The 72089-nt window shown below is 41.9% G+C and overlaps 3 protein-coding genes across 3 annotated transcripts in view; 2 read left to right on the top strand and 1 right to left on the bottom strand.

The window, feature by feature from the left end:
• The window catches only part of spock3 (SPARC (osteonectin), cwcv and kazal like domains proteoglycan 3), a 22633-nt gene extending 14624 nt beyond the window's left edge, over positions 1 to 8009 (bottom strand). Inside the window, exons 1-2 of the mRNA XM_080419359.1 lie at positions 7875 to 8009; positions 7470 to 7595 (exon numbers count right to left, since the gene is read on the bottom strand). Of these exons, the coding sequence (XP_080275485.1) occupies positions 7470 to 7595 (126 nt within the window). The 5' untranslated portion in view covers positions 7875 to 8009. The remainder of the gene's footprint in view (positions 1 to 7469; positions 7596 to 7874) is intronic.
• A 16595-nt stretch (positions 8010 to 24604) lies between these two features.
• Positions 24605 to 28482, top strand: LOC308093625 (uncharacterized protein). The gene is made up of 6 exons (XM_080439957.1): positions 24605 to 24771; positions 25654 to 25764; positions 25953 to 26039; positions 27258 to 27428; positions 27505 to 27631; positions 28330 to 28482. The coding sequence occupies exons 4-6, from the start codon at positions 27357 to 27359 to the stop codon at positions 28431 to 28433; spliced, it is 303 nt and encodes a 100-aa protein (XP_080296083.1). The 5' UTR covers positions 24605 to 24771; positions 25654 to 25764; positions 25953 to 26039; positions 27258 to 27356; the 3' UTR covers positions 28434 to 28482.
• A 13667-nt stretch (positions 28483 to 42149) lies between these two features.
• Positions 42150 to 69122, top strand: ugt8 (UDP glycosyltransferase 8). Its single transcript, XM_080444457.1, has 6 exons — positions 42150 to 42291; positions 47526 to 48358; positions 52847 to 52989; positions 61880 to 61956; positions 63685 to 63904; positions 64881 to 69122. Exons 2-6 carry the CDS (start codon positions 47528 to 47530, stop codon positions 65260 to 65262), a joined length of 1653 nt encoding a protein of 550 aa, XP_080300583.1. The 5' UTR covers positions 42150 to 42291; positions 47526 to 47527; the 3' UTR covers positions 65263 to 69122.
• The last annotated feature ends 2967 nt before the right edge of the window (positions 69123 to 72089 follow it).

The raw sequence follows: 72089 nt of genomic DNA, 5'->3' as shown, positions 1-72089 counted from the left end.
CATATACCTGCTTTATGTATATACGTGACATACTGTCTATACCTACCTGCTGCACTTTTGACCGTAACTTGTTCTCTCTGTCTTTTACATCCACTATTTTCACCCACTGGTACACTGACCTGTCACACACTTTATGTACGTGACTGTAGATGGATCCTTGGGAATGTTATGTATATTTGACATTTTGTGATATTTGATATGCTGCACAAGAGACTGCAGAACACTGTCTGTCACACTTAATGTATATCTGAATGTATATATACCCACATTCAGTGGAAGAAGCCCATATGCTGAAGGCTAGAAAAAGGTATACTGTAGCTAAGCAGGACACTTTTGTTCCTGTTTTGGACAACTGCCTTCCAGCGCTGCAAGCTGAGTTGACTGAATAATGAGAGAACTGCATTATGGGAGACAAGCCCTCTCCATCGTCAAACCTATGTAAGTCCCTGCGGTCTGATTCCTTAATGGAATGAACACGTGTGTGTGGTTGCTTGGTTGCTTGGTTGCTTGGTTGCTTGTTTTTGCAGAAAATGCACTAAAGACTTCTGGTGATTAGTAGTTTTCGTTCCCTACCTATGTTGAATACACTTATTGTAAGTCGCTTTGGATAAAAGCGTCTGCTAAATGACTGTAATGTAATGTGTGTGCATACCCACGCACACACGCTCGCACGCACGCTCGCACGCACGCACGCACGCACGCACGCACGCACGCACGCACGCACGCACACACACACACACACACACAAACAATCTTTTCGTTATGGCCTTATAATCATATGATGCACATCTAGTGTTACTCTGTTTAGGCCAGGGCGTAGCTTAGCGATATGGCCACAGAGTGGCTCCGACCTTAGTGGACATTCTATTATTATTATATTTATCCAATGTATGTGGAAGTACACGTGTGTCCATGTATGTATTAGGGATGCACGTCGCACGATATTGATATTTTGGCCGATATCCGTTAACATGGTTCAGATCGACGATACCGATACGGCAAGTAGTGTTTACCTCACGCCTGTTATACAGTAACTGTGATTTGGGGTGCAGATGCACACTTAAAACCCCCCCCCCCAAAATAACTGTGCATTCTTATTAACATTCTTAGGCTTACTGATGCAGATACTGTATTAGTTTAAACTATTTAAATCCTAAATCTTTCCAACTTGTTGATGCTTTTGAAAGCAGTTTCACATTCAAACATAAATATTATAAAATAAAATATTTACTAAAACTGATATATTATCTGCACATGTCTGCTCAATATGTGCATCCTTAGTATGTATGTGTGAGTGTGTGTGGCTGTGCACACAAAAGCATGTCTTAAAGGAGGAGTTCACCCAAAAAATGACTTATTTTCTATCAATTGCACACCCCATGAAGCCTTGAATTCATGGATTTGTTTTTGTTTTTGTCGCATTCCTAAGCCAATAATTTGATGACTGGGTGTATTTCCGGTAGGAGACACAAATAATCTACTTTGTGTCTCCTACCGGATACATTAGCCGGTATGAGACAGGAATCAAATTATTAGCTTAGGAATGCGACAAAAACTTTTTAAAAATCATGAATTCAAGGCTTCATGGGGTGTGCAATTGATAGAAAATAAGTAATTTTTTGGGTGAACTACTCCTTTAACTTGTTTTCTTTCACCTTCCTTCTCAATTAAACCCTATATATTAAAAAATACATTTTCCCTATATTCAAACGACAAACAGCAGAAATAGCTTATCTACAAGCATGTACATTATGTTATTTTTGTTATTCTAGAAAACGTTACATTTTTGGAAATCCTTTGAAATTTTGTTTTTCATTTTTTTATTTTTTGAAAAGAAATACAGACAGCAGGTTGAAAGTGGTTAACTTCAGGCCCCTTTTGCTTTGTTGTCCAGATTCCTTGGTACCTTTGTTTGCCAACCAAAGAAGGCTACTTTAGCCGTTTTCATTATTTGACGCTGCCGGTCATGCTTAAACTTGTATAGGTTACACACTGTACGTGCATGCACACTCACACGAACACATTCACAAAGACGTCATCTGGAGCTAAAATGGCCTAAAGCTCTGTACCTTCTCTACATCATTCACCCTTCAGAAGCAGTACGGGACAGATGGATAGACCACAAGCCCACCAACAGAGGAGAGGAGAGGAGAGGAGAGGAGAGGAGAGGAGAGGAGAGGAGAGGAGAGGAGAGGAGAGGAGAGGAGAGGAGAGGAGAGGAGAGGAGGTTAATCACAGTGGGTGGAATCATTCCAAATTGGACTGGTCTGGAGAAGTCATTAATTTAGCTTAATACCTTACAATTAATGCCTCTCACTCTGTGTCAACAGTTCACCGCGGTTTATCTTTGTGCAATACACGTAAATCTCTCTCTTTTTTACTCTGCTGTGCAGTGGGCCAGCCAAGGTCTAGTGAGCAGGAACAGCAAGTCTGAAGTGCTATACGATGGCATCAATGCAACAGACTAGCAGAGCATACCCTAGGCCTGCCCTTCTTAGCCACCTAACACAGTGGGTCTCAACCAGTGGTCCGGGCGAACCACCAGTGGTTCTTGAGGGGGTTCCAGGTGGTCCCCAGCTAAATGATGGAGAGTTGGAAACCAAATGGACCCTCATAGATCTTTAACTCTTGAGAGTGTAAAATGTTACGCTCTCAAGAGTTAAATTATTGTTAAACATCTGCATTACTCAATTATAAGAATTGTTATTTTGATCAACGTTTGCCCGTCATCTCTCCTATGGTGGTACCGTCAATACAGCATGGAATTGTGAACAAACTCTTATCCAACGATAACAAAATATTCTACGTTTTGAGGTCTGAGAGGCTGCATCTCATCAAATGTTGGTCCGTCGGCTCAAATGCCGAATAAATAATGGACCTTGATGTGAAAAGGGTTGAAAACCACTGACCTAACATCACTAGCCAGAAGCCCTTTGTAGTGCACTTTTGGGAGAACCATGTATGGCTGTGTTTGAAAGAATGTGAGTGCCACTGCCAGCCACATGTAATGTCAAATCCAAATCACGATATAGGCCAGTGTCATGTACGAGAAAGTGCAAAGTATGCTCTTGTAGGTAACAGTAGATTAGATATGAGAGCACATTTGGCGTGTGCCAGTTGCTCTGTGACAGACCATATCAAATGTAAATCCAAGGAGACAGTAATTAGATTGATTACAGATTGGATGAGCTTTTAGCTACTGTGCAAACACAGCAATTGTTGAAATCTAACAGAGAATCTGAGGTTTACAGTCAATGCACTCAAAATGCACTCCCATACATCTCCATCGCTGTCTCCTGTGTTATTGGCCATATTCACATGCTGGCCATTTTACTCTTATCTTTTGCTTGGGGCTATCGTACACAATGGCTTATCCACTTATTTCCTGCTCTCAGAAAATGTATGACTATCTGATATCTCTATGAATATCTGTTTTTAAAAGATAAAGTACTCTACCCGCTGGGCATGCAAAACACGTTTTATCTATTGTAATCTATAAACAAAAGGGGATATCAAATAGGCATAGTCGCCACATGAAATGCATTCTGGATAGCAGATAGCAGCCAGGATATTAAGTATTTTTTATGGTTATTCATTTCATTACTAAAAAAATATCCATGCCTCGACATTTTGTTTTAATAAATGTAACTTAATTTCTCATGAATTAAATAATAATAATTATAATAATAATACAACTGAAATGTATTTCCAGCTGAGCATATTACATCTACAGTACACTATAATTGATAATGGTCATAAATAGGCACCGTATCGCCAAGGACAGACCTGAAACAGGAACTTCTTCATGTCTGGCCAGCTTCTATATCACGTCTTTCCAATGGAAACAGGAACTAAACAATTACATTCACACGTGCCGTGCACTGCACACATGTACACACAGCCCACACAGAATGTGGCTTGTGCTGCAACTCAGTGTGCAATGTCTGGCCTCAAGGTTAAAACACAAAGATGTGAACACATTCAGCTCAACACCCACCATTCCACTAGTTCCATGTGCTGCTCTCTTTGCCTCTGTCTGCCTGTCTCTCTCTCTCTCTCTCTCTCTCTCTCTCTACCTCTGTCTCTCTCTCTCTACCTCTCTCTCTGTCGCTTTGTGCTAGACAGGTAAAGTGTCTTCTCATTGCCATGTGTGATATTTATAGAGCCCTCTATTGTATTAACTCAGTCCCTCAGCTCTCTCATGTCTCCAGCTCTCCTCTTTCCTTTTGATCTTTCTCTCTCACTCTTTCTCTTTTTGTGTGACACTCTCTCTCTCTCTCTCACACACACACACACACACACACACACACACACACACACACACACACACACACACACACACACACACACACACACACACACGCTCTCTCTCTCTGGATCCCTCACGGTTATCTCAAAGACACAGAGTTCATTCCACCTTAATCAGCAGAGTGCACAATCACATTTCCTGTCTAATGTTTGGGTCCTGACTACATTATTTGCATAATCCAGATCCTGTTCAACAATTTGGCCTAAGGTGTGTCACATGGTCCCACATCATGGGCTAGTTGATATGTTGACATGTTTGCTTGGTACTAGGCGTGAGACAGGAACAACTGAGAGACGTACAGAGACTGTTGTGAGAGTTAGGAATAATCAAATAATTACATTAATATTCATATTAATAAATATTAATAAAGACGCTTCATTTTACGAAACAAAAATAATTACATCTCACAGTTCTCTCTCTCTCTCTCTCTCTCTTTCACCTTTGTAACTCTGACATCACACATCAAAGACAGGAAATGGGGGGGAAATCTGCCCTTACACGTTTCATGAAGGTAACACTCATTAAAACTGATATCAAAGGAAATGGTATTGTTATCGCTACCGTGTTAGCTGTTGTTTTCATGGAAGTCGAACTCGGTACATTGTGCAGAAGGCAGAACAGAGTCGAACACTGTTTCCTGTTTTGAGCGTGTGTGTGTGCGCGCGTGCGCGTGCGTGTGTGTGTGTGTGTGCGTGTGTGTGTGCTTGTGTATGCGTGCGTGCGTGCGTGCGTGCGTGCGTGCGTGCGTGCGTGCGTGCGTGCGTGCGTGCGTGCGTGCGTGCGTGCGTGCGTGCGTGCGTGTATGTGTGTATGTGTGTGTGTGTGTTCTGCTTGTGGATGTGTCTTTACTGCTAGTTGTGTGTAGACCCATTAAATCTGTGGTTACAGGGCAGGCAGGATATCCTGTGTGTCTCAGTGAAACGCCCAGCTGAGAGACCTGAAACCTGAGTGTTAAAGCTGCAATCCATAACTTTTGTAGTGAATCAAGGGTTATTTTAACCACCCTGTATGGTAGAGCAGTGGTTCTCAACCTTTTTCTGGGTCAGGGCCCACTTAAAAATCTCAAAAGCCCACCCATCTGAGCATTCGGCTGTCATGTTAAGTGGTCAGATTGGTGGGCCGTGTGCAGTTTCAGAGCATGTTTATTTTAATATTCAATCAATCGATTGTGTTCCGGTTTGGATCGATGGAACCAACATAGTATTAAGTTCCTATTGACATGAATACCACAATGAACATACATTTTCAAGGTTTTAAAGAAAGATATACCATGTAATTTTTCCTCCATTAATTTAGTAGATATTAATGTTATATTATGATTAAGGTCTTAGTGTTTTGCCAATTATTTGGGGGCCCACTTGCGATACCCTCGCAGCCCACCAGTGGGCCCTGGCCCAGTTTGAGAATCACTGTAGTAGTGTGTGTTAATACTATATAACTACCACAACTGTGGTGGTTGAAAGTGGTCTCCCTGCTCTTCTATTGAGACATTTAGACCCTGTGTTTGGGTGGGACCACTGCTGGTTGACAAGAGGTACTGCATGAATCTCCCCCACCCAAAACATCCTTTCCGTCTTAGCTCAGCAGTAGACATTTCGGGAGCGACATGAATCTTCCGGATTGCAGCTTTAATTTAACTCAGGAGTTAAATTCACACTCAGGGTTTTACTGCGTATTATACATGTACAGACACATAGTGGCCTGATTTTACATATAGATATTCTGTAATTATACCTTTGCATGATGAAATACCATTATGCAATCACTTTACATAGACATGAATTATAGTGGCAGTGAATTGCTGGTGTACATAACACCTCCAAACACCTCCAAGTTCACTTCCATTGTCCATTGTTCTCAACTGTGATTTATGTAGAGAAAATATTTTGTTATATAATTTATATGTGGAGAAGATATATAATATATATATATATATATATATATATATATATATATATATAGTATAGATATTTTGTTATATAATTTATATGCGGAGAAGATATACATTATATACATATATATACAGTATAGATATTTTGTTACACGTATACTCAATTGAATCATTAAACATAAAAGTCAGCCAATTAAAAAGTTGTCTTTTTGGAGGTAATGTATGTGGACACTCAGTAATGAATATTTCATGATTGTGGCGACCATAACAGGTGGCTTGAAAAGATCAGAGGCTGCACAGTATATGCACTGACAGGTCTGGTGGCAGAGCTTACATGCTGAGTGGTCTTATATAAACACGTCAGGCTAATTGTGTCTGACCGTAGTATAGTACCTGAAGCCAAGCCAGCGCCAATGCCTGCAACACCAAGACACACCAGTGGGAGACATACAGTATTCAGGCACACACATCAGGCAAAAACATACACCTTCATCACACACACACACACACACACACACACACACACACACACACACACACACACACACACACACACACACACACACACACACACACACACACACACACACACACACACACACACACACACACGACACACACACACACACACACACACACACACACACACACACACACACACACACACACACACACACACACACACACACACACACACACACACACGCATGTTGTACACCCACACTGCATACAGGCATAGGTAGGCCAATGTACCACAACCTGCCATTCTGACAAACATTTTTTCCATGACACGATTTCTTAACCTGGTTTTGCCACTCTATTGTTTTACATTACCATTCTATTCACTGGGGTTGCTTGGTAGCTATAGTTGCAGGTACTCAGTATAATACACGGCTGTAGTGCTTCAGTGGCTCATGACAGATCCCTCAGATCGAGCATTGTGCAGTTCGAAAACTGTTTATTTTTTTATTTTTGGATGCTATTCGGGGCCTTGGCTTTATCTCCTCTATGCAGACTCTGCAATCATAACCGCACGCACATTGACAAGGATCATCTCTGTCTCTTAACCTGTGACAAGCTGCAACATAACGGCGCAAAGACCCGTGATGCGCCTGCTTGAACACAACAAGAAAACGAGACGCGCGTGATGATCATCCGTAGAGCCCAACACCTCACCAATCATGGTCAAGTAGGAATGAGACAAGACGATGATAATAAGGAAAGGCTCGCTGAGGTGGTGATATGAATGAATGAATGAATGTGACTTACATCTCGGAATTTATCCCATCTGCCCGCCGCCAGCCACTTATCATCCAAGAAATTGCCGTTCTCGGTGCGAGCGGAGACCTGATGTCCAAAGGCGACGGCACACACACATAGCAGGATCATCAGCATCTGCAAGCAACACAACAGAATGAAACAGCACCGGGGACAGCGAATCACACGGGGGTCGAAGGACTGACTGCAGACGGCAAAGCAATACACACACACACACACACACACACACACACACACACACACACACACACACACACACACACACACACACACACACACACACACACACACACACACACACACACACACACACACACACACACACTAGCCTACATCAATTCCCAAAGCGATCGTCTTGAATGGATAATAAGATCCATGATGATGTTCCTTTCCTACCTTGTCTCTGCTCGCTGTCGCATGAAGCTCTTCCGACTGTCTGTCTGTCTGTGTGCTCGCTACCGTTTTCTGTCACTGATAATAGCTCTCTCTATCCCTATCTCTCTCTCTCTCTCCTCCTCCCCTCCGCACCGGCTTCTCTGAGCGCAGCAAGGCGTGGACGCGCATGGTGCCGCGCACGGCCTCTACGCCAGTGTTGCCATGTCCGCTTATTATAAGCGACTTTGGGCTTGTTTTTCTGTGAAGTTGCTTGTAAATATTTAGACCCTCCAGAAACATGCGATTATGCGATCGCATAATTTATCGCATAGTCAGCCAAATGGCACAGATTATGCAGGGGTACATTTTTGCACAAAGAGCGCATAATTTTAAATTGCCTATATTTCTGCACAAGCTTCCTGCATATTTTGCAACTTTTCGTATATTTCCGCATATTTCGCAACTTCCCGCATATTTCACCACATAAAATCACACAATTCCCCGCATCTTTTCGCATGTTTTGCGTATTTCACAACTTTCTGCATATTTCGCAACTTTCTGCATATTTCACCGCATCAAATCACATAAAACCCTGCATATTTCGCAACTTTCTGCATATTTCACAACTTCTCGCAATTTCACTGCATAAAATCACATAAAAGCCCTGCTTATTTCATAGCAAAATCAAGGATTTTAGCCCGCATAATCAAGGATTTTTGCCCTCGTTTTTCTGGAGGGTATCGGTTGCGGTTTTTGGGGCTTTAAAGTGTACTTGCTTATTTAGGCTTGTTTCCACATTTTTTTTATTATTATTTAAACCAGTGGTTCTCGAATATTTTCACGAAAGTGTTTTGTGCCAGGGAGCATTTGTGTTGTAGAATGTAAAAAAAAAATTCCATTCAAGAGTTTTAGAAAATAGCAGATCCACAAGCTCACAACGCGCGTGGCAACACGTTGTGAGCATGTAGATCTGCTATTTTCAAATAAAGTGCTCATGTGGCCCATAGTCGCTTAATGGCTTGTTTTCCTAGACCTTGCTTATTCTCTCGCAAAATCTGGCAACACTAGCCTCTACGCTTCTCATTTCTATTTTTTCCATCCCCTCTCCTTCACTACAGTGCGGACAAAACGATCATGATTGCACGCTGTGTGTGAGATGCATTGCATTAGCAGCAGTGCAGCGTTATCGCACCACCGCAAAAAGTGTTTCCTTGCGATAAGGCTCTATGAGGAGAAGCCTGTGATGACATATTGCGAGTGTGCGCGCGCGTAGACATGAGGGGTGTTTTGTTCTGTGCGCGCGTGTGTGTTGTCCTACTGTGCCTTTCCTGTTTTCCTCCATTTTTGATTTGATTACAGCAATCACATGGCAGCGGTTCAGGCCTGTCTTCACAATACCTAGTAGAGTCGTGAGAGAGTCTAACTTCACATTCCAGGCAAAGGTTAGCTCAGGACTGTAAATTGATGCCTGGAGATAACATGGTTTCCATAAGAAATGCACTTAATAGGCCCCATTCTGGATGATTTGTGGAGGTGGGGGTGGAACCACTCTCTTTAGAATTAGCTCTGGAGGCCAGGGGCCACAGAAAGCAACCAAAACATTTTCCTCAGCCTATATGACTTCTCAACCTGAGGATACTGCAAGTGAGCCCCCAAATAATTGGCAAAACACAAATGATAATATAACATTAATGTAAAAAACAAAAGTATCTGTTCATATACCGAACAGATACTTATCCACTTGAACCCCATATGGGTAACCAAAGTCCCTCAGGGCTCAATACTAGTGAATTTAAGTTATTGTGGAGAAAGCTTTCGTTGAAAATAGCCAATTGACAAGCTCACAGTCACTGCGACGCGTTGTGAGCTTGTCGATCTGCTATTTTCAGCGAAAGCTGTCTCCACAATACAGATGCTGGGGTTTAAGTGGTTAAAGTATACTATGTTAGTGAATTGATCCAAGGCCAGCCGGAACAAAATCAATTGATCGAAAATAACATACACTGACAATGCACGCGGCCCACGCTTCTAACCACTTTACACGGCAGCTGATAGGCTGCCGTGTAAAGTGGTCAAATGGGTGGGCCCGCAAGCGCTTTTATTTTTCACCCCTTTTTCTCCCCAATTTAGTCGTTATGCCAATTGGTTCCTCCCCACACACATTTCTGTGTTGTCACTGCTGTCGTATCCAACTGACTCGTCTGCCAGTGAGGAGCCCCCACCAGGAGGACGTAGAGCCTTCGTCCTACCCCTCCCGCCCAACTGCGCTTTTCATTTTCAAGTCGGCCATGATCCAGAAAAGGCTGAGAACCACTGGCCTATGAGACCTATAACGCTCAATGTATGACACAAGCAAGGATTCTTCTTCGCTGAATTGATCTTCGGGGTGCATTTCTGGGTGTTTCAAATTAAAGTCTGTAGGAGTGTGTATTAGGTGCCTATTCCACTGCATCGTGAGATTTCACATTATAAATCGTGAACCTCTCACAAATGCAGAGGGAGGTAGAGAAAGGGAGGTACACGACCAGGTAGAGAGAACGGAGGCAGAGGAGTGGAAAGGAACAGCATGAATCAGGAGAAGAGAGACTAGAGATAAAGCAAAAGAGGAGAGTAGCTACTAAAGACACAGAAGGGCAGACACAGAGGGGACGTCGTAGTGAAATATACGTGTGTGTGAGAGCGCACGTGGGAGAAAGAATGGGACAGAAAGAGAGTTTTTAGAGCTCATTAACAGGCTCTTCGGAGAGCCCAGGTAGGTCAGGGCATTAGTATGCACAGTTGCTGTAGAAACCAACCTTGCCCTCAGCTTCACATCTTCATCTTCATGAAAGACTGCAGTCTTTCTTATGTAGTGTGTGTGTGTGTGTGTGTGTGTGTGTGTGTGTGTGTGTGTGTGTGTGTGTGTGTGTGTGTGTGTGTGTGTGTGTGTGTGTGTGTGTGTGTGTGTGTGTGTGTGTGTGTGTGTGTGTGTGTAGGTGACAATGTATGCGTGAAGGAGGCATGATGTAAGCGCAGACATTTGAAAGTCAAATTGTAGCACACACATGACTACATTATCAGCGTGTGATGTGTTGAAAGGGCCATGTGACTAACGCTGCTAAATGTCCATCCACACGCAGTGCGTGCACACAGGCCAGAACACATTGATGTTTGCTACCAGCTGTTCGCACACAACTCCAGCAGGAAGTTGTGACGGCATTCAGGCAGGACATTGTGTTTGGAACAGCAGGAGGTTCTGAGGCGAGCGTTCTGAGCCTTTGCTTTGGAGGCCGACCGAAGAATATCGGTCTGGCCATAATTAGACTTTTTTGACGACATCAGCAGTTATGCAGCCGATGTGTCCCGATATGTGACCATTTCTAACCTTTCTCTCGCTATATTTTGGGCATGTCATTCTTGATAAAAAGGTTCAAAAGTTTTCAAAACAAAAAAGAAATAGCAGATCGACAAGCTCAACGTTTTGTAATGGAACTTGTTGAACAGCAATTTTTTTTATCTTTGAAAGGGGATTACATTTTTAAATAGAGACTTCAATCAAATGCCTTTTTCAAATGTATTTGAAAATGTTGCACTTTTTGACAAAATATCGGTCAAAATTGGTAATCGGTGATCTATGCAAAATTGAGATCGGCAAAGGGCTCAAAGGACTTTCTGGCACCGGTCGGGCTCTACTTTCCACCCTACAGTATGTGCTTTTGGCTCAGTGTTATAACTGTAGACAATAACACAAGGCTGAATGACGGTGGAGGTAGTGCTGCGTGTACACAGTAAAATCCTCAACGTTCATTGTAGAAATGGACAAACTTACATTTGGGTACATTTTTATCGTATTCATCTCTTATTAGCCTTTTCTGTCATAATCTTATTGTTGCTTAGTGCATCACAATGTTTGTGCAAATGGGAGCAAGTGGGGGTGTAGGAGAGGCGTGTGTGTGTGTGTGTGTGTGTGTGTGTGTGTGTGTGTGTGTGTGTGTGTGTGTGTGTGTGTGTGTGTGTGTGTGTGTGTGTGTGTGTGTGTGTGTGTGTGTGTGTGTCCGTGGTTGGGTGTGTGCGTCTTGTCCAGCCCAGGGGGTTCATACATTATTCATTCAGGGATATTAAAGATGTAGATGTGGTCCGAGACATAGGCAGGAGGGACTGACTCTCTTTCTCTCTCTCTCTCCCCCTCTCTCTCTCTCACTCACACACACACACACACACACACACACACACACACACACACACACACACACACACACACACACACACGCACACACACACACACACACACACACACACACACACTAAAGCACGATCACGCCGCTTACGTTTTTTATAGTTTTGTCATTCAAGTTGGCGTGGTTCCTCTGCTGCTTTACTTTCATGTTACTAAAACATACACACAAGGGTAAGATTGAGAGACATAGGAGCTGGAGAAAAACAGAATGGAGGGTGTGTGTGTGCGTGCGTGCGTGCGTGCGTGCGTGCGTGCGTGCGTGCGTGCGTGCGTGCGTGCGTGCGTGCGTGCGTGTAGGAGAGACATAGCGTGTCTCAAGGAGTTGAGATTTCACAGTTGGATGACTCTGTCACTGTGCACCTGCTCACTGGGAGACTGAAGGGCGGAGGAATGAGAGAGAAATGAGGGAGTTAGTAGGCATGGGGTAAAGGGAGGAGAAAATACAGAAAAAAGTCAGTGCCATTTCTTGTACCTCCGAATCAAGCTGAAATCCCCATACTATGCCATACTAGTACGGTATACCATGCCTTACAATGTCATATGGCACAATACTGATACCATGCCAAATTATATTATATTATACAATGCGATACAATGCCTGCCTATTTATTCGTTTTGGTCTACAGCTTATTCCTTTATTATATGAACATGAAGACATTTCAAATGAAAATTAAAAGAGATGAATTCATGAATTAATTTGGCTTGGCCGGATTAACCAAAACCCTGTCTCTCTCTGTTTGTGTGTGTGTGTGTGTGTGTGTGTGTGTGTGTGTGTGTGTGTGTGTGTGTGTGTGTGTGTGTGCATGCGTGCGTGCGTGCGTGCGTGCGTGCGTGCGTGCGTGCGTGTGTGCGTGTGTGTGTGTGTACATGTCAATTTGTGCTTGTGTGTATGAGAATGTGGTATCTCACAAAGCAGTATATTTGAGCAGAACAGAGACTATAGGTCAGTTTGAGCTCTGTGTTTTAGGCCCAGGGCAAAAAGCTAATAGCAGGGTAATGACAGAGAGGGAAACTGCAAACAGGAGATAAGGCAGACAGCCACAAAATGGCCACCATTGAGAGGGCTGATTAAAGAGTCAGGGCGCATGAGAGGAGGAACTGAGCAAAGAGAGCAGGGTGGAAAGAGAGAGAATGAGACAGTATTTTACTGTGACCTTGCTCCTGACTAACCATAAGTTACAGTCCTCTTGATGCGTCTTTGAAGGTGTTGCGAAATTCCTTTGACCCTCAGCATTTAACCACTTTTAACCTGGTGTCCCAATTTCGGTCATGTCATTATAGGAAAAATACTGTATATTAGTTTTTTCACCGCCTGACACCATCGTATAATGAAGTCATAGGGCTTAAGTGGTTAACAAACATTATTTTTTTGCCTCTATCAGTTAAAATTATCGGACAATAGGCCTAATGTCAAGTTCCTCAAAGTGAAAGCGAGAAAAAAGTAAATCCAGTGCTAGTGTAAGCTGGTCAATGACAGCCATTCAAAAGCCCTTTCTGCAGTTTCTCTTCGTTCAGAGAAAAAGGTCATTGCACTCTCTGTCTTTTTTGGCTGGATAAAACCAAGAGCAAAGAGTGTAATTAAATAGAAAACAACTGAAAAAGAAAAGTGAAAGACTAGTATAGTCCAGACTGTACTGTATCTACGTACTGAAGGCTGTGTAGTGTACCAAAATGTATGTTTATGTCTCACCTGAGCCAAATTTCAATTGTCTTTGTCTGTATGCAAACCTTTTGATATTTATTTGCAATGTTCTATTTCAATATACAGTAACTTTCCAATATACTTACTTACTATGCCTATTTACTGTTTTGATTGATAAATTGATTGCTTTTTTTCACAGACAGAGGCTGGTAAAGAGAGGGAGAGAGAAGGGAGAAAATAAAACATCAAGAATCTTGTATGTTTCAAGAATTGAAAAGGTTGCTGTCTTGTAAAAAGTCCTTTTCTGTTTTTCAACCTTTTCAATTTAAAATATTGCCACCTCCACAAACTGACTGTAATAATGATACACCACAAGCTGCCATCACAAACCAGAGGTAGGCCTGCTCTCATTGGTTGTTGGTGTTTGTTCTCCCCCTTGTGGTGTTTAGTTGAACTTACACTTAAAACATTGGCTCAATGGGTATGACAAAGAGAGAACATGTTTTACCAAGAGTACCAAATTAAAAATGGACAAAACTAAGACAAAAATACATATAAAACATAACAATGGTATCTGTGTTGGTATGGTTTGAAATGAACATAAACCAATGATAACAAAAACTGCTGGGGCCGTCTTTGGGAAGAAAACACAAGCAATGAAAACAGAGCAAACAGTCCACAACTCAGCCAGCCCACTCTTCATCTACCCATCTCAAGACGCAATAATCACTAATTGATTTGGTTTTGGTTTACTATGGGTTTTCTTTTTCTTCTGAGACTTATTTTATGTTTATCATTCAGTCACAATTTCCCACTAAACATAACCTAAACCTACATTTCTACTTAAATGTACTGTTTGCTTGTGTTGGCAGGCTTGAAGTATGGATGTATTTTCATTTTCACATAACACATGTGTTTTGGTGTGGACCCCCTGCAGTAAGAATTGCTGACTGCCACAGCGTCAGATATTAGGAATCCTTTTCAAATAAACAAATAAACTAACCTGTCTAAATGTAAACAAATTGAAAGCTACTGCATGAATCATGTTTTCTTCCAGTATAGCAGCTCCTCTCAAAAGGACCTCCTCCTGAGATTGACACTTTAAGCACTTTCAACCTCTCTTCTAAATTGTTAGAAAAATAGTAAAATTGGAAGATTTACAAGCTCATAGATTGCCCATTTTCGCCACACAACACCGTTAATATAACGGTAACCTATTTTTTCCTGTATGGTAGATTATGTCAATACAATATTACTTATATAATTGGGGTGGACATTTTAGATCATGTCAAAGGTCATGTCTCACCCAGACCCAGAATGTTGACCTGAAGGTCAAGATTCAATTCATCCCCTGAGCAAGCAGGCAGGCGCAATGGTAAAACACGTCAGCACTTGTGCAGGAAACCGGGTTCAAATCCGAGGTAGAAGAGGAAAGTTACAATTTTAAGGTGCTTAATGACTCTTGGATCAAGCATCGCAGATTACTGTGTGTGTGTGTGTGTGTGTGTGTGTGTGTGTGTGTGTGTGTGTGTGTGTGTGTGTGTGTGTGTGTGTGTGTGTGTGTGTGTGTGTGTCCAACTTAACTCAAATTGGATTTATAAAGCATATCTAAAATGACCGAAGCCAACCAAAGTGCTACACAACACAGCAAGAGAACAACAATGACACAGCAAAATATACAAGAAATACGTTAAAATACGCACAGCAGAAAACAGTGAGGTGGAATCTATGGTCTTGGGGTGCCAGATTTAGCTCAAAAGCCAGAGAAAAGAAATATCAGTAATGATTTGAAATTGTCTATGGACTGGGAAGCTCTAATGTTAAGTGGCAGGCTAATTCCAGAGCCTCAGGGCAGCCGCAGCAAAGGCTCAATTTCCTCTGGTCTCTAGTCTGGTCGTGGGCACAACCAGTAGCAGCTGGTCGGCCGACCTTAGGGGTTTGGGTGGAGTGTAGTCCTTAATAAGATCTGTGAGAAAAGGGGGGGCAAGCCCAAACATTAAAAGCTTAAAATCAATTCTAAAGCGGACCGGAAGCCAATGAAGGGAGGCCAGAACAGGAGTAATGTGATCCCGCTTCTTTGTACTAGTGAGGAGGCGGGCAGCGGCATTCTGGATGAGCTGCAAACGCCTGAGCAGCGACTGGTCTATATGCCGACATAGAGTGAATGACAATAATCAAGCCTATACTTGAGATAAAGGCGTGGATCACCCTCTCTCCTCAGTGGATCACTGGGAGAGAGATAGGACTTGACCTTAGCCAATTCGGTTCTTAAGTCTGACGTCATTTTGTAGTCCGACGTCACGTCCGGGTCCAAAAGGCACCAGCGCCGTCCACTCTTCATTGTAAACAAACATGTTGGAACACGTAAATCTTTTTACAATAACCTCCTTTTTCAGAAATGAACCATTGAGGGTTAATAAGGGTCTTAATGCTAATATCATAGACAGTAAAAAGTAGGCTAATATATGTATTTATATTTGTATTTATTTATTATTATTATTAACATTATAATATATATATTTTTTAATATTTATTCATATATATTTATATATAGATGTATATTAAAAAAACGATTTCCTCTTCTTTTTGTCGTTGCCAGGAAAGCGGTAGAATGACACTTTAGTCGTTATTTTAGTCTCAGATCTGTTAAAACAGCGAGGGACACAGCACTGCGCATATTGGGAAAATACACACGGACCCAGAAGTTATTCTAGCAGGGCGCAACGTCACGTCTTAACAACCGAATAGGCACGGCTGGAAGATGCTATACCACAGAGCTGACCTGCTTATCAAATTTGAAGTTGGCATCGAGGGTGACGCAAAGGTTTTTGACATAAGGGTGGATGTTGGAGCTTAGAGTATGGGATTAGGACAGACTCAAAATTATCTGTATCCGTAAAAACAGATTTGTACTTGTAGAGGCAATTTGTAACAAACAGTCTGTATGTGTAAATCAGATTTGTACTTGTAAAGTGCACTGGACGGCCCGCCACTTTTCAAAATACACCTCTCCCGCTTAGCGGAGAGTGTGGCGGTGTAGAGGGGGTCTCCCCGAACCCGTGCGTACCTCAGAAGTGCCGGCACTAAGCACCGTCTCCAGTCCAGTGTCCAATTTGTATACACTATTGTCTGAAAACGGCCCTTTTCTGACCCCTGACCTCACTGGACGGCCCGCCACTTTTCAAAATACACCTCTCCCGCTTAGCGGAGAGTGTGGCGGTGTAGAGGGGGTCTCCCCGAGCGCGTGCGTACCTCAGAAGTGCTGGCACTAAGCACCGTCTCCTGTCCAGTGTCCAATTTGTATAGGCTATGCACTGAAAATGGCCCTTTTCTGACCCCTGACCTCACTGGACGGCCCGCCACTTTTCAAAATACACCTCTCCCGCTTAGCGGAGTGTGTGGCACAGAATTCTAAACTTCCTCACAGAAAGCAATGTCCTGAGCAAATCACAAATTGGCTTTCTACCAAAATATCGCACAACAGACCACATTTACACTCTAAACACCCTAATTGACAACCAATTAAACAAAAACAAAAGCAAATTATTCTCCTGCTTTGTCGACTTCAAAAAAGCATTCGATTCAATTTGGCATGAGGGTCTGATGTACAAACTGTTGGAGAGTGGCATTGGGGGGAAAACCTATGACATCATAAAATCAATGTACACTAACAACAAATGTGCAGTTAAAATAGGCGAAAAGCACACAGACTTTTTCCCCCAAAGCCGAGGAGTTAGACAGGGATGCCAACACTCTTCAACATATATATCAACGAATTAGCAAAAACGTTAGAACAGTCCACAGCTCCAGGCATCCTCTTGGCAAACACAGAAATCAAATGCTTACTTTTTGCAGATGACCTGCTGCTGCTGTCTCCAACCAAGGAAGGACTACAGCAGCAACTTGATCTCCTACACAAATTCTCCCAGACATGGGCCCTGACAGTGAACCTAACTAAGACTAAAATCATGATATTTCAAAAAAGATCCAGCCGCCAAAACCATCAATTTTTCCTAAATACAATCCCACTAGAACAAACAAAAAACTATACCTACCTTGGCCTAAACATCAGCAGCACAGGGAACTACAACCAAGCTGTAAAGGACCTGAGAGACAAGGCAAGAAGGGCATTCTATGCTATCAAAAGAAACATCAAAATAGACATCCCAATTAAAACCTGGCTTAAAATACTGGACTCTGTGATATAACCAATTTCCCTCTATGGTTGTGAGATCTGGGGACCATTAGCAAACCATGACCTTGAAAAATGGGATAAACACCAAACCGAGACCCTACACACAGAATTCTGCAAATCCATTCTCCGTACCCAGCGAAAAACACCAAATAATGCATGCAGGGCAGAATTAGGACGATACCCACTAATTATCAAAATAAAAAAGAGAGCACTTAAGTTCTACAACCACCTAAAAGAAAGCGACCTAGATGCACTCCATAACAAGGCACTCACACACAGCGAAACCCTAGAGAGATGCCCCCTCAGCCAGCTGGCCCTGGAATTCCGGGCACAAACACAAACAGAGCCACGAGATAGAAAACCCATTGGACTAAACCAAATTATAAAACAGCAAAAGGAAAACTACCTGACACACTGGAAAGAAGCAACACAAAAGCAGAGTAAACTAGAATGCTATCTGGCCCTAAACAGAGAATACGCAGTGGCAGAATACCTGAGCACCGTGACTGACCCAAAACAAAGAAAAATCTTAACTAGGTACAGACTCAGTGAGCACAGTCTTGCGATCGAGAAAGGTCGTCACAGGCAGACCTGTATCCCGAGAGAAGACAGACTATGCACCCACTGCACACAAAATGAAGTGGAAACCGAGCTACACTTCCTAACCGTCTGTCCATTGTACCAAGACATCAGAGACACATACTTCCCACAGATTACAACCACACACAGAGATTTTGAAAACATGACCAATGACAAAAAACTCCCATATCTGCTGGGCGAAGTACAACAATGTGCAAACACAGCAGCAAGATTCGTGAGTTGCTGTGATAGGAAAAGGATATCAAACGGAACACAACCACCCTAAAGACTAATCATTGTGTATATTCCGGCACTATACCTGCACCCAGTGATCTTGGTACATAGAAATTGATCTATTGAAGATTCTGACTTTCAAATGTACATATTTTTTGTTTTGATTGTATTGCTGTATTGTTGTATTGTGCTTTCTGCTTTGGCAATGTAAACGTATGTTTTCTCATGCCAATAAAGCCCTTTGAATTGAATTGAATTGTGTGGCGGTGTAGAGGGGGTCTCCCCGAACGCGTGCGTACCTCAGAAGTGCTGGCACTAGGCACCGTCTCCTGTCCAGTGTCCAATTTGTATAGGCTATGCACTGAAAACAGCCCTTTTCTGACCCCTGACCTCACTGGACGGCCCGCCACTTTTCCAAATACAGCTCTCCCGCTTAGCGGAGAGTGTGGCGGTGTAGAGGGGCTCTCCCCGAACGCGTGCGTACCTCCGAAGTTCCGGCGCCAAGCACCGTCTCCTGTCCAGTGTCCAATTTGTATACACTATTGTCTGAAAACGGACCTTTTCTGACCCCTGACCTCACTGGACGGCCCGCCACTTTTCCAAATACACCTCTCCCGCTTAGCGGAGAGTGTGGCAGTGTAGAGGGGCTCTCCCCGAACGCATGCGTACCTCCGAAGTTCCGGCGCCAAGCACCGTCTCCTGTCCAGTGTCCAATTTGTATACACTATTGTCTGAAAACTGACCTTTTCTGACCCCTGACCTCACTGGACGGCCCGCCACTTTTCCAAATACACCTCTCCCGCTTAGCGGAGAGTGTGGCAGTGTAGAGGGGCTCTCCCCGAACGCGTGCGTACCTCCGAAGTTCCGGCGCCAAGCACCGTCTCCTGTCCAGTGTCCAATTTGTATACACTATTGTCTGAAAACGGACCTTTTCTGACCCCTGACCTCACTGGACGGCCCGCCACTTTTCCAAATACAGCTCTCCCGCTTAGCGGAGAGTGTGGCGGTGTAGAGGGGCTCTCCCCGAACGCGTGCGTACCTCCGAAGTTCCGGCGCCAAGCACCGTCTCCTGTCCAGTGTCCAATTTGTATACACTATTGTCTGAAAACGGACCTTTTCTGACCCCTGACCTCACTGGACGGCCCGCCACTTTTCCAAATACACCTCTCCCGCTTAGCGGAGAGTGTGGCAGTGTAGAGGGGCTCTCCCCGAACGCGTGCGTACCTCCGAAGTTCCGGCGCCAAGCACCGTCTCCTGTCCAGTGTCCAATTTGTATACACTATTGTCTGAAAACGGACCTTTTCTGACCCCTGACCTCACTGGACGGCCCGCCACTTTTCCAAATACACCTCTCCCGCTTAGCGGAGAGTGTGGCGGTGTAGAGGGGCTCTCCCCGAACGCGTGCGTACCTCCGAAGTTCCGGCGCCAAGCACCGTTTCCTGTCCAGTGTCCAATTTGTATACACTATTGTCTGAAAACGGACCTTTTCTGACCCCTGACCTCACTGGACGGCCCGCCACTTTTCCAAATACACCTCTCCCGCTTAGCGGAGAGTGTGGCAGTGTAGAGGGGCTCTCCCCGAACGCGTGCGTACCTCCGAAGTTCCGGCGCCAAGCACCGTCTCCTGTCCAGTGTCCAATTTGTATACACTATTGTCTGAAAACGGACCTTTTCTGACCCCTGACCTCACTGGACGGCCCGCCACTTTTCCAAATACACCTCTCCCGCTTAGCGGAGAGTGTGGCGGTGTAGAGGGGCTCTCCCCGAACGCGTGCGTACCTCCGAAGTTCCGGCGCCAAGCACCGTCTCCTGTCCAGTGTCCAATTTGTATACACTATTGTCTGAAAACGGACCTTTTCTGACCCCTGACCTCACTGGACGGCCCGCCACTTTTCCAAATACACCTCTCCCGCTTAGCGGAGAGTGTGGCGGTGTAGAGGGGCTCTCCCCGAACGCGTGCGTACCTCCGAAGTTCCGGCGCCAAGCACCGTCTCCTGTCCAGTGTCCAATTTGTAGACACTATTGTCTGAAAACGGCCCTTTTCTGACCATTTATCCATTTAGATAAATTATTAATGTTTAAAAAACCGTTTTTGTTACACAGAAACATAATATGTGTTGTGTAGAAACATAATATGTCGTTTAAATGCTTAATTTATAGTTTTAATGTGCAAATTAACCGTTTTTCAATGGCTCCTTTTTGCTCTAGAGTGTACTCTTATTCTGAAGAGATCGTCCACCGGAAGTCTTATATTTGCTCCGTTATATTTGCTGATGGAACACTGCTGTTATAGCTCGTCGCAGTTCCCGCCCACTTCCTGTTTTTTTTGGTGCCGGAAGAAAAAACTCAATGCATTTTTCCATTGACATTTCCAAAAATATTTATATCTATTAATTTAAGCCTCGAATCAAGCCATCACGAGATGACATGAATCATGACCATAAAACGTTTTTTTCTGTGATTTTTTTTTAATTTTATATTTAATTACATGATATACTATATTTAATAAATACCCTTTGTTTTGCCGTTTTCAACAAAAAAAAAAATCACAGAATCAAACGTTTATGGTCATGATTCATGTCATGTCATGATGGCTTGATTCGAGGCTTAAATTAATAGATATAAATATTTTTGGAAATGTCAATGGAAAAATGCATTGAGTTTTTTCTTCCGGCACCAAAAAAAACAGGAAGTGGGCGGGAACTGCGACGCTCTATTTCTGCTCACGGAACACAGCTCGCTCATTCACAGTTCAGAGTGTCGGTGACGCTCACCGTGAGAGCACAATGTTTGTTTGCAGCGTGGTCGCTGAACCAAGGTTTGTTTTATTTTACATGTCAACGAGTTGTATGTCATGTTTTATTATGCGTTTAATTGATTGTTTTATTTCATTTTGTTTTCAGTGTTTGGGTTTCCTGAAGGCTCATTCCCTTTGATTTCATGCAGTCAATGAGGTAATTTAATTTCTTAAGTGCATTTTTCTTTCCTTATGTTTTATGTGCGTTACATGTGTCATCCTTATCGTTGGTTATTTTTTGTGTGTTTTGAAACAGTTTGACGTTGGTGTATTAAGCTGACAAGTTGCTTAATAAAACCCATCAGTAGCAAACCAGTGCGGCACTGTAGCAAACCACATCTGCCTCGTTCATGAAGGGAGTGACACAAAGTAGGCTATATTTCCAGCATTTCGGTTGTTGCAGTGTCGCTCGCTACTGAGCACGCTAAAGTTAAGCACTCACTTGTAGGCCTTCCCTACAAGTAAAGGGGGGATTACAAAATATTTTTTAGACTAACGTTACTTAATATGTTCCACGGTTTCAACAGAGTCGTGTGAAATGGTTGTGAAGATACGCCTAACATGATGTGGTGGCGGTTGACGTTCCTAAACTCTTTCAACCATACTTTCCTGATGTTCAATGTATGTGCCACGACAGGGCAATTCTAGACATTAGAACCTCTCACTGGCTTAATATTCATGTTTGATAAATAATTCAGTTAATCAGAAGGTCCCATCCCCTTGGCAGTGGCGTTCCCAGAAATTGCATTTAGGGCAGGCGCGATTCCCCCCTCCCAACACGGGGGAAAATCTCGGGGGAAACAAGTTAACACAACAACTCTACCTGACTACAAAACTGAAAAACGTTAATAAAAACAATAATAAGTAGCCTATAATCAATGTAGGCTATGTATTTTTATTCTAAAAAAAGCAGCATTACAGTAAAGGCGAACATGTCCTGCACAAATTATTGACTCGTTTCAACATTGTTATTACAACAGTAACAATAACAGCCAAATCAAATAGTTTTCAAGCATGTGGTGATGTCTCAAAAGACGTACAGATTCAAACGCAGAGCAGAATCTGTTCTTGAGAGATTAGGCATCTATTGATGTCCCCATTATGTTCAAACTATGAAAAACATTTTAGGCTAAGTATTTAAGTCGACTTTGGCTGGAATTCCCAAGTTGTCTGATACTAGTTCTGTTGGCTATGAAATTAAAAGGTTTCTTTTAAAAGATTTATAACGTTAGCATCATGTCGTTGCTGTCGGGAATAAAGCGGGTTCCATATTTCAACTTGTAATGTTTTTTTTCAATTAAAACAGAACTTCTTGACACCAGAGGTGGAGGCTGCAGCAAGAAACCTGCTGGAAATGATCATCAGAAGTTCCCAGGAATGGGTCACCCAGTACCACTATAAGGGCTCGAGCAACCACTGGTCCCTATACCAACGTCCTGCAAGCAGGGAAGGTAGTCGAGAGGAAGAACAGATGCAAAGGTGAGTCCTCAGGGAGCATTAACCTCTTAAAACCCCATTGTCACAAATATTTTGATATATATCACACGCACGCACGCACGCACGAGCGTCATTGTACTTCTGCGTGTACTTTTTATGCCAGGTGAGTACAGGTGATGGCCCAGACCCCCACTCCTGGTACTCCTAGTACCCCATGAAGACAAGGGCATACATGATTTGCATCACTATAGGCGAGGGTCGCTCTGCTGAATGGATACGGTAGTGATTGGCTGCCTGCCCGCGTCTTTTACTTTATTTTCTAGGGGTGGCAAGATTTTAGTTGGGCAGGCGGCCGCCCGCCTTGCCTCCATGGTGGGTACGCCACTGCCCCTTGGCCTATGTGAGGAGCTTTGTCAGAGAATGCTATATTTTTTAGCTGAATGCTCTGCACCGTGAAGCAAGTTTTGTGCTGCTCATTTCTCACCAATGTTTTCAGATATACATATTACACGGATACATATTTTAATGTACTGTTTGAGTTTAAAACGACTAATGCACCGTCTGGATGTCATCTTAAGTAAGATAATGAACGTAGATAATGAACGTAGCGGCCCAATTCTGTCTCCCTAATTAAAATCAGTTGCGAATTGATGAACATGAGGTATGGGAATTTAACAGGTGAATGAAATCAAGGTTAACATTAAATTAATTAATTATATCCATACAGGTCTATCTGTCATAACACAGTACGTCTGACTACAGGAATTAATTAAAAATCGAATTATAGGAAGAAGGTCAGCAGTGACCGAAATGTTGCTCTCAATAAATGTGCTCCTGTACCGTGTAGTTTGGCAGTTTGCGGCATATTCTTTTAGTATTGAGGGACTTTGGATGTAAAAATACAAAAATGGATTTTGGCATCTATCAATCTGGGAACCCATCACCAAATAAAAAGGAAAAACGGCGCCCGCTGCTGTTTACTCATTCACTTGGCTCTGCCCGTGCGCAAGGAAACTGGGGTTTTGGTCTGCCTTCAGAGCTCCACTTCCGGTGGTGCGACTATGTTTTCATTCCCACTAACAATATTTCTCCACTGAACACTAACACCAATTCTCCCAAAGAACATGGATTGTTTTGGTTATAAGCCCACTTGTTTCTATGATGGAGCAATTTAAAATGTTACTAACTTTCCGTGGTCTTGTCGGTTTCGAGGACGCTATTGTTAAATGAGTTTCGGCTTGTTTCTAGTGGGGAAGGAACGGCACACACGTAAATCCCGCCCACGACATTTGATTGGGTAAAGCGTGGCCTGCTTCCTGATCTGATAGCACGCCCACTTGAAACCAATGCGCACGGGTTGTCAACACGGCTACCGACAGATTCAAACGCAGAGCAGAATCTGTTCTTGAGAGATTAGGCATCTATTGATGTCCCCATTATGTTCAAACTATGAAAAACATTTTAGGCTAAGTATTTAAGTCGACTTTGGCTGGAATTCCCAAGTTGTCTGATACTAGTTCTGTTGGCTATGAAATTAAAAGGTTTCTTTTAAAAGATATTTATAACGTTAGCATCATGTCGTTGCTGTCGGGAATAAAGCGGGTTCCATATTTCAACTTGTAATGTTTTTTTTCAATTAAAACAGAACTTCTTGACACCAGAGGTGGAGGCTGCAGCAAGAAACCTGCTGGAAATGATCATCAGAAGTTCCCAGGAATGGGTCACCCAGTACCACTATAAGGGCTCGAGCAACCACTGGTCCCTATACCAACGTCCTGCAAGCAGGGAAGGTAGTCGAGAGGAAGAACAGATGCAAAGGTGAGTCCTCAGGGAGCATTAACCTCTTAAAACCCCATTGTCACAAATATTTTGATATATATCACACGCACGCACGCGCGTGTGTGTGTAGTCCATAAACACAGAAGGGCTCGCACACTGAAGGATAAAAACTGAGGATATGTATGTCTATTTTTTTTAGAGGTTATTTTGAATTACTCTCCTAGTATAATGAAATCCCCAAAAAAGGGATGCCAGGTTTAAAGTGGTTGAACATGCGTATGGGTGGGGGTGTACTGAAATGACGTATGTATTGGCTACAAAAGTGTGGGTCATAAAATGTCGAAATGACCACTGTCATTCATTGCACTGCCCTGTCCACTGAGTCAACCTGTTTGAATTGGTAGAAATGTGATATATTGGGCAACCATATGAGTGATATATTGGGCAACCACACAGTTAATGATCATGCTAGCCATGTTTTAGAAAAAAGTGTTGTGTTTGTATATAAGAAATCTGATATAGAACAATACTAGGATATTAGTGTTGATGGGACATCAACAACAATGCTGGGGTAGGGCTGCATTGCTTACTTTTCAGATCCTTTTTTTCTTTCTAGGCAAAATATGAGAAATTGTGGAATAATGGCTATTTTACCAGTTAATGATTGTCTTGATTTCTTGTAGCCAAATTTGTTACTCAAGACATTTCCGTTCACCTTACATAGTTGACCGCTTCATTGTAGCACATGTCATTTGATAAAGCATCCACCCACTTTACTGTCTATGGACCATTCAGTATATAATGCACCTAAAATAAATGAGGGGTTTGACAGGATTAAGCAAGTTGACAGTTCATAGTTAAAACATTTTTGGGTTTAGACTAATTGCCTTATTTGATGACTTGTTGATTTCTGATTTTTAGTCTGGGAAGCTGAACTTGACCCACAAAAAGCCTATCAGAGATTCAAACGACAGCTGCTCATCAGAAATGAAAATGCACTGACTCTGCGCATTGATGTGAGGGAGGACCCAGGTAAGCAATATTCAGGCTTCTAAGTGCTTTAAATATTTGCTCGTTACAATGCTAAATATCAAGCATGACCGCTGGGCACAGTTCTGAAGTAATGTTATTGTACTGCACACGATTGAATGAAGTCAATAGTGGTTCTATCTGTAGTGCAGTTTATTACTTACACTTACACCCCCCCCCACAATTTGTAGGTGAAATTGCTGTTGGACTAGAGGTGACCAGATACACCTTCTCACTGATGATGAAGAAACTGAGAAATTAATTCCAGCTAAGCCAAGGTTAGTAATAACATGTGTGGCTCTGGACTGTTTTTCAGTCAACAGTAGAGTTTTCAAAATTAGACTTGTGTGTGTGTGTTGACACATTTACTTAAAGGTAGGGTAAGTGATATTTTTGGGTTAAAACAAAAAGTATTTTGTTAAAAGGTTAAAGCACTATATTCTGATAGTAATCATTGCTATAGAGTGTTATTGTTCTGTAACAGGAGTCTCCCCGTCTCTCCAGCTCTTTAATAAACAGAAAATACATTTTCCGGTAGGTGTCAAAATCTCAGCCAATCAGGAGAAAGTACCCATTTTTAAGCTTCATTTTTATAGTGTTCCAGTTCCAATTTTGCTTGCTCATTTCTTAGTGTCATCACTTCCAATTTCACTTGTTTAATCTATATCCTGATTGAGTTCTCTATCCTGATTGGATAAAATTGGAAATGAAACTGAAACGAAAATGCATTTTCTGTTTTATAAAGAGCTGGAGAGACAAGGAGACTCCTTTTACTGAACAAACACTCTATAGCAATGAGTACTATCAGAATATAGAGCTATTTAACACTTATTTTAACCAAAGAAAATCACTTACCCTACCTTAACCCATTTAGACCTGAGCTCGATTCTAAAAACGCCTTCTAAATCCTGACCTTAGTTTTCTGAAACTTTTTAATTCAAAATGGGATTGAACGGTATAACAACGAATAGGGGTTCCCGGCCTAAATGGGTTTACATTAAGAGTTGTCATAATTAAAGGAGAGTGCCGGTCATTTTAGGTTGTATGTTTGATGTGTCGCTAATCACTCGCCAACATACAAAGGAACGTTGAATATTTCCAGATCTGCCCCTGTTGTCCATTCTGCAGACCCCTTGAACCTGGCGTGTGCCAGATTTTGTGAGAGAAACAAGCAACCAGCCTCATGTCGTTCTGCATTAGCGGTAGCTCATGCGGGACATTCAGCGCATGTTTGAGTATCATGAGACTCCACGATGAGTAGTAGGAGAGAAAAAAAAGACGTAGCATCTGTTAAAATAGATGATTTTCACTCTTACACACGTCTCCCATTATGCCGCTGCAAGGGGTCTGCAGAATGGACAACAGGGGCAGATCTGAAATATTCAACTTTCCTTTGTATGTTGGTGAGTGATTAGCGACACATCAAACATACAACCTAAAATGACCGGCACTCTCCTTTAACCCCCCCCCCAACATTTCTTTTTTTTTTCTCCAAGGACCTACAATTCCTTGTCCCTTCAGCCTCCGCAATGCTTGTAGAGTAGACGGTGAGCTTTTGACCATGGCGGGACGAATGATCGGCCATTCCTTCCTGCATGGACCTTGCAGGTCTTAGCCAATCCTTTATTCACTTCCTGACCGGTGACCACCGGGAGACAATTGAGCTGGTGAGTAATGACTGTTTTCAACACAAAGTGTTACATTTTGGACAGATGGAGTATGTAACCACCTTCTATCTTACAGCTGTCCAGTGACAGAGAACTGTCAGAAGACGAGAGAACACGAGTCCTGAATCTGTGCCTGGCCTGGGACTTCCAAGGACCAACACCAAGCAACCGACTGGCTCTTTCAAAACCTCCTCATGCATGCAGTAAGTAATGTCACCCATATGATAGACACTGTTCTGGTATTCAAAAATATATTTGTTCATTTCTGCTAGCTGTACAACGTTTCAAGTGGATAAAGTTGATTATCACTGTTGGGCTACGGAATCATTGGAACCGGTGGTATAAAGGTTTCTCAAACCTTTATATTTCAAGGTCCACCAGAACTCTGACGGTGTTGTACACTCAGAGTTACAGACCTGTAAGTGTCCATTTGGGACTCCCTCAAGTAACCTCATTTTGAGAACCACTACAGTGTATGCAATACTGTACATTATGCATGCTTGAGTTTGTGTTTTATCTAAAATGATAGTGAATGCATTTTTTTTTAAATGTATAGATAAAAAAAAAACACCTAACTGCAAACTATCTTGATAAAGGGTACACTTTATTTAGCGCCTTTTTAAAGGAATGTCCAAAGCGCTTTACAATGTGCAGTACATTCACTCAACGATGGCGGAAGAAACCATGCAAGGCATCAACCTGTTCATCATGTTAGTAATTAATTGTGAGGACCTGGACTGTTTGGTCAAAAGTATTAGACTTTGTTGCTTTGACATTTTCTTTAACCCATTTAGACCTGAGGCCGATTCTAAAAATGCCTTTTTAAACGCCCTTCTAAATCCTTTCTTTAATATACATTTAGAATTCTTGTCGTAATTATCACATTTCTTTTTCCCCCAAGGACCTACAACCTCGACCAGGCTCTTTGATGGTGAGATCACCTTGTCCTTTCGGCCTTCGCAATCCTTCCAGACGGTGAGCTTTGGACCATGGCGGGACGAATGATCGGCCATTCCTTCCTGCATGGATGTCCTACTCTTATGGGTCTTAGCCAAGCCTTTGTTCACTTCCTGACCGGTGGCACTGAGACGACAACAGCGGCAATGTTGACCCTGCAGGACTGCCTGCAGCTTCAGTGGATATTTGTGGATAGTAAGTTCTTTTTTTTTGTTTGTAAAACAACTTGGCCAAACCCCCCATTTTTTTCTGTATTATGTGTTATATGTATTATGTGTTCCTTACAATGTTTTAAAAGTTATTTTTGAAATCTCAGTAAATGGCACCTTAGGTCACAGAACTTTGTATTCTGCCAAACTTCGAAACGGAAATTCTGCTGTAAACAAGCAAACCTGAGAGAGGGAGAGAAACGGGAGCTCATTTCCTACACACTAGGGAAATCACATCACCTATTAAAGAGTGATTGCAGCTTTTAATGAGACCAAATCCGCTGTCCACTGATTTAAGGCACATCGTCATGTCTTCCTTGAACCTCTCAAAGCTTGTGTAGTGCCCCGGAAGCCACAATGGAAGTCAATGATCGAACTACCGGTGCATCTAAATGGCGATGTGTAACCATTCACACGTCCAGGGTGAGACATCACTATAGCTAAAATAATTCCAAGTTCAACTTCAAGTCTAGAGGTTTAAAACGGTGTTTAATTATTTACCATAAAATTAAAAACATAAAACACAAAATTAAAAACATAAAACACAAAATTAAAAACATAACACCATAAAATTAAAGACAATGGTTATTCCTGTCTGGTAATAGGTAATATATATTAGGCCCATATAATAAATAGGGCAGAGGGCTGGACGGGGGGTGGGTGATGGCGGGATCCGAGGGCGGTGGGGGCGGGGCCTGTTGGTGATGGTGATGCTGATGGAGGGTTGGAGAAGGAGGGCCCACTGGTACACGGGGTGGAGCAATTCCTCCGGCCCCACCCGCTAGTACCGGGTACCGGGCTAGTACGGCCAGGGGGCACCATTTTGCCACTCGGTGGGTTTTTATTGTTGGGATTCGGGTGTTCCCCTGGCCATCGCAGCCAGGGGTTGGACATTTGTTTGTACGCCTGTGGGTGATGGCGGGATCCGAGGGCGGTGGGGGCGGGGCCTGTTGGTGATGGTGATGCTGATGGAGGGTTGGAGAAGGAGGGCCCACTGGTACACGGGGTGGAGCAATTCCTCCGGCCCCACCCGCTAGTACCGGGTACCGGGCTAGTACGGCCAGGGGGCACCATTGTGCCACTCGGTGGGTTTTTATTGTTGGGATTCGGGTGTTCCCCTGGCCATCGCAGCCAGGGGTTGGACACTTGTTTGTACGCCTTTGAAATTGATGAGTGCCATGGTCAGCTGGAGGGGAAAAAGACAAGAGTTTGTTTAGATACAGAACTCTGCTCTGTTATTTTTAGGTTATTGACTGTTTTATATATTTACACATTTGCAGAGTATTCAGAAAGTTACTGTGAAATCACACCATCTTCTGTGATATAACAACAAATTACTGTACTTTTAATTGGTACAAGGATTTCACAACTCTTTCAGTATTATTTCACAATAAAATACAGTATTCAGAATGTTACTGTGAAATCACAACATCCTCTGTGATATCACAACTAATTACTTGAACCGCTATGCATTGTGGGATTTCGCGCAAAAAATGGTACAAGGATTTCACAACTCTTTCAGTATTATTTCACAATAAAATACAGTATTCAGAATGTTACTGTGAAATCACACCATCCTCTGTGATATAACAACAAATTACTGTACTTTAAATTGGTACAAGGATTTCACAACTCTTTCAGTATTATTTCACAATAAAATACAGTATTCAGACATACGGTTCTCTTAATATCTTGAATACGATAAGGACTTAGAGTCCAATGTTTGGATATGTTGTTCAACTTGCCGAGACGCACGCGTGGATATCTTGTTTGTCCCGGTACGACACTTTTTTTATTTCTGACTTTGTCGCTCGGTATGGGTCAACGTTTTACGCCTCTATGTACCTTGGGACAGTGTAAGAAGCAAATGTTAGAAGTATTACAATAAGAAATAATAATCAATAGCCGATCTACAATAATCAATATTGTCAATATATAATGAAATCATTCATATGGTCAAATCATTCATGGTGAAATCATTCATAATCATCAATTCATAATGTAATGAATGCATCAAATAAGATAGTTATAATAAACAGTTTAAGCAGGATAACCATTCATGATATATTCCATAATCAATAAATCAAGAGTGAATAAACATAACTTAAATGCACTGCTTATATAAACAAATAAGGTGTGGATTAGTTCAAGTGGTCAAGCAACAGCCCAAACATTATGTGCAGTCCATAATAGGCCATTGTGGCACATTGTCTCTTGATGTGCGCTTGTTGGAGAACAAACATATTGATGGCCCACTCGACTGCAAACATAGGACTTACGTTTGCTCAGTAGACGCACACATGGACTGGTTTGGAGAAGGGTGAATTGGTGAAGATCAGGAGGTTTCCAGGGTGAAAGTAGTGTAGATCAGGAGGTTTTCAGGGTGGATTGTTTGTGGTGAGGATCTGAACCAGAATGAGTAGAGTAGGTGTGGTTAAATAGTCCCCAGCAGCTGGGTGTGGCCGGAGAGCAAGCTGCCATTCAATCCTGATCTGATTGAGGTGATTGAGATGACATCATGATTTCTCCATGAGTCTTTTAACAAGTACAGTAGGGTCAAACTTTGGTTTCCCGGGCGCTGCCCGGCGGGTCATGGGTATAACGCAGCCGGATCGCGAGTCTGCATCGTTTATGGTCGGAACTACGACGGTATCTGATCGTCTTCGAACCACCGACTTTCGTTCTTGATTAATGAAAACATTCTTGGCAAAAGCTTTCGCCCGGGGGGCACCATTTTTTCCAGTGGGCATCATTTTGCACTTTAGGTTCATTTACCAAAGCTATGGTAAATGAACAGGAAAAAAAGATATGCCACCTTTGGAAAACCTGGTACTAATTTTATGAACAGACAATTCACACCATTTGGCAACAATAATATTGGTGTTATGCATCCTCTAGACCATATCTGGCTTGTTCATTTAATAATTGTTTCTTTTATTTTTGCATTTTTATATGCAAAGAGTACCTTTATGACTGATGTTGTCATTAACCCAGTGATGCACTTGACTTTAAGTATTGTAGCGGCTAATGTTTTCCTAGTACAGGAAATGAGTCTCTCTCAGGTTTGCTTGTTTACAGCAAAATTTCTGGCTAGCTGAATGGAATGTGTTAATGGTTCCTTTGTTTGTTACGTGTAGGTGCTGCACACCGAACTTTGATTCTTCCTGTGCGGAAGAATCCTAAGTTCTGTGTGACATACTCTGCTATTTTCTGGGATAGGGTTATCAAACGTGATTTGTGTGATTGTAACTTTTAAAGTATGAGTACATTTTAATGTATACAAAATGGGGGGGGGGGGGGGGAGATTTGGCCAAGATTCATATTTGGTAGTTAAGGTTTTTTAAATTCAACTTGCTAATATCCACAAATATCCACTGAAGCACAACTAGACATAATGTATCAGGTAGCCCATCATGTGTTCATGTAATATGGGTAGTAACCCAAAAAATAAGTTATTCTCTATCAATTACACACCCCATGAAGCCTTGAATTTTTTTCTAAGTCGATAATTTGATTATCGGGTGGCTGCTCAGTAGCGGAGACTCCGCCTGTCGACATTAACAAACAAATGTCCATGAATTCAAGGCTTTATGGGTTGTGTAATTTATAGAAAATCGTTTTGGGGGGGAACTGCTCATATATGTGTGTATGTCATTAAATGACAACCGTGTCTAGTGAGTATGGCATTGCATTCTCTACTCAAGCGCAAAATGGTAATAATTCAACATTGTTACTGAGCAGGACTGGATTCTTCATTCTCCTTGAGTCTAGCACACCACTAGACATGTTGTTACTTAAAGCAATACAATTCTGTGACGGAATTAAAATATTGTGTCTGTGTGTGACCCATTTAACAATTTGAAATTGCTCAACGGTAATGGGGACATGTTATGGACTCAAACATATCAAGTTATAATAAAAAGTCTGATACTATAAGACTCAAGACTGAACAAGGTTTTTATGTAACCAAGATGATTCAGTTTACAGGTGAACACTGCAGGAGGGTTAAATGTCTCGATGAATTGACTACACAGGACCACAATGGAAACAAGCCCTTAGGGCTTTTTGTGTTATCCTTTTAGTGTGACAAGGTTGAAACGGGGTTTCTTATTTTTTTGTAATTATTTTATTGATGCTTAATGTATAATTATTGTGCACTTAAACCATCATCTTATCTTTTCTGTATAACCTTAATTGCACTGTGTTGTATCTACAAATGTTTTCCCCCGGTCCCTTAGTCCATTTTGCCCTTGAACACTGACTGGCTCTAGGTGACCACGAGGTCACGCCCAAGGGACACGGTCATGGCCAATGTCACCATAAATATAGAAAACTAGATACCTCGTAGTAGTAGTAGTAGTAGAAGCGATTGAACCGAAGGGGAGGAAGTGACGAGCGGGACCAGACCATAAAAGGAGATGACCATATGAGACCAGACCATAAAAGGAGCGAGGAAACGGAGAAAGTGGCGATAAACGTTGCAGGCGCAACTAACTCAGCGCCAGGTGTAAAAGCCTGGCTGGGGAGTGAGTATTCGAACAACGCAACGTTAAATCCCTGTATAACCACTGACTGAACACTACGCTGTATACTGTAAATGCACAGATGAACTGGTCCAAGTTTCTATAATTGCAGACGGAGAGAACGAAGACAAAGAACACCAAGAAGTGAATCCTCTTCCCATACACCCCCATATATGGACATACGACATAAACCCCTTGAACAAACCGTGTTGAGTATCCAAGCACTTTATTGGCACCGCACTTTACTTTTAAAGTATTTGTTGCAAACCCCTGCTAAAGTAAACCCCCTTTGATAAAGTGAACCTTGCGTATTTTGCACAACTTTATAATTGATTTTATAGTTGTTTAATTGCTGTGTTTTATTTATAGGCCATAGGTAGTTAGGTATTTTTATTAGTGTTTATTTTGAATGGTTTTAAGGCGCAGATGCCAATGTATTAGGGACCCAATAAACTGTACTTACCTTTTTGATACAAACCGTTTCTGTGTCCAGTTCCTCATGGGATTTTCAAGTGTTGTTGTTCTCGAACTAAAGTATTCTAAAACTTACCAGTATTGACCCGAACCTGTGAAAGCCTAAAAGGAAAAAGTGTGTACATAGGGGAAATTCCTCTTTACAAAAGGTGGCGTAGTCATTAAGCAGTACTATTCAAATTGAATTCACAATAGTTACGCACCCAGCACTTTAAACTGTGCACTGATATTTTTTTATTGTGAATTTAATACGAATAATTTATTGTAAGGAAAGTAAAAGTGTGCTATATCTAAAAGATATTGGCAAGTCAAATGTGATACATATTGGCCCTGTTCACATTAGCACCATTTGTAAAACCACTATAGCCTACTATTTGCAAACTGTTAAAGTATTCAATCAAGCAATAGCCCATGCACCCCCATTTGAAACCATTTTGATCTCTGGACAGTGGGACCCCAATGGAAACTTCCATTTGTACTCTGACTTACAGACATAATCAACCCGAGCAATCATTTGGCTGGAGACACCCTGGAACCCCCCCAAGGACCCCTGGGAGTCCTAGGACCCCACTTTGAGAACCCCTGGTCTATGGGAAACCTCTGGGAGGGTGAAAGATTGGGCACTGAGACAAACTCCCAGAAAAATTCAGCTAAAACCTTTGCCTTTCACATAGCTAATTTTTAAATGATCATTCTTCTGCAACCTGCACTGTAATTTTACGCTTTCCTTTTTCTGTTTTATTTTTTTGACATCGTCCATTACTCCCAAATGGCCATTCAAATGTGTTTATTTAGCTACTGTTTTGAAAAAATGCTAAATCTGTGCTAGTCGGTACCATATACAGACCTCCTGACCAGACTTCAAAATAGCAAGAGTGACCCTACTATACAAAAAAGGAAGCAAATTAGACCCCGGCAACTACCGCCCTATTTCTATTCTTAGCTCCATCTCGAAGAAAATGGAAAAAATTGTTTATGAACAGGTTGATAAGTATCTTGTTGACAAAATCTGGCTTCAGAAAAAGCACTCCACTGAATCATGCCTTCTCTATTTGAACGACTATATCAAACAAGAGGTCGACGAGGGCAAATATTGCGGCATGGTCATGCTGGACCTCCAGAAGGCCTTTGACACCGTTGGATCACCCAATTCTGCATGATAAGCTAAAAGCAATAGGTTTTGATGACACGTTGGCTAGCTGGATGAGATCCTATCTGGAGGGGAGGGAACAGGTGGTCGAAGTAAACGGAACCCTGCCCGCCCCCCCCCGCCCCCCCCCCCCCAGTGAGTTTTGGCGTTCCGCAAGTAAGTTCCTGATATATGTGAACGATATGTCATCAGCTTGCGACTGCAAACTGTTCCTGTTCGCAGATGACTCGGCTCTGCTGGTCTCGGACAGGGACAGGCTGCAGGTTGAAAAATCTCTCCGCTCTGAACTTGATACAATCCGCATCTGGCTCTCTGACAACAAACTATCTTTACACCTGGGTAAAACTGAATCCATTCTCTTTGGGTCCAGTGTTAACCTTAACAAGGCTGAGAGCTTCACAATCAAAGCGGGTGACGATGTTATCACAAGAAAGGAGGAAATTACCTACCTGGGTTCCATCTTGGAGGCAAACCTCTCCGGTGATAAGATGGCAGAAAGAGTCATCAAAAAGGTCAATCAAAGAACACGTTTTCTGTATAGGATCAACTCTCTAGTCAGTAAGAATACCCTGAAGATTCTCGCATTCTCACTATGCATACAAAAAGAGGATAGGGCCCAAGATCGAACCTTGAGGGGACCCTGCATGTAAGGGGCCTTGGTGGATGTGAAGTCACCTAACCGTATTCACCCGCTTCCTAGGCTGTGTTTTCCACTTCCTGTCGATTTGATCCAATGAAACTGGTCAGATGACCAATGATATCCAATGAAATCGACAGGAAGTGGAAAACACACAGCCTAGGAAACGGGTGAATAGAGAAATGGTTAGGGGTGTGTGTGTGTCTCTGTCTGTCTGTGTACCTCTACCTTTCTGTATCTCTGTCTGTGTGTGTAGCTAATCTCGCAAGCCGCAGAAAGATGTGGAAGCGCTAATACATGTTTTATCAAGCCAGCTGGCACTTGCTTTTTACAGGATTACCAGGATTAACTTCTAGAATTCCCTTGAATCCCATTTGTTTATAAAGGACTTAACAACCTGGCACCTTCATATATATTACAGCCCATTATATGTTCCAGCCAGAGCACTCAGGTCTTCCTCTGCCATCCTTTGTTCCCAAAGTATTTCATAAATGGCCATGGCTTGGTGGGGCAGGCCACTTCAGGGTCTCCAAAACCATGCAATCACTTCGGGCCCAGTTCTATTGGCTAAACCATCAATGTGGAGCTGTGTGTCCACAAATGTGTCGGTTGCACTGCCCAGAGAGGCCTTACCCAGTGCTTACACCGCCCACTGTGGAGGTGGACTGGGCCCTTTCCTGTCGCAGACCATGGAAAGTGCTAAGTCATAGTAGCGATGGACTACTTTACCAAGTGTCCAGAGGCATATGCCGATCCAGACCAGAGTGCTGTCTGTCTGCGTCCCTTTTCTTATTCATAATTTATTGGATACTAGGCCGATGCCTGTTGGAACAATGCCTGTTGGAAACACATGCCCCTCCGGTTATGCAATACCCGTTGTCAGACGACCAGTTGTACCCGTTGTACCCGAGTTCTCAAAGGGTTATTATTGTACTTGGAGGCCAGTGTATGATGTCAGTACTGTCGTGCCATGTTGATTTCCATATATGGGCATAAAAGGGACACACACAGACAGACAGACAGACAGACAGACAGATATCTCCATACATTAGCATAAAAGTCTGTCTGTCCCTTTCATGATATCTGCCTATGTCCTTTTTATGTCCATGTGGAGATATGTCTGTCTGTCCCCTTTATGCCCATATATGGAGTTCTGTGTCAACCATGCTCATGGTGTCCTGACCAGGACTATGACATCATATTGATGACATCACATCAGGGTACTCCATATATGGAGATTTGCAGATTTCTCTCTATATATTTTTGGACAATCGCCAATCCGACCGACTTCCCAATCGGTGCGCCTCGATAGTCGAGACGAGAGAAATGTGTCTGCAAACACTTCAATAAGCCTCATATCCCATCATGAAATACTTGTATTCCCAAAAATTGACAGTTTCTCTCTTTGATTCAAACTTTCTGTTTATCAAACTAAAAATTTCATTTACATCTGTGTGCATTTAGCATGAAAGGTGGCCCAGTAAAGCTGCTCCAAAAGTCCAGATAGCCCAGCTGTTTGGTCCACACTCCACAGTATCAGTGATTTTCTTTGACATGGCTGCAATATGCCTTGTTGTCCACTAGAGGGTCAAAGAGACCATTCATTCACAGAAGCATGTGTTTTAAAACAGACTATTCCCATGCAGGCTAGTTCACAGTCATACATAAACAAACAATGAAACGTTATTTTAAAATATTTTGGTACTCATCTTCCATCCATCCCCCATGTGTCTTACTCTTTTTTGTGTCAATGCCTTGATTCGTTCATCAGATTCAGACTATTGGAACAAATATGGCATTTCCTTACTCACCTGACTGACCCTCCACCATCACTCCATGGGAGAGTTCTGTCATTCTCTGTAGATTGGGTGTCCCAGGATGATTAACTATTGATATGGAGCTCAGGTGACACACTTGATATCTGGAGGGAGGGAGGGAGGGAGAGATGGGGGTGGGTGTTACAGGGATAAATAGAATAGAGGAGGAAGGGATCGTGGAAGAAAAAGAGAGAGTGAAGAAAGAGAGTGTAGGGGGGAAGAGAGACAGAGAGAGACCACAGGAAGAGAGTTAACCTTAATTTTTATTCCATCGAATGACATGTTAAAATCAGTGGTGGAAAGTAACTAAGTACATTTACTCAAGTACTGTACTTAAGTACATTTTTGATTGTCAATACTTTTACTTCTACTCCACTACACCTCAGAGAAATGTGTACTTTTACTACAATTGTTTGAAAAGTACTATAGTTACATTGTAGATTTGGATTGTTATTACAAAACATACATTAATCACTTCAGCCCAATATACATTTCTGCCATTTGAAAATAGCCGACAAATAGCTCACAATGCGTTGCATCCCGACACATTGTGAGCTTGTAGATCTGCTATTTTCAAAATATTTTTATACATTTTATTCATTTGAAAACTTGTGAAATTGGACATTCTGCATAATGAGTACTTTGTACTTTTGGTACTTTAAGTACATTTTGATACCAATACTTTTGTATTTTGTATATACATTTTGAATTACAGACTTTTACTTACAGAGTATTTCTACATTACTGATGCTTTTACTTAAGTAAAACATTTGAGTACTTTTTCCACCACTGGTTAAAATGTGTTATTTTCGGTGAGTGAAGCTGTCTTGCGACAGAGTATAGGCTTTAACTTGTAATGGACAGAACAGATTAAAGCAGATTCATTCAATTCCCCTCAGATTCCATACAATGGATTGATCCAGTATGGAATGTCTAATGGCCAAGGTCAGTGTGGAATGGCTCTGGAATGCAATGAGAGAGAGAGAGACACACACACACACACACACACACACACACACACACACACACACACACACACACACACACACACACACACACACACACACACACACACACACACACACACACACACACACACACACACACACACAGAGAGAAAGAGAGAGAGAGAGAGAGAGAGAGAGAGAGAGAGACGCACACATGCAGACAGACAGACAGAGAACACCATTGTGATCTTGTTGTGAACAGATGATCCCAGTCCAAAAGGTATGACCCCCACAAAAACATTTTAACAGCCTCCGGTACCACAAACAGAATTAAGATGCAATTTCCCTAGAACATACAAAAAGGTATACCTACCTCAGCCTAAACATCAGCACCACAAGTAACTACGAACAAGCTGCGAACGACCTGAGAGATGAGGCAAGAAGGGAATTTTATGCAATCAAAAGCAACATCACCCTGCACATCCCAATTCAACTCTGGCCCAAAATATTGGACTCTGTCAGAGAAACCATTTCCCTTCGTGGCTGTGAGGTCTGGGGTCCACTTGCCAACCAAGATTTTGTTCAATGGGACAAACACCAAATTGAGACGGCATGCAGACTTCTGCAAATCCATTCCCTGCATCCAACGGAAAACCCCATTAACATATGCAGAGCAGAAGGACAATACCAAGAGCATTTACAGAGAGACAGAGATTCCCCCTCAGCCACCCGATGCTTCTGGGATTCTGCTCACAATCACAAGCAGAGCCACCAGACAAAATCATTGAGCTACTGTAGTATATTATAAGTGGAGAAGGGACAGAAAATCCCCACCCACTCATTTCAATGAAAGTTGCTCACTCAGCGCATATACTCCCTCAGAAGCACACCGTCCTTCCGGGGTTTGGTCATCGCCTTGATAACAAAAGACCATGTGCATTCACAAACAATCTACCTCCTAGAGCAAGCTTGTGCGTCGAGTCTATCGAGCCACACGGTCCCGGATGTGTAGCCTTGAGATGCACCCCACCTGTAAAGAGGAAACGAGGGAGGCCAAAAACAACTTGGCGAAGAACTGTAACCTCAGAACTGAAGATGGCAAACCTAACATGGGGCGAGACAGGGAACAGAAGAGGATTAGTAAGAACACCTGAGTACTAGTGACTGATCCAAAACGAAATCCTTGACTATGTACAGACTCGATGAACACACAGCCTCACCTTTGAGAAAGGCCACCACAGGCAGACCTGTCTCCCAAGAGAAGACAGACTGTGCACCAACAACTACACACAAAATGAGGTGGAAACCGAGGTGCGCTTTCTAATAACCTGCCAACTGTTCCAAGACATCAGAGACGCATGCTTCCCACAGATTACAAACAAAAGAGTTTGAAAACATGAGTAATAAAAAAAAAGAATCCCATATCTTCTGGGTGAAATACAGTACAATGTATTGCACAATACATGTGCAAATGCATCAGCAAGAATTGTGAGCTGCTGTGACAGCAAAAGGATGTCCAGTGGAATAAACCATCATAAAGACTGTCTGCACTTCATGGTATCACAACACCTCCAAGGCCTTAAAAACAAGGCTCCAAACATCCCAAAACAAACTTGTAAGGCTACTTCTTGGCCTCAATCACAAAACCCATCTAAACCCTGCTCATTTTGCTAGGATTGGATGGCTTAGGGTTAAGGACAGAGTACAGCAACTTGCTATGGGCCTGGTCTTCAAGATACACCACAACATTGGGATCCCCCTGTATTTGTCAAAATACTTCCAAAATGTTAATGAAGTCCATGATCATAACACCAGAGGCAGCTCCACAAATCATGTTCAACCCAGATTTGGCTCAACTAAGGGAATGAACTCGTTCTCATGCTATTCATCAAAAATGTGGAATGCCCTACCAAAAGGAGTAAAGGAGTGTAAAACCCTACTCACATTCAAAACTGCCCTAAAGATACACCTTCAGGAGGCTGCAATTCGAAAATGGCCCCTGTCTAAGTCTTAACCTACCCCCCCCCCACCCCCCCTTTTCATTTTCTTCTTTTGTATATATTTTTTTCACTCTTCATACCAGTAACCTGAAAGCTGATTGTATGACATTCTGTATAGTAGTGTGTCTATCTGTCTGTCTCTTATGTCATCATGATTTGTGTGCATGGGGATCTCATCTTAAACAAGCTCAGTGCTTAATGAGTCTTCCAGTTTAGTAGACCTTTGAATTTGTACTTCCATGTACTGTTATTCTCGTGTCTTTCTAAATAAAGTACATCAATCAATCAATCATATGTGTTCCTGTACTACAGGAGAGAGAGAGAGAGAGAGAGAGAGAGAGAGAGAGAGAGAGAGAGAGAGAGAGAGAGAGAGAGAGAGAGAGAGAGAGAGAGAGAGAGAGAGAGAGAGAGAGAGAGAGAGAGAGAGAGAGAGAGAGAGAGAGAGAGAACCCATTAAGACCTGAGGCCGATTCTACAAATGTCTTTCTGAAAAACGTATGCTATATCATTGGTGCTCAAAACCATTTCACGTCAAGGACCCCCAAATATTATACTGTATGTAATCTAAAATGACACAGATCAATAAAAATATAAAATAAAAATAAAATGACAGATGCTTTTCCCCGTTTTAATGGGTTAAATAAGAAATGCCTGTATGTCTCTCTCCCACCTAGGCCAAATTACATTGCATTGTCTATGTGTGTTTATGTTTACACGTGTGTGTGTGTGTGTGTGTGTGTGTGTGTGTGTGTGTGTGTGTGTGTGTGTGTGTGTGTGTGTGTGTGTGTGTGTGTGTGTGTGTGTGTGTGTGTGTTTACAAAATAGTTCATTTTCTTGGGTCAGCATAATCACATTGAACTCACAAGTGAACTATTCCCCTCCTTACTACCTTTTGCCAGATAACCATCTTTCCCTTATATATATTGCCCAAGGCGATCTAACTCAACCCCCTTTTCCCACCCTGCCCTGCAGGTGCACTCTCCAACAATGAGCCACAGTAGGTGGTTCAAGTAATGTAATCTGGGCCAGTATTCCTAGATCTTTTTTTCTTTTTCTTCAAGAAATAAAACTCTGTAAAGCACAACAACTTAGTCTTACAGTAAGACTAGGTTATTGCGCATATTATGTGAGCTTCATCAGGAATGCAAGGTGGACAGTGTGAAAGTGACATATTTAGCATATACACATGACTGGTGCATGCATGTGTTCACGCACGCACATTCAATCCCATGCGGAGAGGACTGCTGCAGATGGTGATAATGTGTTACTCACAACAATAGTGATGGGAAAGTAAACCTTCTAGAGAGATATTACCAAGCATTTTCTCCAATATGGTTTTAATTGCACTCCAGAGGTGAATTCTAGCATGGATAGCAGACTTGTTTCATCAATGTTTTATGAACACACAGCACTCGCACGCACATGCGCAAACACACACACACACACACACACACACACACACACACACACACATGTGCGTGAGAGAGAGAGAGAGAGAGAGAGAGAGAGAGAGAGAGAGAGAGAGAGAGAGAGAGAGAGAGAGAGAGAGAGAGAGAGAGAGACATACATACATTAAGCTATTTACAGATGAACATGCTGCCTACTGGAATACATTCTGAAATGCGAGAGACATACATTAGGCTATTTACAGATGAACATGCTGCCTACTGGAATACATTCTGAAATGCTACATAATATCACAGGGATATAGTACATTATGTCACCAAGTTCCATTGAGGTATTCAAAAGTCAATATCATTATCCTAAATAGATTAGAACAGTTACAGTGTAAAGGTGGGTGATGCATGCATGGCACCACCTGTCACAGGTAGGGCTATAATGTATAGGCAGATCCTCCCCCTTTGTCATGTTCACGACCAACCACTGAGTCCCATTCCTCCGTGACACTCCGCCCCTGACAACACTGAGCAGGTCCCTAGGCCCGCCCCTGTTGAAAGATACAGTGAGTTTGATGTCCCCTTTTACTCGTCTTCGACCACATTTATGTGTTGCCTCAAGCAGCCTTTTTTTTTTTTTTTTTACTCTTCTCTCTCTGCACTTTTTATAGACTTCTCCACAAGTACAGTAACAGATCTGTTCTGGGCCCCGGACTACTTGTCTCACACAGGATCTAAATCCAAGTAACGAGGTAAGATTCTTACAGGTGTTTGTTTTAGACAGTGCTGGCTGCGCTCCTCCGCAACAGGTGCGTCGGCTCTAGAGTCTTAGAACTCGTTGTTGCGGTTGTTTTGCGCAAAATAGTCCATTTGGAGTTGTCTTTTGTCTTAGAAATGACCATGGGGGGCGAGGAAAACAATGAAAGTACTGTGTGCACCTTTCCAAAGCCATTTGGGGGGGGTGATCCGATCTCAGTTCAGGTGATAGAGGTATTCGAAACCTCTTGTGCCTCAAGTGTAGCAGGCAGCTATATATTAAGGCAAAGAGCTTTGGTTCCCGTGTTTTTCCGATGAACTATCCATCGTCCTGTCTGTCTGTCAGGACGACAGACAGGGCGAGGCGGATCGGCCACCTGATATTTATATAAGGCGTTTCGGTGACATCCGAATAGTCAACATTATTTATCTTATCTTCTGTTGGCACAAGACTGACTGTGAGAACATTGGCACCGCAGATCGATTCGATATGATATGACTCGAAACTGGCCGGGCAGGTCTTGCATTGGATAATTAAATTATGATCAAACATATTCTATATCAAATATAGAATCAGTTGGTAAATGTTCAGTTGAGAGGGTGAGGAGTGAGTGACCGCACAAAGCTGCCCTCCAACTTTTTAAGGTGTTCCCAGGCTGCAGGCGTTACTTGTTTATGGTGGCTCACCGTGGCTGCCATCTCGTCTTACCTACTTTATCTGCTTTATTTAGTGGCAAGTAGCAACACTTGGAGCCAGTCTGACTAGTTTCTGGGAATGGGAAAACAAACAGGAAAAGTACAGAGTCCCGTAAAATGGTCTAGAAAAATAGTAAGGGCAGAAAAAGACAATTGTGGAATGTGGGTGAATTGATTGATTGAATATTTTATTAGGCAAAAAAATGTAAAACAGCACAGTTACATTTAAAATACTTTGTCTAACAGGTCCGTTCATAAAAGTCCTTGCAGACTTGTTTCCAATGAGGGCCTTGGTATTCAATTCATATACAAAAAAAAAACTGAAAAACTAGTTATCAAGGAACAAGTTATCACCACCTGTAGCCTATTATCAGCAAGTGGTAAACCATACACACCTGATGTACATCTATAGTGGCCTGGGGCAACAAATGTGGATGACCGCATGCAGGCTTCTCAGGATGAAGGCCTATCATACTACTAGAGTGCATATTTGCCTTAAGGTCCTAATACGTGGATAAGAATGGGATAACTAATATCTTATTACATCACTGTGTTAGGAACATATTTCACAGTTTTCACAGTCCTGAGTTCTGTCATTGTGTGTACTGTGTAGACTTTTAACTTCACCAGCCAGGGTTTGATCAATGCAGGCCTAAACAGTAGCCTATATCACAGTGATGGTGTTGGAGTTAGTTACTGTCAATGTTGGATCATCATTGTGTGTGTGTTCATGTGGTTTAAAACCTTCTGCCAGAGTTAACATAGGCCTATATAATATATCTGTTAAAAAGTGTGTGCAAGAGAGTGTGAGTGATGGATCTGTATTATTATTAGCCTATTATTATTATATTATATATATAATAATTATTATTATTCACTTTTTAAAGGAACAGAATTGCAAAATACGATAAAACAATAGTTAAAATGGAAGCAAGAAAGAATATGGACAAAAGTCACAGAAGGGGTAGAACAGCAGCTGTGTTGCCATTATAAACAAAGGTGCTTTGAATATTTCCTCATTCTCTTGTCATGCATTCAAAGCATGAAGAATGCCTTTGAGGAATACAGTAGGCATTTTAATGTTGCTGTATCATATACTACAGTAAAAATTGTAAATAATGTTGCTGTATCATATACTACAGTAAATATCTAAAGATGTCTCTAAGAAATAGAGAGACAAACACGTAGAGAGGCCTACCTGTTAACATTTTAATTGCACTTGGCTATGCAGCATGGCGTCGGCTACTCTAGTTGTACAAAGGTGCCGCGAGATGAAAATAGCCGATCTGCTATTTTCGGCACACAACACCGTTGTACGATGAGGTACACTACAGTATAACTGATGATGCTTAACCCCTCAAGGGAGGCAATTGTAGGTTACTAATCACAGAGAGCTGAGATTGGCTTTTATCTTGCAGACTTGCACCATGTGATATGAGGTTGTAACTTGACTTGGACGAATGTCTAACTTAATCAGTGGTCAGAAGTCACATCTCTCCTCTCAGCAGGACAGATTAAGCTAATTAAGTCACATTGTGAATTTAGCATTGTGGCTTCTCCCTCAACTAAACGGATGGAGAGAATGTAGATCATCTAGATTAGGATACTAGAGAGAGATTATCACTGCAATTGCCATTATGTCTGCCTAAATGGATGATTTCCAATACTGTAGGGCCTAGCTGTTTATTGTAAAACTGTGTTTTATGTTTAATAATCAATTGCATGATTTAATCTGATGAGATATATGAGTTTAAATATCTGTGTGATGTACAGTGCCTCTTCTGGTGTTGACGGAACATGATAAGACAATCAATGTTGATATTTTCAGCAGGTTCATGGACACTTAATGTAAATGTAGGTTATTTTGTCCTTGTTGTAAGTAAGAGGCTATACGTGTGGTGTGTTCAGTGTGTGCATGTAGGTTATTGAAGAAAGGAATTTAGCTCAACTCCAGACTATTGCGGTTTATCACATGGTAGTCATAATATATATTATTTATTGACTTTTTACAGACTCTGGTCACACTTCGGAATTGGCTTTAACACCCGGTGCAGCTGACCTGTTTGGAGTACCTATAGCAGTGTTTCTCAAACTTTTTAATGTCAAGGCCCCCCAAATTGATATGTATTTGGCCGTGGACCACCATCTGAAAAGGTTTTGCGCCATGGACCCCCAGAAGAGAATGTTTTTGTTAAAAAAAGTCTTCATCTTCGATATTTTTCAAATATTTTCAAAAATAGCAGATCTACACGTTGCGAGCTTGTACATCTGCTATTTTTTAATAGCCAACATATAAATGGATAACGTGGTTAATTGATGATGCTATGCTACAGTACTTTTGCTGGGTCCCCGGACCCCACTTTGAGAACCAATGACCTATTAAGGCTATATTAAAAAAATTAAGCTAGTCCAAAGGAAGAACCCACTGCATGTTCAGTGTTGTGTAGACTTTTGTAATAGACAAGAGTCACATTTAATCAGCATTTGATGTAGACGTCTGCTTTCTGTAAAATGTCATTTAAGTTTTGTCTGCTATTTTCCACCTCTGCTTTGTCCGCTAATTAATGGATCATTGTTTTCTCCTTTAATTCTCATTGGCCATATGATTTCCTCAGCAGTCCGTGTGTGGTGGGTAACCAGACTCTTGTCATTAGTAACTTAAGTCATGACGCATCACAGTCCTCAGTATAGATGGTGGCTGGTCTCCATGGTTACAGTCAACAGTCTGGACAGAGAAGTGTTTGTAATGATATCCTCAGAACAATGCTAAAACAAAATGGCCGACACAGTAAATCCCCTCCCCACCAAGCCCCAGCTGTCTGTGGAGAGAAACCCCATATAGTGAATAAACAGATGGTTGATACACTACTGTATATAATCTAGTTCAGATCAGAAGGTGTCAGCAGAAGTCATATGGACTTCTGCCACTTGATATACGTAGATTCTGTGGTAACAGTAATGCTAACAGGAAGTTTCACTCTTTTCTGAAGTTAATTCTTTGACTTATTTGCAGCAGAATAAGAAGTGAGAGGGAAAATGTATGCATGGAATTGACAAAATGTAATTAAACCAGGATTAGCTGTCTTATGTTACCAGTCCAAACTGAAGGTGAGCTTTCATTCACCCATGCTAAACATAGTTTACAATAGAATATAAAAAGGGGTGAATATCCTGCTTTCTAGGTATTAAAACAGTGTAGGACATTAGAGTATTACTGAGTGGCACAGCTCACATTTGTCCCTAAGGAATGTCTGACGCACAGCTTTGATGCAGAAGCCAAACACAGGCCTACAGGTGTCACACCCACCCACACACATGAGATAATACCACAAGTTAGCTATCAAAAATCAACAAAAGACATTCGATTTCTGGGTCTCTTCACATCAGCTTTCAAGTGTAGATGATTGAACAGAGAGGGACAGAATGAGTGTGGGCACGTAGAACATGGTGACACGATAATGGCTCTTTGTATTTGTAGAGAGTGTGTCCGGAGGTTTAGAATGACGCTGGTGCTACCCACGCCATGTCAGTGATGACCGTACACACAGTCAGGGTAGAGGAGCGATGGAGGTGGGCAAGTGAAGCGCCGAGGACGAGGGCAAAAGGTGAACAAGTGAGACGTGCGCATTTTATGAAAGCCACCTCACAACACTGTCTGAGACAGTCTATGATGTAACTGAGGCGACAACAGTTTTGACAGAAACGGTATTCCCCAGTTTAAAGTATACAGTATTAGTACTATGGTAAAAGCACAAAAGCAGTGGTTCTGAAACATTTTCATATCAACAACCCCAGATTTATTTGTCCACAGACCCCCTTTTGAAAAGATTTTGTGTCAGGGAGTGGAACCCCAAAAGAGAAGATTTGTCAAGATTTAAAAAAAATAGCTCACTACTCATCGCGGATGTGGATGGGATGTGTTGTGTTTTGTGTTGTTATTTTGAATAGCCGGAATATAAAATTGGGTTTAAGTGTTTAAATAGTTCCTCATTTTGCTGGAGGCCCCTTGAACCCCCTCAAGGACCCGTGGGGGTCCCCAGATCCCACTTTTTGAGAACCAGTGTGGTAAAGATTATAAAGCACATACAGTTGTATGACCTTTATGAGTCAATAATCCCTTCTGATGAGTGTATCATGAGAGGTAGACCAGGAGGGTCAAATAAGGTAAAGCTTCAAAGTGAATGAGCCGGTCCCTCTTCTTATAATAATTAATAAGTTCAGCTCTGGCTTCAATGGATTGAATACGTTTACCCTCATGTGTTTGCTTATAGTAACTTAAGTTAGAGACTCCTTTGAAGATTTGATGTATGGTGATGAAGTCATCCACCAAAGGCGAGCAGAGTTTTCGCAGTCAAGTCTCTTGTTATGAGAGGCAGTATAAAAGATTATAAATCGCAGTAAAAAAATATCTTGTCAGGTTCAAAGTGTGCTTAGTGTCGGTGACGGTGACATGTTTTCACTTTTGTCATCGACTTATATTCATTTTGAATTCATACACACAGTTAACATTGTCCTGTCTCCTGTGTTCTTCCAGCCATGCACCTACCTCCTTTACTCCTACTCCTCCTCGGCCTACTCTGCTGTTGCCCCAGTGCACTATGGGCCGCTAAGGTCATCGTCGTCCCGCCCATCATGTTTGAATCCCACCTGTACATCTTCAAGACGCTGGCCACGGCACTGCACCAGGAGGGCCACGAGACGCACTTCCTGGTTTCGGAGGGCCGGGAAGTGCCCCCGTCCCCTCACTACCACTTCCAGCGTTATCCGGGGATCTTCAACAGCACCACGGCGGACAACTTCCTCCAGTCCAAGGTCAGCAACATCTTCTCGGGTCGACTGACGTTCCTGGAGCTGTTTGACATCCTGGACCATTACTCCCAGAACTGCGACGCCGTGGTCGGCAGCGTGGAGACCATGACCCGGCTCAAGGAGGCCAAGTTTGACCTGCTGCTGGTGGACCCCAACGAGATGTGTGGCTTTGTGCTCGCCCACATCCTGGGCGTCCAGTACGCCGTGTTCAGCACGGGACTGTGGTACCCCGCCGAGGTGGGGGCCCCGGCGCCGCTGTCCTACGTCCCCGAGTTCAACTCTTTGCTGACAGACCGCATGTCGCTTTTCCAGCGGATCTCCAACACGGCCGTTTACCTGGTGTCGCGCTTCGGGGTCCATTATATTGCACTCCCCAAGTATGATCGGATCATGAGGAAATACGGGGTGAAGCCCCAGGTAGCCATGGCTGACTTGGTACAAGGCAGCCGGCTGTGGATGCTGTGCACCGACTTGGCTCTGGAGTTCCCCAGGCCCACCCTGCCTCATGTTGTATACATAGGGGGCATCCTGACCAAGCCTCCCAACCGTCTTCCACAGGTCAGTAGGATGAAAAATATAAACAGAGGGACACACAGGGTTCACGTCGATTTGTCTTTTCTTTATGATAATCAGTCATTTGTGTTTCTTTGCCATTGCTGACCCTCACAACATGAGTGATAAACTTGCCTCATTTACTTCAGTTTGTTTACAAATTGATAATTAGTTTTCACTAATTCATTAATTTACTCTATAATCTGTCATTTGTGTTTCTTTGCCATCACCAACACTCACAACACAAGTGTCTGCCCACATTTTTAATAAGGCACTATCTAGTAAGAAGTATAATGCCATTTTATGATACTAATATGTCATAACTGGGTACTTGGCAGGTTTGACTATCACATTATTCAAGTCTGTAGTTATGTGTGTGGGATGCAAAGCCTCATTATGTTCCACGGGGAGTTTGGGGAGAAACCTATCCTCTTCTCCTCTTCTTTTTAAACTCAAGCAAATTGCAGTCAAATGTCCCTCTCATTGACAAATGCCAATTAATTATTCAGAACGTGGCATGAATGAATCCATTGCAGGGAAAGCTGGTGGTAGCCCTGCAGAGCCTGCTCAGGAGAATGGTGGTTTTCATGGATGGAATCAATCCACCTCTTGTCTCATTCACAATGCCTTGGCTACCACATGTCTGTCGGACCTCATTGTCAGTCCACACGCACACACAAATACATATGTCACATTTATCCATTGACGTATCCCTCCTGTGTTCTTGCGTCCTCAGCATCTACCCCCTCCACCACAAACCTGCCTCCTTTATCTATTTATTTCAAAGTGTTGCTGATTTTTTTGCATGTGATCCTTTCTTTTCTCTCTTTCTTTTTCCAATATATTCTTGCTGGTCTTCTCTTGTCTCTCTCTCCCTGGCTGTGTTCAAAGTCGTTCACTCGTTCTCTACCACAGTATAGGGAGTTATAAAAGTGAGTTATAAAACACATTTTGCATGCCAGAATAAATGTCGGCATTCTTCTTTCAGCGCAATGCATGATGGTAGGCTTTGTGATGTTGAAATGTATTTTGAGATAGGATGAGTCCACTATATTGGATATAATTATGATCGCTATTACCTATATACTCGGACACAACTACAATATTGCATACGGTAATCACTATAGAGTGCCCTATATAGTCAGTAGCGAGTGATTTCGGACACAGTCTCTCTCTCTCTTCTCACTTGGTTTCTTACTGTATGTTCTTGAGTCGTATCAACAGGAAGCAGATTATTATGGATGATGCTGGGGTTTGACTCGTCCTGTCTGGGGTCAAGTTCGCCTGGGTCTAGGGGTGAATGGAGGCACAGTGGGGGGAGGGAGGTCGAGTCATGAAGAAGAAGAAGAAGAGCAGAGGCGGGTGGCGAGAGGGGTTTAGTCCATTTGTTTGGACGGAGACGAGGGCCGGCGGTATCTACTGCGGGGGGCTTTGGAATGCCACTCCAGCCAATAGGCAGCATTGTGTAGCATGGGGTGGAGGGGGTCATAATGGAAGTGGAAGGAGAACGAAGCCATTGTTTTCCGTTGAGCTCTGGGGACACTGAGACTCCTTTATGGGGACACTGAGGCTGCGTTGTAGGGACAGTAGGGCCGCGCTGCGGGGACACAGGGACCCAGTGTGTCCCTGAGGCTGCTCTGTGCCAGGGCCAGGCCTGATTTGCCGCAGCTGGACCATTCTCTTCCCTCCTCCTCCTTGTCCTCCGCCTTCCATCACTCAAATATGGCGACCCCTCCCATCCCCCTTCTCCCATTCTTAATGCATGTTCCTTCTCCCACCATTCCAAAATGAGACTTTTTACATGTACAATATTCCTTGCACGCATGTACACCCGCACACACTGGGGAGTGGGGACATAAATTGCACCCCCAACCAGCTTGTTGATGTCCACAATTTGTCTCAAAACATGGTACGGGTCCGAAACACGCACGGACGTACGCATTGCGTACTGAGTCCTCCTCTGTTACACTGAGTCCTCCTCTGTTTCTCATGATGTTTGGAATCATCCCCCCCATCAGCTAAGTGACCAAGTCTTTTTGCTGACTGACTGGGTAATGGCATGCTGGGTTAACATACTCAACATTCCTTCAGGAGGAGGAGACCTGAGTTCACTATTGTCATAATTTTCCAAGGCTTGAAATATTCATTTTTTTGTAATTTTCACTGCCTCAGTGTTAGGCAGTGAAGCCGAAGTGACACTCGGCAAAACTAAATTTGGTCTAAATTTGTCTAAATTTGGCTTAAAGGGATAGTTCACCCCCAAAACTATCGATTAGTCAGTAGTCACCCCATGGAGACTTGAATTCATGGATATTCTTTAGTTTTTGTCGTATTTCTAAGCCAATAATTTGATGACCGGCAGCGGTTCCAGTAGGAGACACAAAGAGTCTCCTTTGTGTCTCCTACAGGAACAGCTGCCTACCGGTCCACTGGTTAATGGCAAATTATTGGCTTAGGAATGCGACAAATAAAATAAAAATATCCTAATCTAATCGATAGAAGAAAAGTCATTTTGGTGGTGAACTAACCTTTTAAGGAGTTCTCTTTGTGCTGATAATCTAGATTATGATATGCTATGATAGAGTGCTACTGTATCTGATAGCTCCAAATCAAATTACCATTAACATATATTTGTTGACTGAAGCCATATTATCTCGGTGCTAATTTAGCGTAGATGATAAGGTATTGCAAAGGATTTAAAAATCTAAAGGAAAACACCTTCAAAATACACATAATAAATAAATAAATGATTGGCCTTTATAGTAGGCTAATCAGTGATAAGCCAAAGGGTCAAATTGACAATATAATGAATGAGTAATCCATGATTGTTTTTCATTTTTAGATTAGTGTCATGGCATTTTGGCTTTAGATCAGTGAGCATTGACAGGGTAGAGAGTAAGACAGGAGAGGAGACACAACTGAATTTTATTTTTTTTGATAATTGTAATCTCTTACACTAGTTACAGTTACACAATTGGCCATATTGCCATATTGGCCATATTTATCAAGTAGAATAGACAAACATTTGCATGTGGTATTTCTGGCCATGTGTGTCTATACAAAGTCTTGTCATACTGATATACACAGGCTATCAACACACATTCTTTTTTTAAATATAAAATCAGTCTATTGAACAGTGAGTGAGAGTTTGTGTGTTAAACAGCTGGTTAGATTTCACAGAGCAACACAGAAGGTGCACACGTCACATTTAGAGCAAGGATTACAGAGCATTTCAGTGTTCAACCTTTTTGGCTCAAACTCTGTTGTTTACTTTTTATTATTATTATGAACAAATGTTTTCTATAAAAGAATTTCCCTTGCAAAGGGGTCTCCCCCCTGTTCTCCTCCCTTGAAAACTGGGTCTTCCCTCTGTTTCAAGTCATTCAGTGTTTGTTCAAGGAGTTTTATGAATCAGTCAAGGTTCATTTAGAACCAAATGCAGTGCAGCAGTCCAAAGGTTGAGCACAACAGAGACTTCAATATGCTGATTATGAATTTATATGAGGGCAGTTGCTTTGAATTGGAAATGACCTCTTATAACCTCACAGCATGGTCACATCGAAAGCTGTTAGTTAATGTTTTTGTTTTTGTTTTTGTTAGTCAATTTACAGATTATTACCCCATAAAATTGCCTAATAGTTTACTAGTCTACAGGTGGATATATATATTTTTTTGCAATGATTTATTAATTTGCTCTAATAACAAAAGACCAATTATACTTGATAAGTGCGTTACACAGTTGTGCAACATGTCAGCCGCCCATTAGTTTTTGAAAAACACTGTTTGGTTAAGAGCTGTACGTTCTCATGTTTATCCAACATTTTATTATTTATGGTCTGTGATGAATCATTGCAGAGAGACAGAGATAAGCCTATGCCAATGGTCTTTAATAATGGCTATAAACTTCGATAATGTTGCCTGGCTATAAAGAAGATTTACAAACCATGACAACCACAGGTTCACATGAACATGTGATGGGGTGATTATTATAATTTAACATTCAACCTTTTATTATAGGAAAGGATGGAGTTTTTATTAAGTCTCTTTCTGCTCATATCAGGTCAGTTGTTCAGTGCATATGGAACTTTTTTGGACACTTTCTGACATGACCCCTCGCATCTCTATTCTGGTGCCAACATTCCACGAAAATAGCAGATCTATAAGCTCACATAGCTCACTAGCGTAGCGACACATTCTGAGCGTGTAGATATTTTCGGCAAAGACATTTGAGGGGGAAAAGGAGGGGGCCTAGGCTAGTATAGACCTCTGGGGGGCTCCGGTTAGTCACATATAGGGTCTAAAGGTTTCCCAAAAGTTGTTACTAAGTTGTTACATGTTGGTTCTGATTTGTTTACATGAATGCATTAATGAAGCAAAAGGGAAAATGGTGATGACATTGAGGCAGATTTGGGTCGGATGCATTCAGCAGGGTCAAAGTTTGCTGTAATTTGTTTGAAAAGCTTGAAACATATCTCTTTCTCTCCATTCCAACAGGAATTTGAGGCCTGGGTCAATGACACAGCGGAGGATGGGTTCGTAGTCGTGTCATTTGGAGCTGGGGTCAAGTACCTGTCCCATGACATCGCTCACAAACTGGCTGGAGCCTTGGCCAGACTCCCCCAGCGTGTGGTCTGGAGGTACAGTACACTCATCACTGTCACTCATTACTGTCACTCATTCATACTTACTGTAGGCATCACTGTCACAGACAACGTTCCCTGTAACGCCCGGAATGTGCTGCGCAGAACAAATCTATCTAGCGCAGATGGATTTGTTGCCTGGTTTGATTCTTTTGTTGCCCGCACCGCCGACCTATACCCCGCTTTGCAACACACACACACACACACACGCACACGCACACACAGACACACACAGAGAGAGAGAGTAAACAGAGACAGCTTTGCCCACATGCTGCTACAGTGTATCCGACCATCGGTCGCTGCAAAGCGAGAATCACAAATGTTTTCCATCACCTGAAACTTACCATATCAGCGACTTCACTGGCAGTTTGAAAATGACGTTCTGCGTTAACGTTAGTCCAAGTTTTGCCCAACGCGCACCAGCGACGCTGTACCAAAACGAACACTCGCTTCAACGTTTGCGTCGCATAATGGAAAGTGACTGGAAAAGACGGAGGGAGGATAGAACGAAAGACATGATTACCCTGGTCTGACCACAGCGTAGAATGATTGATTTAAATCGCAGGACTCCAGGTAGCCTACAAACTAAAAAAATATGCTTTAAGAAGCTGGAGTGGAGTTGTTGGAGTATGTTTTTGTATGTATCTATGGACCTTGAGTCTGCAATAAAGACATTCATTCATTCATTACTTTGTCTTTTAGTTGACTGTAACTATCTCCATCATCTTCCTCCCTATAATCTCTAGTGTATAAATATAAATGTTTTTGCAAAATATATTCTAAACAAAGCTTTGCACAGTTAATGTTTACATTATGTTGTATTTTTTATTTTAATGAGATTCTACTGTTTAACACAGGGATTCTCAATGTTTGAAATCAATTAGGCAACTGACCACCATTTGATATTATTTATATCTCTAAGAACACGAAGAACACAGAATTTATCACACAGTTGTGATTCAACTCACTGACCCTAATCCATCCTAACACAAAGGCAGTGCACTTGGTTCTGCAATCTGCTTCTCAGTGGTCAAAGTTTTCATGCACACCCCACATGAACTTTAAAGAGATTACCGGTAGCTTTTATTGTCCAGCTTCACATTTGGCCTGCATGGGCACCTTTTGACCTTACATCGGTCTCCTCATCTGTGGACAGAGTGATCTCCAGCTTGAACGTAGTTATAGTGATTGCATTGTACTTTCAATTATTAATCTAGTCCAAGATATTTTAATGTTAAGCATTTGGGAATTAGTCTGTTTTATTGTCAAATCACTAGCCTAAAGGCTTATATGCCTGTCCTTCTCCGCTGTAGTTATCTCCGCCAGGCCAGAAACGGGGGCGGATGACATGTTTTTGCCGGTATCCATGTATCTGTCTGTCTGTAGCTAATCTTGCAAAATACTACACCAACTACTACTCAATATTTGTTTAAGTAATAAAAGGTAGGAACTGGAACTGGAACATTATAAAATTGAAGCTGATAAATGGTTAGTCTTTCCTGATTGGCTGATGATTGGCCATGTGGCCAACAACATACATGTTTTTTGGGTTGACGCAATGCCACAAATCATCCCTGCCAATGTCTCATTTGTAGGGTTGTCAATATCATAACATTTTACTTGATGATTATTTGTACATTTTTTAAACAGACGCTGTGCATACTAGTTCCCTTTTCCAGAAGGTGCATAAACATGTTCCTGGTCAGTTTCTCATAGCTTCATTTGATTGGCTCAGCAGCAGTTTTGAACCGGATGAAGGTGTTGTGTGTTTCCAGGCACTACAGTGTCTCTCTGCATTTGATGTATGTTTACCTTGCTTATTGTAAGTGACTGACTGTAGAGTCAGTGACTTTGGGCATGTCATCATAGGCAAACGTTTTGAAAAGTGTTTGTAAATTTGTCAAAATTAGCAGCCTTTCACTTGCACCGCACCGTAAAGTGAAACGTTGTGAGATTGTTGATTGATTGGCTGTTTTCTAAATAGAAATTTAGGGTTGTAGTTCTGTTCCTGTATATTGTTTCTAAACTTCTGCCATTTTATTGCTGTAATTACTAATTAGGGACATACAGTCTGCCACACCGTATTACTCTTTTTATATGGAGCCCAGAACAAATAGCTGTAAGCCTAACACTTCCCTAAAAATAAACGTTGACTTTATAACCTACTCACCCATGCACCCTTGTATTTGTTGGGTGTCACTATGAGCTAGAACAGGGGTCTTCAGTCCGGGACCCCTAGGGGGTCCTCAGAGTTACTACAGGGGGTCCGCCAAATCTTTGTGTGATATGATTTTGTTTTTACCTTAACCACTTGACGCGAGGCGTTGTGAGCTTGTAGATCGGCTATTTTGGGCAAAGAGGTATAGGTGTAGAGTAGAGATGCACCGATACAGGTTTTTTCAATTCCGATCCGATATATCAATTAGGATATTTTTCGATATCCGATATATATGCCGATATCCGAGCAAAACTTTAAATACAAAAAAAATGCATTACCTTTCAATTAAAGACATTTATTACTGAATATTTTAGTACAATAACAGTAGAAAAAAACCAAATACACTATGATCTATCACCAAAAGAAAATACCTACAAATAATAAATTAAAACAATGTGCATACTTAGCTGCTTCTTAAAATTGTATTAATATCTTTCCGATATCCGATACGTGAAATAAGTCATATCGGTAGCCGATACCGATACGGTATCGGTATCGGTGCAACTCTAGTGTAGAGGGGAAAACAGGGCAGACAGAGTAAACAAAACAAGTTTAATCTAAAACACAATTTTATACAATATCGGGGGTCCCTGCTTCATCTCTCTCTCAGCTAGGGGGTCCTTGGCCTGAAAACGTTGAAGACCCCTGAGCTAGAATGTACCATGTACTGCAGGTGTTTGTGGCTCATCGCTTCAGCCCTCAGACACGTACAGTCTCTGACAGAGGAACTGGAGCTCTGTTCTGCATTATGTGTCTCAGTATCTGTGCGTGTGTCTGTGTCTATATCTCGTTTAAGTTTGCAACTTTGCATGAGTCAATGTGTTCTGGATGTACATAGTGTGTGGATGTGGGTTTCAGTTTAGATTTCTGTGGGCAACATTTGCCCCAAATAGTCGATCTACAATCTTGTGAACTTGTAAATTGCTATTTTATGTTTGTTGCGTCCAACGTTCGGCCACCCACGCATGTTATGTTTATGACGCCCAACGTCCACCCATAAGCCAATTTTACAATAATATAATCCTCCTATAATTCCACAAACCTTTGAGACCAAAATGTGGTGAGACCAAAATGTGGTGAGACCAAAATGTGGTGAAACCAAAATTGTTCTGCCCGGTTCTCCTCAGTGGCTGGAGCTATTGATCTGAAATTGCACACAGCCATTGACCATTAACATGTGCATGGAACTGCGAAGCCCGTTTTTCAATTTCACCAAATCTCAGCTTTTTTAGCTTTTTCGTGTAAAAGAATGTTGCCATGGTTACGGGGCTGCCCAGCTATGGGACGAACTGCCTCCCGGGTTGCCAGATCATGTGCGCATATCCCCCCACGGATGGGTCAAAAAGTCCTATTGACCGATGACCCGGTCATCAAATTATTGAATTAGGAATGCGACAAAAACTAAAAAATCTCCATGAATTCAATGCTTCATGGGGTGTGTAATTGATAGGAAATAAGTAATTTTGTGGGTGAACTACTCTTTTAAGCATTCACTATAACCTGATCATGGAAATAAACATAGCAGAGGTTAAAGAAATACATTAAAAGACGGAGAGAGACCACTGTCTTTCTCCATCTCTTTTGGGAATCCCTTGTTTCCATTGATCAGTTATTCATTAACTCTTATCTCAGTGTGGTTAACTGATTCATTTCTCGTTTGTAACATAATGGGGGGCAATAAAATGTATGGATTCCTCTTTCTGGAGTTAGATACTTCTTACTTGTATAATCTTATCAGATAATACAAACACAATTTGTGTCATGTGCACAATCTTTCTGTGGAGGTTTGGTTTGGTAGTGTGTAGTTGTTTGGTGTGCAAATACTGACTAAACCATTTGCTGTGTGTGTGTGTGTGTGTGTGTGTGTGTGTGTGTGTGTGTGTGTGTGTGTGTGTGTGTGTGTGTGTGTGTGTGTGTGTGTGTGTGTGTGTGTGTGTGTGTGTGTGTGTGTGTGTGTGTGTGTGTGTGTGTGTGTGTGTGTGTGTGTGTGTGTGTGTGTGTGTGTGTGTGGTGACCCAGACGTTAGATATTATTTAAAGGAGCGTGTCACCCATTTTCAACCTTATCTTCGTATAATTGGCACTCACTAATGCTCATAATAAGAGGTGGAGGTTTGGTTTGGTAGTGTGTAGTTGTTTGGTGTGCAAATACTGAATAACCATTTGCAATGATGTCATCACTGGAAAGGTGTGTGTGTGTTGAGAAACCTGCCTTCCAATGACATCATCCATGGGGATTCCAAGCTAATAGAAACTACAGCCTTTCTCTTCCTGTAAAGTTATCATGCTGAAATAGAATGCTTTAATAAGAAAAATATGTATATTTAAGATATTTTTGGGGCTTGTCTGCCTTTATTTGGATAGTACGGTAGAGAGTGACAGGAAACGGGGAGAGAGACAGAGAGTGACACGCAGCAAAGGTCGTCAGGCTCGGGGAATCGAACCTGCGACTCGCTGTCAGGTTGCATTAGAGCCTCTAGAATATAGGTGCCCCCCAAATATAAAAACATTTTTGAAATCTTGTTTGAAATGACCAAACCTGCCTATCAATGATATCACTGGTAGGCAGGTTTCTGAACTGACCACAGCCCTCCTCCGTGACACAGACTTAATGGACAGAAATGGTGCCATAATGAGCATTGGTGAGGTCCAATTATATGAAGACCGGTTGGAAATGGGTGAAGGGTTCCTTAAATTGTCATGTTTGACCTTTGCAGACACTTTTGGAACATATTCACGGTCATATTGGGGACATAATATATATGCCCAAATTCCAATCATCCTGTCAGCAGGCTGTATCTTGGAATGTAAACAAACATGGCTGCGTTGCAAACTATCTCTTTTTGAAGCTAAACAGTACGCTAAAATGTTTCTGAAGATATTTGAGGAAAGAAATGGGCAATGCAGGAACATCAAGTTGATTCAGAACTTATCGTCTGGCTACTGCAAGACTATCCTTGCACTAACGCAATGGTTACACCTAATCTGGCTATATCATTGCCTGGCAACATAAGGCGAAGGTATGTGACCCATGAGTGAAGGAAGAAGGCAAGGTAAACAAATGGTAACAAAAGCATTCCTTTAGCTTGGTCCTTAAATTACACCTTGGCTGTCAGCAGAATGCTCAATCTGGATCCTTCAGCAAATATGGCAGATAAATTGAGAGAAAATACAGGCAGAGAGTGTAGTGAGAGCACAAGGTGAGAATTTAAACCATGCAACCACAGTCGTGCAGCCCTCACCCGATGCTGCTCAAATTGAACCTTGTGTTCTGTCTGGGGTTGGCTCTCGCAGGTCTGGAGCACGGCCAAAGAGAGCGAGAGAGACTAAAGCGAAAAGAATTGTGTCATTGATTATCAGTGAGTCAATGTTGGCTTTGATTGGACACACAGTGAATTGTTGCTTTGTTGACGAGAAAGGGAGATAAGAGATTTTTAGTTAAAAGGAGGAGAAACGGACAGAGGGATGGGGGAAGTAATGTATGCATACAGATGTATTGTGTGCCGCCTGCACTGGAAAAAGCTTTGAGTCTCCCTCTCTCTCTTGCCTGTGTGCACACGCTTGCACACGCACGCGAGCTGAGAGTGGACAAAGGCTTGGGTTGAGCTCCAAATGACCGGAAGTACGGCTGTCCTGTGATATCTTTACATGGTTGAGGCTTATGCTCCTTTTTGTCTTTTTATTCTGTAAGTTTGACTTGGAGGATGTATAGTTTGATGCTGAATTTGACTTGTCTCTCTTTCCCAGTTACACGTTTATACCTGCTTTATTACAATCACTTTCAACCTGGCGTCCCTCTTTTGGGCATGTCATTATACTGTAGGTAAAAATTGCAGAACTAAAAGCTCACAACATGTCACGATGTGATACATTTCGGTTCTCATTTCAGCTATTTTTTGCCGAAATGAGACGTGGTTGATTCGCTCATGTCTGTGTTCATCTACCCCTCGATTATATTTCCTGTAAGGCACTTCAGCTCCCTGTGCTCTAGTACCCCTACCCCTTGATCTGGTTTGATTAGGAAACACCTGTTACACTCAAGCAACCTATGTAGCACCTTAGTACCTATGTAAAACATCATACATAATAAACAAAATCCATTGTATAAATGTAACCCTACAAGGTGATTTACAAGGTGAAATGATGATGATGTATAAAGGCGGATAAAGATGTATAAAGGCTCTATATAAATGCACCATTTACCATTTATGATGATGATCATGGTTGGTGATACTTGCCTATGGATCTGAAAATGAATGCCATGTCTCATGAGACATAGAGTCAATGTATTGATGCCCTCTATAAGTGTATTCTAGACATTAATGCTTGGATGGCTCAGAACTTCCTTCAGCTGAACCAGGACATAACAGCGGTATCCATCACTGGAGCAGAGGCACACAGAGAGAGAAACTGACCTTTAAATTGAAGTCACTGACACCAGGCCTAAAACCCTAGATGTCATCATAGATTCTAATTGAATTATTATTTTTGATGCCCACATCAGGAATGTGATCAAATCTGCCTTTAATCACTTAAAAGATATTGCCAGATTGAATTAGTTTCTCTCCCAGGCCAATAGAGAGAGTCTAGTGCATGCTTTTATCACTACTTAGCTAGACCAGTGGTTCTCAAACGCTTTCGCTCCAGACCCAAAAGAGGAATTAGACGTTTTTGTCTTTTTATTCTGTAAGTTTGACTTGGAGGATGTATAGTTTGATGCTGAATTTGACTTGTCTCTCTTTCCCAGTTACACTTTTATACCTGCTTTATTACAATCACTTTCAACCTGGCGTCCCTCTTTTTGGCATGTCATTATACTGTAGGTAAAGATTGCAGAACTCTAAGCTCACAACATGTCACGATGTGATACATTTCGGTTCTCATTTCAGCTATTTTTGCCGAAATGAGACTGTCAACGTGGCTTATGTGGTTAAACGTGGTTGATTCGCTCATGTCTGTGTTCATCTACCCCTCGATTATATTTCCTGTAAGGCACTTCAGCTCCCTGTGCTGTAGTACCCCTACCCCTTGATCTGGTTTGATTAGGAAACACCTGTTACACTCAAGCAACCTATGTAGCACCTTAGTACCTATGTAACCTATGTAAAACATCATACATAATAAACAAAATCCATTGTATAAATTGTACTCTTGAGAGTATAGAAATGAATCCTACCACGGGTAAATTTTTACATTTTCAGAGTTCAAATAACACTGGATTTGTTGGCATCAACACACAACTACACTATATGTACTGACACTATTTAGGCTATGAGATTTATTTTCTTGTGTGTGTGGTCTGTTTTTACTCACAACATCCTGGAGAAATTAAAAGGGCTATGATCCTTGTTGGATTTTGGTACCAGATCACGAGCACATAATGACACATTCTACTTCTTGTGTAGGCAGCAGACCAGAGATCCGCTTGGTACAGTGCTTTCATGTTGAACACTGTGTTAACAACGGCTAGTTTTACCACAACATCTCTCCTTTCCTTTCTGATGGCTGGTCAGTAGGTCACTGAAAGCAATAAAACAGCATCCTATATTAGGGACTACCAGCTCAGTGGCCTTGTGGTTAGAGAGGTCGGGGTTCAATACCCGGTCGAGTAGTCAATGTCATACCAAAGTATGACATTGTATGGCATACTGTATACACATTGTACCCTTTGCCTCCCTGCTTGGCATTCAGCATCAAGGTTGAATTGGGGGTAAGTACCTAATGACATACTAGCGTCATTCATGTCCAGGGGGTGTACTTGTACATCAGGCTGCCTCACACTAAGGAAATAGGAGATCGTCTCCTGACCTATTGGCCTCATGGCTCGGGAACAGCTTGTTCTCAAGGCTACTTCTACAACCACATACTACTGGTGCTAACAGGTTTATAGTGTAATATGTAATGTAATATGAATGTGATCAAATCTGCCTTTAATCACTTAAAAGATATTGCCAGGTTGAATTAGTTTCTCTCCCAGGCCAATAGAGAGAGTCTAGTGCATGCTTTTATCACTACTTAGCTAGACCAGTGGTTCTCAAATGCTTTCGCTCAAGACCCAAAAAAGGATTATTAGACGTTTGCCCGGAACCCAATAGTGCATATTATACTGCGTTGCGATCTGGCAGATCTGCTACTTCTATGCTACTAATTTGTTTTCTAATTTAGGGAATTTCTTGGTTATTTTTATTTTATTCATGAAATTCCTTTTGAAAAATGTTTGAATTTGTTTTCAACTCATGAAAATGTGTAATTTTTTGTGGAAAATCTTTTAAAATAATGATAATGAATGACAAAATGTAGGGAACAAATAATAAAGGGTATTCACTCGCGACCTACGAAAACGGATCAGTAGGCTAGACTACTGCTCTCCTATCATAAAACCAAAAAAGCAATACATCAACTACAAAATTCACCTGTGTGTGTGTGTGTGTTGGCCAGGACCAGAAGGAGAGAACATATACACCTATATTAAAATGGCTGCACTGGTCTGGCTACTGGTCCCCATGAAGCCACGCCATTTTTAGACCCTGTCTTGTTATTTTCAATGCCTGGAGCTGCATCTCATATACGACTTGACTTGTTCTATATAAATAAAGTTGATTCAGAAATAACAAAGATTTTTAACCCTGGTCTCCCTATCTGTCTGTCTCTCTCTGTCTTTCTATTGTAGGTTCTCTGGAGTTCGGCCTAGTAACCTGGGCAGTAACACCAAGCTTGTTGAATGGATGCCTCAGAATGACCTGTTGGGTAAGTCCTGAAAAAAGACAATAGCTGTCTTGCAAACTGTATACTAAGGGGCTTACCGGTTACTGTTAAGCTAACAAAACAACAATAACAACAACACCAGCAACCTGCTGTGGGTTGAGCTGATGAACTAACATGTTTTTCTTTGTTCTATTTGACACTCACAGCAGCAGTAGTGAATGCATTGGGCATTTTGTGTAGATGAAGGGATTTTCTGTGACCAAGAACATGTAATACATCACTTATTGAATGAGTCAATGATTCACAGACACCTACACACACTGAGACACACACACACACAGGCTCCTAAAGCCTCGTTTATACTTAACCGTGCGACACGTCCTATGCTGGAAAATAGCAGATATGCAAGCTCACAGCGCGTCTCATTCGAGACGTGCTGTGAGCTTGCACATCTGCTATTTTCGGCGTCCGACTCCGTGATATGGTGAAGTATAAATGGGGCTTAAAGGGATAGTTCACCCCCAAAATGACTTGTTTTCTACCGATTACACACCCCATGAAGCCTTGATTTCATGTTTTTTTTTAGTTTTTGTCACATTCCTAAGCCAATAATTTGATGAGCGGTGGTCTCACACAAATGCAGGTCATTTGTGTCTCCTACGGCCTCCATGATGACTGCCTCCGCCGATCATCAAATTTAGATAATTCAAAAAAAATAAAAAAATCCATGAATTCAAGGCATCCTTCCATTCACATGTTGTAACTTGTCGCCTATTTTTGATAGATACGTTGGTTACACATGTTATTTAGATAGACATACTCTGTTCCTTGTCCACAAAATGCTAACTATGTTATTCCTAGCTACTTTGTAGCACTAAATTGTTGTATCCTGTCAATTGTTCACTAAGGGTCATGCCATTTACTCACTTTGTAAATTGCTCTGGATAAGAGCGTCTGCTCAATGCCTATATTGTAAATTATACACATACTGTTGTTTGCCCAGCAGGTGTAAAGACATTTTTTGGCTTTTCAGCATGTACATACAGTACATGTACACGTGAGGTTTGTTAATAATGAGTACAGAGTTGGTGATATACACAGGGTTTGGGCTTGATAGCTGGTTCATAGTAGGCAAATTATTCACATTCAGTAGCTCTGAGTCAAATAAATCTCTACTCAAGATTCAAGTCTGAAGCTGAAGAAATGTGCTTCACATGTTTTACATTGTTTTTTAATTGAAATAACTTATATTGTAGGCTGAAAGAGTATTGCCACCATGTGTATTAAAAGCTGTGCAGAATTGTATTAGCACAGAGAAATATTTGTAATAATTCTTCTCACTCTGCCATTATTTGTCTAAATAAGCCGATTCAAATTTATATTCAATCAAATCCTTTGTTGCCACAACCCTAGGTACACATTCATATTCTAGCAATATTTAAGAATGAATAAACACGCACGCACGCATGCACGCACGCATGCATGCATGCACAAACACACACCTTATTACTCCTTCAAAATTTTAACAGGTTTTCCATACACACTCTGAGCCAACTTTCACATTTAAAGAATCATTTAACACAAACGCATACATTCAAGGTTCAAGGTTGTGCTTTATTGTTATCTTGTGTAAAGGTATAAGAGTAAAACTTATTTTTGTTTTGCTTCCTTCAGACAATGCAGCAGCATACGTAATAATAATAATAATAATATTAAAACAACAGTCAAAAAAACTTTCTGATCTGTTGCCCTGCAATTCTTACCATACAGGCCACGCCAACACCCGGGCCTTCCTAAGCCACGGTGGCCTGAACAGCATCTATGAGGCCATGTACCACGGGGTGCCAGTGGTGGGTGTGCCCCTTTTCGGAGACCACTATGACACAATGACCCGTGTGGCTGCTAAGGGCATGGGCATCATGCTGCACTGGAAGACCATGACCGAGGAAGACCTCTACACCGCCTTGACCAGCATCATCCAAGAGAGCAGGTTGGAGTTCAAGGCCTGGGCAAAACATGGCCTTCATTTACAACTACACAAATGGACACACACACACACACACACACACACACACACACACACACACACACACACACACACACACACACACACACACACAAGCGTCTATAGAATTGGAGAGATTCACACTTCACACTCTTGTGTGAAATTAAGCCACAATGTGCATTGTTATGCACTGTCCCACTTGCCGAGTTGGTTCTGTTTTGGATATCAGTGCCATCTAGTGACTACTTGTGGCATCACATGCTGGAGTTTCCTCAAAATAGGGACACCAGGGTTAAAGTGATTAAAGTTGTCTAACCATTGTTTGCATCAAATACATAAATGCTGGCAATTACAATGGATGTGTGTAATGTTTTGATGTTAAAAAAGCAAGCAACATCCATACCACTCCACACACACACACACACACACACACACACACACACACACACACACACACACACACACACACACACACACACACACACACAGAGTTTAACAATTTATTTATGTCCACACACAGGGAAAGCATACAGGGACACAAATATTTTAGGTGCAGTAAAGGTTACAATCACAAACTCATGGATATGTCCTCATGATACAACACGCATGTCACTCAGCACTTCAATACAACACGCATGTCACTCAGCACTTCAAGTAGTGGCGGCTCCGCCACATAGTGTGTATGGAAAGCCTGTTAAAAGTTTGAAGGAGTAATAAGGTGTGTGTTTGTGCATGCGTGTGCGTGCATGTGTGCGTGCATGTGTGTGTGTCTGTGTGTTTATTCATTCTTAAATATTGCTAGAATGTGAATGTGTACCTAGGGATGTGGCAACAAAGGATTACCGCAGCACACACACACGCTCACACAAATTGTCATACACAGTCCCAACGCATATGCAGTACATGCACCAAGGTTAACAAGCTGTGTAGATTGACCCTTACCTCTTATTCGTGTTCCTAGGTACCGCCAGCGAGCACACGTCCTGTCGACCATTCACAAGGACCAGCCAGGCCACCCAGTGACCAGAGCTGTCTACTGGATCAGCTACATCCTCCGTCACAAAGGCGCCGACCACTTGCGCTCCTCGGTCTATGAGGTGTCCACCCACCAGTACTTCCTGGTGGACGTGGTTGTCACTGTGGCCGCAGCCTTAGCTCTGGTAGTCTTTACCCTCTACCGGATAGGACGGTTGTTGAGGTCAAAGGTCGGGAGCCAGAGGAGAGCGGGCGAGGTCGCCAGGGATGACGATAACATGGCCAATGGACATTGCCATAGTGACAGCCTGGCCAATGGAAAGCACAACCGCAACGGCTCCGTGGTAAAAGAGAAGAAGACGAATTAAGCGTAAAAATGGCCGGGAGGGAGAAGGAGGAGGATGTTGTCCTTTTAGACTCTGATCTAGGTTCAGTTTAGTGTTTTGATAAAGGATATAACTCATCAACGATGAAGGAAAAGGCTGATCCTAGGTTACGTCTACAGGCAACTGCTAGCAACAGCAAACCAGAGGCTGGATGAGGAAACACAATGCATCATGGGGGGTCAGAATTAAAGCCTAATTAATGCGTTGTTGCACTATGGTGTTGCGTTTATTGCTTGGGAAGCAACAAAGCATAAATTAGGCTTTCCGGGATTGCGTGCTCAGAACCTGTGTGTGTGTTTGCAAGTGTGTATGTGTGCCGAGGGGAGTTTTAATGAAATGCAACAACATCTAACAGAAGCAGTTACAACAAGGACACCAAAACTATTTTGAAAGTAAAAAAAAAAAAAAAAAAAAAATGCAAGCAGGAAAAACGCATTAGAGAACATTGATTTCACATGTTCTTCTTCTCTCTCTCTCTCTCATTCTCTCTCTCTCTCTCTCTCTCTTGATCTCTTATTCTCTCTCTCATTCTCTCTCCTGTCTTCCTCTCTGGAATGGAGGGATGGTGATGAGGGGAAACTCTGAATGCCAATCCGTTTTCCTTGAACAAAATAAGCACATAATGTTAAAGAATATTTAATTTAGAAGCTAATGTTTTTAATGACAAGTAATGGCACTCCTTCACCCAAGTGCCTGGTAATCTGTAAATAGAGGACAAGTCTATTTATTACTGTACAAAGGTATTTTAATGATGGACAATTTAGCATGGCTTATTCTTAATTTATTATTTCATTTACCGGTATTGTGATTTAATTATTACACACACACTCCCTTTTTTAAACAAATAACACCCCTATATTATGTTATTCTGTCAATAATATACGTAATAAATGCATAAATATAACGTATAGAGGTAGACCGTTATATATTCAATTGACTGATACAGTATATCGGGCTGATACTTGCATTTCATACAATATCCGAATCAGTTGTAAAGGCTTCAATATGACAGATTCGTCTATTTTTGTTCACTCCTGATACAATATACTATACTTCTATCGCTACCTGTAGAATCAATAATCTGCTGCTTCCGACACCGTCTTAATTTGTTGATAAAGATGTTGATAAAGATGTGTGTAATTTCAGTGTAATTCTAATATTTGTTTTAAATTATTTTATTTCTGTTTTTAAATGAGTAAAGCTTTTAAATGGTAAGAGTGGTTGGAGTGTTCCGCTCCAACCATGTTTTCCCCCAAAATTCCATTCGAGAGCATAATGCCCCAATTGTATATCCTATATACTGTATCTAGGGATACAGTTTGTCAGATTCTCGGTCAGCACTATTGACTATTGACTATGACACTGTCTGTCAAAAGTAGCACTGTAGTGTTGTAAAGACAAGTTGCATAGTGCTGATTTTTATTTCGGCTATATATCGGTACATATGTAGCTTATCAGCTATATATCGGCTAATATCGGCTTATCAGTCTTCCTGTTATCTAAGATATCGGTATCGGTCAACCTCTAATTAGTGTTTCAAACTCCTCAGCACTCAGATTAAGCCCCAACTCTAAAAAATACCTAATTATGAATGAATTATCTTCTATGTCGAATCCTCTCCCATTTCACATTGCCAAACATCGCCTGCACCGTGCTGGATCAGGGAACTTCCCTCTACAGCAGCAGAGGTCAACTTGGGACCAGCTCTGTTGGGTTTAGCAGTGGCAGTGTGAAAAGGGTGATGATGTTGATATTCAAGGGGAGTGGCATTCCATTAACAACCGCAGATGCTGCAGGTTGACCAGGGCCCACTTCATCAGGGATGAGACTTAATAATATTATTGATTTATTACCAATTTCCTTGTGAATTCCCCCCAATGTGGATCGTGCCTCCCTTTATATACTTATCCGTCTTATAAGTATCGATTGAAAGATTTATTGCCACATCTCTGGTGCACTACTTTGACAGCGTGCATCCCTCCAGTATGAGTCATGTTCTCGTTCGTATTTGATAGGAATAGTTGTCCATAAAGACGGTAGAAGACGAGGAGCACACCGGTCATAGGTAGTGGTTACAGAACTTGACCTTACATTCAGAAACCCTTTTGGTTTCTCAGTCCCGGGTAAACTTGTCAAGGAAGCAAACCGTAAACGTTTTCTTTTACACTATACACACTAAGCAGGCCTACAAGTGTATAGTTGTATTCATTTTGAATGTGAGTGGTGCAGTTTCTGCATAATATCACCTTTTTTGAAAGGAAATATTTACGTATATTTGAAAGCTTGATTACTGGTGTGCATGTGTGTGGACTTGTGCGTGTGGTAGATCATCGAGCAGATTTTAGGCCGGAATGCCAGGGAGTTGTCAAAATCGACAACGTTTTGGGGCGTGCGCTAATAATAATTAAAAGCATTCCAAGCAGTCATGTAATGGCAGTTTCAGCATGTTATGTTTAGATAAAGGATATTCAGCGAGACTGAAGTAGCCTTTAGTAGTTTTCAAATTTTTCCTCCACCTTTCCTCAACTCCACTATTGACCATATTCACACTGTGGTTTCTCGCCCGCCGTGTGAATTATGGGCAATGATACAGTATGTGCTGGTATGAGAATCGGTGTGTAAGGAAATCAGGGCCCTGCCTGTCACTCCTCAATAGAGGGAACGTTGTTAAGATGGAGACTGGACCAGAGGAAGGTGCAGTAGTGCAGACAACCAAGGTGCATTCATTCTATGTTCCTAATTCCTATGTCCATAGTTGATTTAAAAAAAACTAAAAGGTTTCTAATTCTTTTTGCCGATGTTATCTTCCATTCTTCTTTGTCATGATGTCTGTGCGTCTATTCAGTGAGATAACACTTTAAATTGGCAGCCGCATATTGCTGATGTCCAAGCAAAGAAACTGTCCACTGTTACTAAAAATCCATATGAGAGAGAAATACAAATGTAAAGTAAACAAAGTAAATGCTTTGTTTTAACCAATCAGAGTAGAACTTAAAACGGACCAACCCACAAACCAACAAGGAAACGTTGAAGCTTCTTTTATGAAACATGCATGAAAAGATCAACAAAAATATCTCTGTGGTCCTTTTTTCTCTGTGAGCTGAATGTGAGTCTTCCGAACCTAGCCCTACCATGAACTGAGACTATGTACTTGAATCTTAATCATCATCATCATCTTTGTCATCGACATCATTTTCATCATCGTCATTATCACCAAAAACTTCAACTCTTCTTTATGGTAACGGTATGCAGGCGACACACAAGCTATGACCAGGGAATGGCGAGAAAGGAAAAAGTAAAACAAACTTTGTGAATAAAGGACTTTTTTTTATTTTTATGATTTCAGTATTAACATGTAGTGTAGTTCGCATGGTAGCCTAGCCGCATCTTCTTTATGTATTGCTGTTTTCTTGTCTCATATATCTCATCTCATCATGTACAGTATGTGTGTTTGAGCATCAACCTGAAAGGCCTTCTTCTAAATGTTTAAACTTATTTAAGAAGCGCTTTTCTTGATACTTGATAACAGAAAAGAGGGAGGAAAATGCATTATAAAATGACAAAATGCTGACTTTTACTCTAGCATAGGCCCTGTCCTGTCCTCTTTCTATATTGTAGCTTCTCTATTCTCTTGTCTTTGCTCTCTCCATCATTACTGTCTCTTTATCGCTTTTATGTCTTTCTGCTCTCATAAATAACACCAGGTATAGCTGCGACTGCAGAAGTGCTCCTTTTTTCATATACTTTTATTTAAAAAGTAAAAATGGCCTCAATTGTCCCGTCATGTGTGTCCATGTTGTAAATACAATAATGTAAACAAACAAAACTACTAATGCTAAATAAACATTACATATTTTGTTTGCATATTTGCATTGGATGTTTCTTTTACCGTATATTTGTCATGTGTTGAGATATTGAACTCGGTTTTGATAGCTCCCACTGTTAACTGTTCATTCACAGGTGTTGATGGAATTGATCACGATTAACATAAATTGCAATACATAACAGTTAGGTCGTTTAACAGTGGATATACTGTAGAAAGTATCCACTGTTTCACCAAAGAGAATATTGTGCTGCATAGTTGATTGGGAAATGTTTTTTGTATACTTTTGCATTCTAGACTTATTCTTTGTTTCTGTATTTATTTCATACTTGATTGCAAATGATTTAATGTCCATTCCACTGTGATAGAAATGAGTTATTTGCATAGATACATAGTCACACTGAAAAGTCCAAATAATTTGAACAAAAGTTGTACAATAGGTTTGCAAACATCCACTGTACATAGAGTGTTATATTTTTGTTGTTTGGTGTATAACAGCATTCTGTCTGTTCCTGGTATTCCTGGAGGCGAGGTGGTGTTCTGGTGACCTGATCTGTTGAGGTCAGTAAAAGTGGCATCATCGTGCACCCCACCGGTCAGCGCTGTCGTCCCAAAGACTGTTTCATGAGGTGGAACAGTGGAGAGAAAGTCAGAAGCACCCACTGGAAGAACAAAAAGAATGAGATGAAATGATACAGCTGCCTCACAGCCTGGCCCTGTAGTGCTTCATCTCACTCTGCCTCTAGTGCCTGAAAGGTGCTTCCATCTATCCACAGATATACTAGTGTCAATTTAATTTGATTCTGAGTTTCTTATTTGTTCTTATTTTTTATGCCATTCGTTTTTTTGTACAGAAATGAGATACAGCCACGTATCTCTGTTGGACGTTTTTAATACTATGCATGTCTGTCTCATGGCATGCTAAATAAATCTTAGGGTCTTAGGGGTTGTTTTGTTAGTTTAGTTTTTCAAATATTAGACATGAATAATATAAAGGACAGCTAGCCGTTCTACCTAGCTGTTACCTAGGCTGTGTTTGGTAGGGGATGTATAGCTTATCTGAGTGGAATTGTTACTGAGCTGAGAGGCTTGGCAGGTATCAGATGGTGGAATAATCTAAAGTGGCCACCACACACACACACACACACACACACACACACACACACACACACTCAGGAACTTGGCCTGTACCTGTTGGATAGGGTTCTCTAATGTTGTATGCCCGTGCTGAGTGAAGACTCTGTAATAAAACACCCAACCTGCACCCCGCCTCGCTCAACGGCCCTGTTAATTATTTATACTGCTCACCTGCCGATAGCACAAACACACACACGCGCACGCACACACACACACACGCAGTAACGCATGCAGACACAGTCAAATGTACCTTCAGGTATGTCTAATGTACGTTCATTCAGTTGTTTTCTTTTGTTGTCACTGGTGACCAAGTCAAGCAGTTGACTGAGGCAGGAGCAGACTAACAGAGGCGGGTCAAGATATATTTTTGGGGAGGGGGGGGGGGGGTAGAGAAGAATAAGGAAGTCCAGCCTTTGCTCATGGGGAATCTGATATGGCAGAAAGCACAGTGGGCATCATTCACAGCCATTCATTCTCAAATACCCCACCCTCCTCAAACATTGTAAGTGCCCATTATCTACCTGGCTCCCCTATACCTCAAAGGATCATGATGAGGGGCAATTAAGCACTTAGTGTTTGGACTAAGTGGCTTCATTGTGTGGGCTGATAGACCCCCTACTCACATTGTCATTTTATTTCATACACAAAGGCAATATCCAAGGTGTTTACATGAGGCATAACAATGCATTTAAAAACAAAAAAGACCATGTTATGTAGTATCTCCTCAATAGCTTGGCCATGATGTACCTTCAGAACAGTGGCGGATCTATGGTACACAAGGCCGGGCTAGGCTAAGGCCATACCGGACTGAACCACGGCCTTCCCAGTGTTACAGCTTTCCTGACCTTAAACTTCAGATCGTGTTTTCCTCCTTGCAGCTGTGTGTGTATTTGCTTGATCAACTTAGGCCAACAGACAGACGTAATACACACATCTATTTACTCACTACATCCTGCATGTATGATTGTTGCCTGAGGCTGTCACCTGCAGAGATTCTCCTTTTGTGATTAGATGTATGTCTGTCTCTGACACTAACCTATTATGACACAAAGGTCCTTGATTCTTGAAACTACCGTAATGCCATGGTGGGCCTAGAATGACTTTTTTCCAGGCTTAGCCAATAAAGACGTTCTGGATCTGCCACTGGTTCAGAATCAAATGTCACAGTGGCTCATTAACTAGCGGGCATCTTCAGATCGCTCTATGGGCTCTGTCTATCATCGGATTCTTCTCATCTAGTGGGCGGCCATAGCTGAGTGGTTAGTGAGCCCGCCTAGGGAACCAGCTGGCCCTGGTTGCCCCAGGTTCGATTCCAGGCTATCCCAGCATATGTGCCGATGATATGAAATTTGTCCCTGAGCAAGACTCTTAACCCCAATTGCTCACAGGTTCTCATTGGAAACAAGACCGCAAGGACTTTCATGAACGACCTGTTAAAAGGAATTATCCTTATCCTTAGTTGTTGCACTTCCTTCAGCGAGTTGCAACAGTCCCTGGTTTTCTGCCCATGCTCATTCCTCTCTTTCACCACAATGATTCTTAGATTGTGTCTCTTTATATGTTCCTCCAGCTCTAAGCACTTGTCTGAAAGTTGTTCCACTTGGCCGTAAGGTGATGACACCAAGATTTCCAAGAATCTGAGGTCTTCGTCTTTTGGTCTTTGTTGTTTCTTCCAGGCTCTTTATCTTTACATTTTGACCTTTAGTTCAGGCAAGCAGCTAGCCATAGCAGCGTAATTTTCCACTTTCAGTGTCTCTGTCTCTGTCTCTCTTCTCAGCGTGTCAGTTACACCAGCAATTATGTTTGTCAATCCTGTTACAAATTGCTGTCTTACAGAGATAACTTGGAA

This window comes from Gymnoscopelus braueri, assembly GCF_963280865.1.
Source record: "Gymnoscopelus braueri genome assembly, chromosome: 2".
NCBI lineage: Eukaryota > Metazoa > Chordata > Actinopteri > Myctophiformes > Myctophidae > Gymnoscopelus > Gymnoscopelus braueri.
The sequence above is the reverse complement of the archived record's forward strand: the minus strand, read 5'-3'. Positions and strand labels throughout refer to the sequence as shown.

Bases quoted from the DNA above. Each gene is read 5' to 3' on its own strand.
- LOC308093625 (XM_080439957.1), top strand. From the start codon at position 27,357: ATGGACCTTGCAGGTCTTAGCCAATCCTTTATTCACTTCCTGACCGGT. The intron at 27,429-27,504 runs GTGAGTAATGAC...TCTATCTTACAG, and splicing joins ACCGGGAGACAATTGAGCTG to CTGTCCAGTGACAGAGAACT. The intron at 27,632-28,329 runs GTAAGTAATGTC...TTTTCCCCCAAG, and splicing joins AAAACCTCCTCATGCATGCA to GACCTACAACCTCGACCAGG.
- ugt8 (XM_080444457.1), top strand. From the start codon at position 47,528: ATGCACCTACCTCCTTTACTCCTACTCCTCCTCGGCCTACTCTGCTGT. The intron at 61,957-63,684 runs GTAAGTCCTGAA...CTTACCATACAG, and splicing joins GCCTCAGAATGACCTGTTGG to GCCACGCCAACACCCGGGCC. The intron at 63,905-64,880 runs GTTGGAGTTCAA...TCGTGTTCCTAG, and splicing joins AGCATCATCCAAGAGAGCAG to GTACCGCCAGCGAGCACACG.